Source organism: Akebia trifoliata, chromosome 12 (genome assembly GCF_017979445.1).
Source record: "Akebia trifoliata isolate Shusen 1 chromosome 12, ASM1797944v1, whole genome shotgun sequence".
NCBI classification, from domain to species: Eukaryota; Viridiplantae; Streptophyta; class Magnoliopsida; order Ranunculales; family Lardizabalaceae; genus Akebia; species Akebia trifoliata.
In genome coordinates, this window is record NC_141386.1 from 5,614,857 (window position 1) to 5,686,945 (window position 72,089).

A 72,089-nucleotide genomic window follows, 5' to 3' on the forward strand; every position below is an offset into this window, starting at 1 on the left:
TAGATTACTTGATGGAGCTTCGCGTATCGAACTACGTATAGGAAGGGAAGATGTGAGAGAGTGGATGGTGAGTAAGGATGGGAGGTTTTCGATGCGCTCATTTTACCATTCTTTGTGCAATAATGGAGATATATCCTTTCCTCATGCCTCAATTTGGGGGCACAAGAGTTCTGAGTAAAGTTGCATTCTTCACATGGACGGCGTCTTTAGGAAGGATTCAAATGGTGGATTTCTTGATGCGACGGGATTTGTGTGGGGCAAGCTGTTGTGTGCTATGCATAGAGAATGGAGAATCATCGAACCACCTTCTTATACATTGTAATTTCGCATATGGCATTTGGGCTTATTTTTTAAATATATATTGAGTTATAACATGCTTACCACAAACAACAAAAGATCTCTTTACTTGTTGGTCGGCAATTGGATACTCGTTTGGTGGCGCTAAGAGGTTGTTGTGGAGTATTACGCCAATCACAATATGTTGGGGAGTGTGGCTGGAGAGAAACAAGTGCGTCTTTGAGGGGAAATTGCAAGATTGTAGCAATACGATTTTATCCATTATGGACTTATTTTCTACTGGTCCAAAGTCTTTAAAGAATTTAGGGGAGTCTTTTTCGAGAATTTTATTTTCAATTGAGATGGGATTTGTTGTACTACTAGTGAGTAATTTTTTGTTGTAAGGACTTGCTAGGTTGGTCACCTCAACTGACTTAGCCTTGCTTTATTAAATGAAATGCTACTTATCAAAAGAAAAAAAAAATAGAACGAAATAAAAACTAAGTTCTATAAAAAGCGAGACGTTTCTCTCTTTTGGGGGTCTACTCCTTCAGCTCTCTTCTCTCTTGGACGTTCAGACCTGCTGCCCAGCTCTTCTCAACGTCCACACCTTGCTGCCCCCTACATCATCTCCCTTGCAGAACCTGCAACTCTCTTCCTACTCATTCTCTCTTCACGTCTTCCCTTCCACAGGTTCTTCTTTGGCTTCATGTGATCTTCTTCCCCACGTCTCTCTCTCTCCTTGCTCTAACTCCTCTCATTCACGTTCTTCTCTTTGTTTCCCTTTGGGTTGCACCTCATCTTTCTTACAAACCAACAACAGCTACATTGCTGCCCTTTTCTTCTCTCTTGACCCCAACAACATCTCTGCAACTCCCTTGCTACACTTCAGCCCTCTCATCACCAACACCCTTCTAACATACTTATTCCAAAATGTCCCTTCTCTTCTCCATTAAACCTACAACATACTCACTCCAAAACACCCACTTATTCTTCCTCATTGCACCTCACCTCCAAGGTTATCTCTCTGCTGGAAAAAATGCCCAAGCACCTCTTCTTCGGCTCTTTGATTTTGCTCTCCATCCTCTTCAACCAAGACAGCCCACACAACCCTAGCCTTCTATCTTCCTCTCCTTTAGAAGCGCCTTCATGCATTGAGCCTCTCTCTCGCAGCCTCGTCTCTCACATCCTCGCAGCAACGTATACTTGCAAGACTTTGGATTAAACCTGAAGGAATCGATTTAATATTTTTTCATTCTATAGGTAAGTCATTCTTTAATTTGTTTTTATGTATTTATTTTTTATTTACTTTTACACGTCAATAGGATTAGAAGAATTTTTCTTACGAATTTTTTTATATTTTTCTTATTTTTGCATAGCAATAGGATTAATAGAATATTCTTTATGCATTTTTTTATTTTTTTTTGCATATTGATAGGATTAGTATAATTTTTTTACAGGTATTTTCCTTTTTTTTTTAATTTGTTTTTGCATCTCAATAGGGTTAGGGGGATATATTTTATATGTTTTCTTTGTTTTTTATATATTTTTTTATTGTGTGTCGATAGAACTAGAAGAAATTTGCTTTCTTTCCATATTGTTTTTATGTTTTTATTTATTTTCAATTGTATGTCGATAGGATTAGAAGAATGTTTTTAGGTGTTTTTCGTGTTTTTATTTGTTGCATTTCAATAAGGCCACGATGATGTTTTTGTTATGTTTTATGTTTTTTTATTTTATTTACTTTCGCATCGAAGTAGGATTAGAGATTTCTTTTATTTATCTTCGTATTTTTATCAATAGGATTAGAAGAATGTTTGTCTTGTGCTTGTGTTCTATTTGTTTTTATTCTTATTTCATGTCGTTAGGATTAGGAGAATATTCTCATGCATCTATTTTGTTTATTCTTATATTTTATCTTTTTGCATGTTAGAAGGATTAGGGGATTTTTTTTTTATCATGATCATTATGCTCAAGACGGATTTACATGATTTATGATGATGTTTGAGCTCTTCGTGTTATTTTAAGATTTTTCCATGTAATTAGTGCACTCCTTGATTTGACGAATATGCATACCGTTGAATGAAAGCCATTTTGACAAAATCGAAAATCATGTATGCATGTTCATTTGATTAGTTCAAGGGTTCGGTGAATATGGAATCTTTCTTATGGATTTTAATTCAAATTTGAAAATTTTATGCAATGATATTTATCAATCTCCAATTTGGTAAGTATGATAACCTGGATTCTTTGTTGTTTGGTAAATTTCCAATTAGATGACTTTTGACAAATCCATAAACTTCAAATTTAGGACTTCATTGTTTACAATTCTTTTTTGAAAATTATTTGTGGATATTTGGAAAATTTTTAATATGGGATTGCATAGTTTTCTATTTTGGGAGAACATATATTCATAGATTTCTAATTTAGAAATTTCATATTTTAGTAATTTTTCAATTTAGAAGATTCTGCATTTTTTATATTTAGAAAGTTCACATTCATATGGAAATTTGGGAATTCCTAATTCAATAATTTACATTTCTTGAAACTTGTTACTTTGGAGAATGTATCTTTTAAATTTGTAATTTAGGAATTCAGCATATTTTTTTTTTAATTCTAATTTGGAAAACTTCAGATTCCTAATTTGGAAATTCTTGGAGTTCCAATTTGGCAGTTTCTACTTTGGACGGTTTGGGAAATACTTGCATTTAGAATTTTTTAATTGAGTTTAGATCATAGAGCTAAGTTAAGGCCTTTTCATACCCTTCTATTTTTGCACAATTTAAGGGATCATGTAATAATGGGAGAATCTTAGCCATGGGCTTCATTTGGCAAAATTCGAGATAAGTTAATGATGATGATTGGACCGTAGTCTTTGTATGTTGACCATAGGATAATTTTGGATCGTACTAGGGACCAATCATTTTGATCGGGCAAAAACATCTTCTGAAACCCGTAATCTAACCCCTTGCCCATCTTTCTGATCCGTAGATCGACCCATATCCATTTGGAGTTAATTTTGATTCCTAGAACTAAACTAGGTGGCGACTCCCATCTATCAAAATCCCTCATTTAATAAATCAGACCCCTATCCACTATTTAGTGAAGAAGGGTCGAGGCAATTTCAGTAGGCCTATAGCTAATCTACTTCGTAGAGTACGAGATCTCAACTAAGCATGTCTTGGCAAGGATATTTGGAGTTATATAATTAATGCACTTCATGGAGTACGAGAGCTAAACAAAGCAGGACCTGGCAAGGCGGGTTTATAAACCCATCCTCACTATGGCCGAAAGCAACATCTCTCTATATATATATATATATAACCCTAAAAAAACTAGGGTTTTGCTAATCTATGGATTATCTCTCATAATTCATCTCTCCATCTTGGCCTTGACATGTATCCCTATTCTAAGACATTTCTAGAGATGCCGATGTGTTTCCAAATCGATTAGCTCCAAGATCATTCTGCTTAAGTTTCAGCCAAGATCAGGTGATTTGTTCTCTCTTATCTCTATCTGATCATCCATTTGATCATTCAAGATCGATAGTATGTTAACTCTAGTTAGCTTTCATTGATATCCCCCTCCCGTTTTCTTCCTTGAAAAAAAAATCATTGGTTGATTGGAATTTATGTGTGATTCAAATATGATATTGGATTTTGCTCTAAATTTCGTTTCTTTTAAGGTACAACTAAAGCGTTTTTAATTGTTTTTTAGAAGAACAAAAATATTAAGCGTTTGTAATGGTCTTTTAGAATAACAAAGATATTATAGTGTGCTTTGGTTTCCCACTTGAATATATGTCCAATTTGAATTGGGGTTTACTATTTCAAAGTTGTGTAATCGTCTTCAGGAAATAAGTTAATTCCACTTTGGAGTATGTCACCTGATCTTTTTAGGTAGAGTTGAAAGAAGCTTGCTTTGTGCTAGGGTTTTTCAAGGTGAATTACAATTTCATGAGCTGAATTTGATGAATTTACAATTTTGGCTCAATGTACATTTTAATAACCAAAACGTGAATGGTAATGAATAGAGCTGGCAATGGGTTGGATAATATCCGCTAACCCGACTCATCCTACCCGAGTTATTCAGGTTTCGGTACAAATTTTTTTATCCGATTAAGAATTCGAGTAAATATAGGGTCGAATATGGACAATTATCCAAGTTTAATATGGTAAATTCACAATAAAATATATTTATAATCAAAAATTAAGGTTTTTCCATTATCTTAACAATGAGTATATATATATCCAACTTGGATATCAGCTTGAAATTTGGGTACAAGTTGGATATGGATATCTTTTTAAAAAGTGGATAAACTTGTGGTTGTTTGTCATTTAAATTGAAAATAGAGAACCAAGGAATCAACTATAATGAAGGATTGCATGGTGGTAGTGGTGGTGGTGGTTGTAAATGTGTTACTTTATGATGAAATTCGTAAATTCTAGAATTTGGTTCAGTTAAACAGCTGATTTTATTTTTATTCTTGTTTTTAATTATAATGTTTAATGATATAATCGACAAGAAGAGATATTCAAATCAAGTGAAAGGTACTGAAATTGTTTCTTCTAAATCAGCACAAAATGAATTTAATGGAAGAAGTCTACATCTTGAGTTCAAAAGTTATGTGGCTGCTCAAAGTACGGCTGAAAAAACTAATTTGGGTAAGAATAAATATGCGAATTCTCAAGTTGAAGATGGGGATATATCTTGAAAAGATGACAGGCGGAACATGGGGGTTCTCTATTTTGCCACCTTTTGATGTTGAAGAGCACACTCAACGAAGCAATATAACCCATATGAGTGCTATTTGTGGGATTCAGATGTGCAGACTAACCAAAGACTGGGATCTTTGTTATCATCAAACTTGTGACAGATGCAGCAAGAGCACCTCTTGCAAAATGTGTCATCTGAGTTTAGAGAGGCTTTACATGCCGAGTTTTTACAGATCAAAGTGTTTGGATCCTCATCTGGAGGCAGCTTTGTAGGTGGTGGAAGCCGAACAAGATTTTCTCATTTTCATTATTGCTTCCTAGAAGCACACTTTTGGGTCAATGTTGATGAGAAAGTCTGTTTCATTTCCTTAAAAACTGGAAGAGAAATCAGCACAAAACAAGAAGTTTCTCAGCAAGAACATTAACTATAGAGAATATCAAAAGGTAGATAGATGGTTTTGTGCTCGAGCTAGATGGTGATATATGATGTGGTTCTTCCAAAAGGGGCTTTCTATCATGGGATCGATGTACTTTTTATTTTTCTATTTGTATCAACACGTTATCAAATTTTTTTGTTACATTCATGTAATGGTTTGTAAATTTTTTGATTGGGATATAATGATGGTCTTGTTTATGAGGTTAAGTTTCTAAACTTTTTTATTTTAGTTTGAACATGATAGAAGTTTTTTTTTTTTATGTTGATAAGAAGACTATGATTCTCTCTCTTATCTTGCTTTATATAAATTGAAGTTAAGACAAGGTTTACAAGCAAACTGTTGAATGAAGTAATCAATTTAATTAAGTTATCAATTTTACTTGCAACTAATCCACAGGGAGTTCCTTCCTTCACATTTCGGACCTAACCTATAAATTTCGCAGAAAATAGGTATCTATGGAAACATATATCCAAAAGGCAAGACATGTGAAAATCGACAAATTCAACTCCAATCTCATGGATTCAAAGAATTAAATGACCAATTTGAAGAAATTTGGAGAATATCACGTACCTTATAAGAAAATTTGAAGTTCAAAAATGAAGGATCAGATCAACTTGATTACAATTGGTTGTGAATCTTCAAATCATTGTGAGTTGGATGTGGCAAACAAAATCGAACTGAGGCGACTCACCACGAGTTGAGTTCACACCATAGGTCAAGCTTGAAAGAAAAAATCCTTTAATCTATGGTCAAAGTTCCGATAAGCCAAAGGGCAAATGAAGTTCGGTTTGCAAGCAAATGAGCAAAATGAAGGTGGAGTTTGATTTTCAAAATTTGAAAAAATGTTCTAGTATGGGGTTGACCCATACCTCACCCATGGCCAAGAGCAAAAAAAATTCAGAAAATTTCAAAGAAATTCAAAAAATAAATAATAAGAGATAAAAAAAAAAGTCAAAAAAGTCACGAATAAAAAAAATATATATTTTTCTTGGTCTAATGCAAGGACACACGACTTAGGGAAAAGGAAAAATGTCATGAAAAACTATTTCAGAGCAAACAGAAAACAAATGAACAACAGAATCCACAAACGAGAAAACTCTCGAAGATGAATCAAGCATTATCTTGCTTACCTCAGGTGTGACATGATAGTAACAACTCGAGGTCCTCCAAAGGGCAAGCATTCAAACTCGAACTTATCTACGGCATGACGTAATAACAAGAACTTGATGTCCTCCAAATGACATGCAGTAGAACCCAAACCTACTTAAGGTGTGGCAAAACAACAAGAACTTGAGATCCCCCAAAGGGCATGCAATCAAACCTAAACCTACCTAAGGTATGGCACTGCGGTAAGAGCTTGAGGTCATCCAAAGGATGTGCGTTCAAATCCAAATCTACCAAAGGCATGTCATTTTGGTAAGATATTGAAGTCCTCGACAGGGCATGCATTCAAACCCAAACACACCAAAGATACGATATAGTGGTAAGATCTCAAAGTCCTCCAAGGGGAGTGCATTCAAACACAAATCCACCAAAGGTGCAGCATCGTGGTAAGAGCTTGAGGTCCTCAAAAAGGCGTGCGTTCAAACCCAAGTCACCTTTTCAAAGCAAAAATCAAGTAAAATTCTTCACTTCATAACCTTATCCGAGAACATGCAATCATTAAAACAAAATACTTAAGTCAAACCCAATCTTGAAATTTTTTATCAAATCCAACTACAAAGTCAACTTTTATCAAAGTGAACGCAGATTGAAATCTTTATTTTCAAATCATCTTTTTACCAAACAATATCAAGAACCGTACATCGTGCCATCAAACTTTTTTTTTAGGTCTAATCCCTTTCAAATCCAAAGCTTGGGAGACCAAATTTTTGTTTTAATAGATTTAGTCTGAGTTCATTAAAGTGAAAGAAGAACAAGCAAACAGGCTCGACCTCGACCAAATAAAAAGGGAGTCTGAGTCTACGTCTTTATGATTCACTGTATGCAACTCTCACAAAAAGGGGCAGTTATAGATACCCCATTTTTACCTAAATTGAGCCCAAGAGCACCAAAAAGCTTTTAAGAAGGAATTTGACTAAAATCAATTTTCAAATAGTCGCAAAGAGCCCATGATGAGCCAATAGATAAATGGCATCTGTTTTTAGCCTGGTATGGAGGTAACCAACGGCTAAGCTTAATTTTAGCCTAGCCATAGGTTACCAATGGTCGAAGAGAAAAATGCAATTTATAGAGGTAACCAATGGCCAGGCTTAATTTTTAACCTTGCCATAGGTTACCAATAGTCGAAGAGAAAAATGCAATTTATAGAGGTAACCAATGGCAAGGCTTAATTTTTAACCTTGCCATAGGTTACCAATAGTCAAAAGAAGAAATTACTTGGTATGGAGATGACCAACGGCAAGAAGGAAAATTTGCACTAACGATCACCTAAGGCCAATTCTATTACGTAGTTTTGAGTCCAATGAGCACTCTAATTTGGTTAGGGTTAATTATCCTTTAATCTTTATTTTAATATTTTTCCTCAAGAAAAGCCTTTATTTTTAACTTTTTACGCATAGTTTAATTTCCTAATAAACCCACCATGAAGGTTTTCTTGTAAATTCTCATTTTCTTCTAACAAAGACCATAGTTTAGTTTGGTCCCCACTTAAAATCAATTACCCCATTAACCTTCGTTTGTTGAGACTTATCAAAGGTTAATCTCCTTTCTACCCTTTTCTATTATCTTTACAATTCCAATAGCTTTCATGGCATTCAATGTAATTTGACCAATTTTCAAAGTTCATGACTACTTTGTCCACCCAAAAGAATTCTCTAGAATTTGTGCCTAATGACCAAATTATCCCTAATCTGTTAGAGATTATCTTATAGGAAATGATCAAAGAAGCCAAGAACCAACTATCTAATTACATGTCATTTGGGTTGTTTTATTCATAATTGACTAAAGGTCAAGGTCTAAGGATCATTCTAACCTTCATTAAGAGTCCCTTATAGAATTCTTGGATATTTATCATCACACCCATTGATAATCAAGATTGGTAAGACCCAACTGGAGGATAAAGACCATCAAAGCCCAGGTTAGAAGGTAGAAATAACATTTTTCATGAAGGTTTTGTTGAGAATATTGTGAATCCTATGATTTGGGATAGATTTATCCCTAAGGGTCCCTCAAAATCCTATAAATATGACCCCCATCCAAGGCAAAAGAGAAGGGAAAAAAAATTAAAATTTTGTTTAAGTCTTTCTTCAAAGCTCTCTAGCCCACCAAAATTCTATTAAAATCCATTCCAGAGCTCCAAACCAATCCTCCATTCTCCCTTTCTAAACCTCCACTTTTATTTAACCTCTCTTTACATTTAAGAAGTACTATTTTATGTTTGCTTTGTTTATAATTATGTAGACTTTTGCTTGTTTTAATGAGGCAATGAGGTAGAGACTAAAACCTCCTAGAAGTACTTAATAAGCTCCTTAAGAGTATTAGAGTAGATTTTTCTTTCTTTCTTTATTTCCATGCATTTAAATTCATAGTGCAGATGTTTTAATTTCGTTTACTTTACTTACATTTTAAGTTTCTTAGAATAATAATTCTTCTTGTTTTACCTACTTTCATGGCAATAAAGATAGAGAGTAAATCCTCCCTAGAGGTAATGTTCTATTAATAAGTCCATCACATGTATAAACGCATATTCACTTATAAAATGGCTACATGTAAGAGTGTAGGTTCTTATAGACCTATATTCAACCTTTAAAACCTACAAAAACATTTCAAACTAGATAAAACTCATGCATAAGGTTCCTAATCTTTCCATGGTGGTATCCAACTCATGGATACCTCGTAAAAGCTAAACCAACAAAAAGATACTCTCAAGTGAGAACATAACCTCTGAAAGAGCTTTCGAATCCCAAAAGGTAAAATCCTCATGGATTCTCATCAAAATCATAGGCCCATAAAAATTTTCAACAAGTAATATTTCTATTTTAACTTGCTCGTTGTCTTATTTTATTCATCTTCTAAAATTAGACTATAGATCTTCTAAAAGAGCCTCTCGAGGTCAAAAGGTGAAATCCTCATGAATTCTCATCAAAATCCGAGGCTTATAAATTTTTTCCAACAAATAACATTTTTGTTTAGCTTGATCATTGTCTTATTTTGTTAATCTTCTAAAGTTAGGTTATAGATATTTTTTCTTTTAAGTTTCTCTATAATTCTTCTATTTTCAAAATCGAAAAAAAGTTTCTAATCTTCAACTTTGGCCATGTATTAGTAACCATTTTATGATGAGTGGGACAAGGTGCCTAACACCTTCCTTGTCCCTCAACTAAACCTCTTTACTATAAATCTCTAGGTAGATTATTTCCCTTCATCTTTTTGATATGTGAGTTACTACCAGCCAACAAAATAAAATTTAAAAAAAAAGCATTTATAGTTTTCATTCACACTTTAATTGAATGGTGGCGACTCATAAACCTGTTTAGATGAGCTCAAAACCTCTCCAAAGGTTTTGAAGCCCACGTAACTACAAGTTTGATTTAGGTTAGGATTTCTAACGTACAAAAAGGTCAAAGATTGGACTGGTTGACGATACTTTTGTATGAAACCATGGTTTATTGATCATGTTTCTGCTTATTGAGAGTACACATATGCCTATAAAAACAAAACAAAAAATGAGTACACATATTTGTATTTTTTTCACTATATACCAAAAAATGGTAGTCAATGAGATTCTGTTACAAATTGCAAATATATGAAAGACATTTTCCAGCAATTGGTTTTTGGGAAAAATTTACATGCCCAAAAAGGTACTCAAAAGAAGCACCTTCCTTCCTAATTTATCCATCTAAGAACATTGCAATAGAACACAACATTTATACCAGATAGTTGTTATAAAGCATAAAGGGTTGACCGAATAAAAACAACTGCCAAAAGGAAAGAGTGAATGGCAAAGTATTTTATGGGGAAAGACATTTAATAGTTTGGATGGTGACAATCTAATGGTTAGGTTACTAATGGTAATTTGGTCAATTGATTCCACATTTTCCTAAGGGTCTTTAATATTTATATCAGAAATCACACCTTGGGTAAATTTCTGATGAGGATTTCATTTGGTATTATATCCTTCAAGATGCTTATTAGATTAATTTGTGAATCAACAAATGAACCCCATTGATTGATTACCTTGTTAATCTTCGGAACAACTAATCGAAGCACTGCAAGATGATCGTTCAATTGCTTTCTTCTCTGTGTTTTCGGCATTACATTCTTTAATGCATTATAGGAAATAAGTGAAGAGAAAAGGCTTGGGCAAGAGTTTCAAAACAAACACCGGACCATGGACTGGACGAGAGAAGGTAATAGAGAAGGGATATGACTTGGATGCTCTGTAGGCGAAGGAGAGCTCAGTAGGCAACAACAAAAGTGGAGACTACATTCTATAGCTAACGGAGGGTACTTTCTATATAAACAAATAGGATAAAGACAACGGAAGCTACACTGACGGCTAGAGCCTTCGCTATAGAGGAAAACCCATTATAGTATATAAAAAAAAAGCATAAGTTCCAATTAAAAACACAAGTGTTTTGGTATTTTTTTTTTTAATAATATAAAAGAAGCTGAACAAACCAAAACAAAGATTATGGTAAGCTTGACAAATAACCCACTTCAAACATTGCGGACTGTAAAGAAAAATTAAATAGAAAGAAATGGTGATCGATCATAAAAAATATATAGAAATAAAGAAAGAAAGATACCACTTTGCAGGCTCGGTGAGGGGTACAAGATTTTTTTTTGGCTAATGTAGGGATTTCGTTTTTGAAGATTTTGTTTTAAAGGGATTCACTGATTGCTCAATATGTTTCAAGATGTTTAGTATGTCAACCTTTGCATATTCCAGAGTGGAACTGGGATAATACTGAATCTAGATCTTGGAGCATGACACCTGTGATTGTTGGAATGAGATTTTTGTTTCTAGGTGCTTAGTAGAATGGGCTTTGAACAAGGGTTGTCTCCAAACCACAATATTTTTAGCCCTGCTGAATAGATCCACTAATGAGTATTTCTTTTCTGGTTCTTAATGGTTGCTCATTTAGCAAATCATAAATATAAAAAAATCACTAATCAAATTTGAGCATCATTACGTCTTTACATCACATGGAAAAATGAACTTTTTTCTTGGATTCAACAAGCATTTTAAAAAGAAAAACATTAGTCTCACCACCTCACTCACTGGTGTGACAGCTTTCGGAGTTTCTCCAATCTCACTAGGGTTTTCTCTTCTTGGTGATATGATTCTTCCTCCACCATTGTTGCACCTTTAGAAGCTACCGGAGTTCCACCAATCTCACTAGGGTTTTCTCTTCTTGGTGATGTATGATAGTTACCAGGGATTCTTCCTTCACCATTGTTGCACCTTTATAAACTGTCGGAGTTCCTCCAATCTCACTAGGGTATTCTCTTCTTGGTGATACATGATAGTTATTAGGGGATTTTTCCCACACCATTGTTGTACCTTCCGAAGAATTTGAAACGTCCATTCCTAAAATTAGAGCCTGCCATATTCCTAAAATTAGCATGATTCCAATTAACATAAATGTATACACTAACCATAGATCTTATTCTTGAGTATGCATGTTGGTCTCTACTCGGCTGACATGGCAAGGACACTGAACCATAGATCTTATTCTTGCGGATACACAATGAAAATAATCTATGATTCCGTGTTGTTGCCACATACCCGAGTGAAGAACGAGTGAAAATTTTCAAGTCAAAAAATCATTCGTCTTTTGTAATTTCAATAAATTAACAAATGGAGTCATACGATCCTGGCCTTGTTATGGATTTCCAATTTCATTCCTTTGAAACCAAAAAATACTCTAACCATTTTACGAAGAAATACATTATCCTCAAACTCAATCAAATGAATGACTGAGATAGAAAGATCTTTCCTAGGGATGTCAAATGAAATATTGGATGCATTTGTACTCATATACTCCTAATACACATTCATGTTAGTATGTCACTAGATTCAGCAACAACTTCATTCCTAAAGGAAACTAAGCTCCACTTGACTGCTTCTTCCACTCTGTGAAAATGCAGCAAATCCCGCAAATCCCATAGTTGCTCAGATTGTTCCGGTTGGCTTATACTGAAATGCATTCTGTCGCACATGCCAGTTCCTTTGTTTCTTGACTAAGGTTTTTATGGGAGAGAATTCTTCTCTCGCAGAAATCTCAGTATCTCACTTCAAGAAATCTGTTGAAGCCAAAATTAGATCTTCATACCAACATGCTACAATATATATCATTTAAGGTAAATTGAAAATATCGATGGATGACCCGCCATACTTGGTTTCCATTGTTCTCCTCTAAAAGAAACCAATTCCAGCAAAGAAAAATAATGTGGTAGTAAGATTAACAAAGCAGTATAGTATGGGCAGTCATAATATACATTTTAGAGTAAATTACCATTTTCTGAGATGAATATAACGAAATTCCGATCAGGCTAACTGTTTATTTTAATTCCCAAAACATGAAGTGCGAGATTGTAGGTTTTTCAAGCAACGATCTCCTAGGTTTAAAGTGACAATGTCGCTAAAAAGTACAGAACCTGTGAGATAGTCACTTGAAACGTCTGAGATAGTCACTTTAAACCTATGAGATAGTCACTTAAAATAGCTGTGATATCGCTGTTCACGCTTAAGGAATTAAAATGAACATTTTGGGAAATTTCTCTACATTTTAAGTCAAAAGATAATCTCTCCAAAGAAACAATTAATCTTTTTAATACGTAAAAGATTCCAAGGTGTAGAAATTATCAGAGAATTCCCCTAACCACATGCATGTTCATTTAATACCAAAATGATATATGTTAATTGTTTTTATGATACTCAAGACATCAGTGTTGCATTAGAATATGTCAACAAACTGAGCTATGATACAGAGTTAAAGTAATTCATATGCTTTGAAAACAAAACAACCACCACGCAAATACATGTGAACACTTAATAGGCTGATGTTAGCAATAACTATAGAAAACCCCATACCTCAACCGGCAAAAGGCATGTGAGATTGGCATCCTTGTGATACATTTCCCCATCTTCAACTTGAGAATTCGCTTATTTATTCTTGCCCAAAATATCCATTTTTAGCCTTACTTTGAGCAGCCACTTAACTTTTGAAATCAGGATGAAAACCTCTTCCAGTGAATGCATCTTATGCTGATTTAGAAGAAATGGCTTTAGAACAAGAATAATAATAAGCGTAATGATAAAATGACTCTCCCACATGGTATACTCGATCGACTCCCGTGATGTGACATGTCATATGCGAGAACCATAGATCTGTACTCCTCGGAATACTCAACCTCACATCCCCATAAAGATGTGCAGTTATGTATCTCGAAGAGAGTACAGATGTACAGTACTAGCACATGTCATGTCGGGGTGTCAATTGAGTATGCAACGTGGGGAGGTAATTTTATTACCATTCTAATAATAATAACCAACTCAAGATATAGACAAGAGTAATAATAAAATCATCCATGCAATTGAACTGAATTCTAGAATTTAAGAATTTCATCATAAAGTAATGCAATTACCACCACCACGTGAAATATAGGAGTAAATTTGACGTCAAGGTCCGTCGATTTTTGCTAAAATTTTCCCCTTTTTCACGTAGCACATCACAATACAACCCACCATTTGCAGTTTACATCCTTAAATAGTACAATTAGTATGACAAACCAAGCAGATATCAGGGTCTATTAGTAAACACAATTTCCAAGAAACTAAAAAATAAAAACAGTACAAGAAAATATTTTCACTTTTCTTCATCTGTAATATAATTGTTATTTGTAGAAAACTACCACAACTTTGAAATGGTAAACCCTAATACTAATTCTAACCCTAATATTTTTGTCCGTTTAATAATCAATTAAAAAAACAATAATTTTACCATGAATGAAAAAAAAAAAAAAAGAAGAGGAAGTCCGCATGTATATCAATCAAGCTCACTAGAATTAATATATTTAAATTGATAATCAGATATATTATGAGAGAACAAATCACCTGATCTTAGTTGAAACAAAAGAGAAATGATCTCGAAACTAATCGATCGAACTTGAAAACAGAACGGAATCTCCAGAAAACGGTCTCAAAATATATCCATCTCATGGCGAAGATGGAGAGATGGATTATGACCAAAGCGAGAAAACCCTAATTTTTAAGGGTTTGAGGGGCTTCCGATGCAACCGAGAGAGATGCTTGAGTTATGGTCCGTCGAAAGGGTTTAAAAAGCCACCATGCCATTGCCAGGTCATGCTTTAGTTCAGATCTCGTACACCATGAAGTAGATTAGCTTCATAACTCCAAGTATACCTGCCAAGTCATGCTTAGTTGAAATCCCTTACCCCTCAAAGTAGATTAGCTACATAACTTCCAGAATGCTTTTCTGCACATAAGTATTAAGCTCCAATCTTAATGAACTACAAATTAAATATCATCCTGTTGGATGAAAATCACACTCAATTGGATTTACAAATAAATCAATCCGAAAGGGTTTTCACAGGCTAAATAATAGGCATTGAATTTGGTTAAGTACAGAACTCAAAGGAGCGCAATATATGAATTATCTACACATTTCCGGGTGTAAGAGTTAAGAAAGAGACAAAAGGATAGAAACACCAAAATATTAAATTGGAAATCCAGCACCTTAGCCTTCTAGATTTCATGGAAAAACTCAAATTAAAAAGAAATATATTCAAAACAAAAATATTTTTCCAACTTGATTGAAGGTGTTGAAATGGATGATTACTGAACTCCTAAATTTAAAAGTAATTTTAACGGTTAAAATTAACTTCTTATTTCAATATTTTTTCCAAAGTTCTTAGAATTTTGTCCTTGATAACCTCGTCGCATCAAATCATTTTTTGGGTGCTACAAATTGATGCGGTTTGGATCCACTCCAACGTATGTCAGGTAACAAATTGACTTCATCAATTTGAATTTTAAGATGTGTATGCCCACTCCAAGTTTTATTGGGTAACAAACTTTATGAAGTAAGGTTTGGTTGGTAACAAGCTTCGTACAGTAAGGTTCCCTTGAAGTTGTCCACAATCTAAGCAAGTTTTTGTAGTAAAAATGAAACAGTTAGATCTTGTCACGTCCCGAATTCTGGGTCCACAATGTTGCTCATTATCCATGATTAAACTTGTGACCCATGACTCAAGGGTGATATAAAAATAATATTAATTTATTAAATTATTGGATTAATAATAATCATCATATTTTTTTTGATAAAAGAACTTAATTAATTATTCATTCCTTACATTCATAAATCCGAAATAAATAGGAAAAGAAACACTTAAACATATTATCATAAGTCAAATTAAAACCTTTGCCCCGTTCACCCCTTAACATCAATTAATATAAATCAATATAAGTGAGGAATAATCATTAAATTGTTTCCTCTCGATCTCATGCATTGTCATCATTCCTTTCAATCAAAATCTGAAATTTTGTAAAGAAAAAAAAAGCTACAAAGCTTGGTTAGGAATTCATCTCTACCTTTTTATAAGAATTAATATAAGATAACTAAATAGAACGTGAAAAACTTATAAGAGAAAAATGTATTCATAATCAATAACAATAGTAAAACTTCAATGACAATATTAATTTAAAAAATATCACAAAGTATTGTTACCATTTTCACGTATTCTAAATATAGAATTCCATAACAAATCTAACTACATCAATATTTCAAACATGAAACTCTCATATTCTATTATAAATACCTTATTTTAATAGAGAAAGAAAGAAAAATGTGATACTACCTTTTTGTTTTACGATGAGTTTATGATTCAATTACATTGATTCACTTGATTCTACGAATAATTCTATCTTCTTTAATGATAGCAAACGATGAAGGTTTGATTGAGATTTTTTTTTTTTTTTAAAGATGAAGATCTCTCTCTCTCTCTCTCCCTTAAGGATGAGATTAAACTTTTAAATAAAATAAAGGTGTGCTTCTAAAAATTTCAGGAATAATGTCACAAGATATATCTCATTTATTTAACCTAAATCTTAATTCTCCTACCAATTAATATTTATCCTAAATATTAGACTATCTTAAAATTCTTTCCTTACTTTAACATAAATATAAAAATATCAGTTTCAATTTTAGAAAGAATTTCCTATATGAATCAACTCTATTTAAGAAATTATTTTAAATTTTAAAATAATTTTCTAATAAATTCTCATATCATCATAATCTTCGATGGTCTAAGAGTTGAAATTAAAGTTACACTTGTTTTTGTTTTTTGTATATTACTATTTAATTATAAAGGAAACAAATCAATTATTAAAGACCTCCAAAATATGTAAGTTTTCTATCAATTTTATTTGTATTCTATTTAGAGATTGAATGATACTGCAATGAAATTCAATGTATTCCAAAAAATAATTTCAGTAATTTTAACTTGATTGAGGAAGTCTTTTGAATATTTCTTTTAAAACCAAAGATAACACCAATTTTTCATAAAAATCCTTAATTTTAAATTAAATGAAAACCCTCCCTATACATTATAAATTACATTATGACTCCACTTCTAACTAATCATTTTCACAGTGACTCATTTATCATTTTTTAACAAATACTATCCACATCATATGGATTTCTACGATTTGAGTGACGAATTTATCTACTAGATTTATTTATTGGGTCCATACATTTTAATTAATGACTTAATTATATAAAGTCAAAACTCCTATAATAGTAACCGCTTTTTATCTCATAAAATTATTAAAATTTTATTATCTTTGAATAATTTATTTAATGTTATGAAAATACATCAAAACCCAATTAATAGTGTTTTTTTTGCTTAAATGACAGTCTATTGCATTAGAACAAACTGAATTGAAAATTTATTAGAAAAATCTATAAAAATGCAAAACTAAAGAGACCAATTGTCATGTTTCGTTGACCTCCATATGTTTCCATGAAAAAGAAAATTCAAAATAAACAAAACACTTAAACTTTTTTTTAAGGAATTTTTGCAAAGAAAGTTGTTGCTGAAATGTTAATAGAAAACATTTTACCATGTTTAGTGAGGATATTTGACCAAACAATTCTTTGACTATTTCTACATTTCAGAAGTCTAAATTGAATTATTTTGAGTCTAATTTCTTAAAAAATTAACCCCAACTAGTTTTGACTTATGAATTAATTGATATCGAATTTTTTCGTCAAGGATATATGAGTGGGACATCAAAAACTTATTTTGTATGGTGAGATTTTTGTGAAAAATTCACAAAATAAAAGTTTAGAAAAATTATTCTTTTATATTTTTCTTAATACCTAACTTCTTGTGCTTTCAAAACATATAGGACACATCACTTTCCACCAAGAAATGATCGTTTTAAAAATTCACGAACTTGGACTTACATATTTCTCATAATGAAATCTGGGTTAGTAAATGTTAATTAAAAGGTCTGTTTAAATTAGAAAATAAAATGCTGTGATTTTTCTATATTTTTAATTGTTAAATAATCAAGTCAAAAGTATATAGGAAAAATAATCAAGGCCATTCAATTTATAAATTTTGAGTTATGGATTTTAGAGTAAGCAAGGTCAAGATGCGAAACTTTTGTTTATGCTTTAATAGTCAAACTTTTTTCATTAAAAATAAACTACTATGATTTTTCTGCATTTTTCATTTGAATTATCTAGAATTACTATCAAATAATAATAATAAATTTTCTCTCACCCCTTGATTTTGGAAAGTGGCTCAGACCATGGATGTCAAACCACAGGTGTTCAGGATCAAGGGCGTGACAATGACATCACCCCTGGATTCGAGAAATCGCCATGTGAGACCATCTCCATTAGAGAAATTCCAATACAAATCTCTACTTTTTGTCTTTAGATTGACATCTTTCTCTGAATGTAGAGAAGATGCCCTCCCCGAACCTAAACAAACTCCAATGGGCACTACCCACTAAATCAATATTCATACCTCTAATTCACCATTCACATAATTAAAAAATAATAAAGTTTCTATTGGTAACCCAACTTTACTTGTTGCACCCCAATTTAAATATAAAAATTAATAACCTACCATTTAAAATAATTAAAAATTAATTTAATTGGAATTATTATTTTTATTTGTTTAGATTTCTACATGGGGAGACCGAGAATCCCTCGGCCGACCAAACCCGAGAGTTGCATATCTTTTTTATTTTTCATAGGTCAATATTGATCCTAAACCCAAAAATTCTTGATCAATTGACTGGGTGATTTTTTTCAAAAAACTTTGAAAGAATCTCAAATTTCCATTGAATTTTGTCGAATACTTAATTTGATCTGATTTTTAAAATAATTAATGAAAATAATTAAAATATTGACTAATAATAGAAAATTAGTTGGGGATAAAAATTATATTTAAAATATATTTTATTTAAAAATGGAAGTTAATTGGTATTTGTATATGATGAATAGTGAAATTGAGATCATCTCCAAATTTCTGCTTCGCCTCCAAATCTAGATACGTGAATAATGATTTAGAGGGCTTGTCAGAAATATATAGACCGGTTGCACTACGTGAAAAGTGGAAAATTCGACGGGCCAAGGCTCACGAATTTTAAAAGCTGAATTTCAACAGATAAGAGTCGTAAAAAAATTTATGTTTCCCAAATTCGATGGCTCAAAGATGTCAAGTTTATCCCATCCACTATTAATTTGACACTTTCGGCCCGTCAAAAAGAAATATTCGACAATGAAATTTTCGATGCCTTAATCCATCGAATCTTATGAAATTTGATGGCCTTGGACTGTCAAATATGGGTTTTTTTGACGTTGTGTTGGAGTTAGGTTCGGAGGTCTTTGTCTCTATATTTAGAGAAATAGAGACTGATTTGGAGTTGTTATTAGGGTAGCATGTATTAGATTTGGGAATTTTAGAATCTATAAATAAGTAATCAATGAAGACAAATGCATGTGATTTTAACCTAGTCTGACTTCAATGTCGTATTCACAAACATAACCACGCGATCAAGTCATGCTTGCAATTATTATAAGCTAGGAAGAAGATTAAAGTACCAGGATGGATCGATAATATAAAATTAAAAATTTAAAAAAAAATTAAAAAATAAAAACCTTAAACTTATAATATCATTAAATTACTTTTTTAAGTAGAGCCACGTAAAATTGTCTTTTTGAAATATCCTCAAAGAGGTATTTAAAAATTCTCTTCTATTTTGCATTGAGATTGATTTCCTACTAAAGAAATTGGGCTTTTATAATTAAATTTTTAATTAATTATATTATTTATTATTGAGAAAGCTTTAGTCTCAAACAATATTTTAGACTCCATCAAACAAATGATTGAGATTGTCCAACACGGAATTAATGGATTATCTCTGCCAACATATAATTTTTGTTTTATCTTTTTATTATTTTGATAGACATGGTTAAACCAAAAAATACGATCAATGCAAAATGATCAAATTGACATAGTACCATTAACGAAATAACATGAAATTTTTTCATATATATTTATAGTGACGGATGAGAATCAATCCATGTCGGTGTTATTGTGTGTCCATGGTAATAGTACAACTTAAATGGTGAGATAGTTTCCACCCATGGAGAATAAAGAAGTGTGTTTGTATTGATTAGGAGTAACTTATTATGTTACTACCCACTTATGGGATAACTACCATGAAACACCACAGATTTTTTGAAGTGAGAAAATTTGTAGGTCAGTAAATAGGAGAATTTTTTTTTTTAATTGGAATTTTTCAAAACCGATTACACCATTAGATCCGCACCAAAAATAATAACCGAAATAGATTATAAATTTGCAAAAATCGAAGCTCGAGACATAAATTTTTAATTAAAACAAAACAAATTAAATAATGACCATTACGTTCTTCTAACATTATAAATACTAGACCTCCGAAAAGTCCTATAATTATTCATCTATTTCCCACGTTCTCTTTTTCTAAAAGAAAACCCTAGAGAAACTATAGCCTTCCTCTATTTTCAACCTAGATTTTCATCAATATTTAGAAGATCTTTTGGATGTCACCATATACAAGAAAAACAATTGGATCATCACAACCTTCGAGGAGATACAAAAAGTAAGAGATTTCGACAAAATACGACACGAAATATTCGACTCAACTTGATCTCCCACATGCTTCGTAGAGTTTTTAGCCTTCAAATTTGAATTTGAGAAATTTTGTACCTTCTTAATAGTCTTAGTTTTGATTTACATCGTAGATTTTATTTTAAATCTAATATTATTTTCATTAAAGTTATGATAAAAGATATGTTTAAAAGATTATGATTTTACATATATTATTTGGTGTTCCATAATGAATTTTTATCTTTTTTAATGTTCTTATTAGTTTTCATTGTAGAAAATTTGTAAACCTTTCTGATAGTTTAGTTTTTTGTGCATCAAGTTTAAAGTTTACATTTTGTGTATTGATAAATATTAGTGAAAATTTGATATTTCATAAACCCACCATCGATTTTTGCTGTGTGGTTGAAATAGTAAACCCTAATTCTAATTCTAACATGAAGCAAGATGGAAACCAAAGCACACAAATTCTATTTTTTTCCTTAAAAAAACCCATTAAAAAGGCTTTAGTTCTGCCATGAAACGAAATTTAAAGAAAAATCTTATATAAAGAACGGAAAAAAAAAAAAAAAAAAAGTTGGAGAGGGAAATCCATTAAAGCTCATTAGAATTCACATATTATTGATCTTAAACGATTAAACGGATGATCATATAGAATTAGAAAGATCAAATCACCTGATCTTACCTGAAAACTTAAACGAAATGATCTTGGAGCTAATCAACTTGGAAACATAGCGACGTCTCTAGAAAAAAGGTTTTAGAACTTAGAAGAGAGATCATTTAACCAAGAAGACGGTGGCATAAATTATGAGTAAAACCCTAATTATTTAGGGTTTGAGGGACTTCAAAAAGCGAGAGAGAGAGAGAGACATTGTTTTTGGTCCGCAGGGGCTTATAAACCCACCGTGCAAGGTAATGCTTAGCTGAGATCTCGTACTTCACGAAGTAGATTAGCTGTATAACTCCAAGTACCCTTTTCTGAGTATATTAATTAACCCGTCTTTAGTGAACGTACAACAGATTAAAAGTCATCTTGATTAGTGAAACTCATATTCAATTGGATTTATAAATCGATGGATCCGAAAGTGTGTCCAAATGGTGCAAAACTAGATACTAAAGTTGGTTAAGTATCCACTCAAAAGAGTACAGGATCAGAACTATGCAAGAATATACTGTTCGTAAGGACAGAGAGAGAGAGAAAGGATTGGTTGCTGTTTTACTGACATAGTCGTGACATTCAGCCATTTGACATGTGGCACAAATGATATCAGTCGAAGAGTAAATTTCTCTCGTGCCCATGAAAAAATAATATATATATATAGATATATATATATATATATGGGAGGCGTTCGGATGCCTCCGTTTTATCAGTCGTTTTAACAAAACGGCTTCAAACCGTTGGATATGACGGTACAGACGCTGAGATTGAAAGTTGAGGTTAAGGTTATAACTTTACCAATATTACAGAGTCATCTTTATCTTTACAATAATTAGTGTGGCCTCCCTGTCCTCAATTAAAAACCGATCGAAACTTAACGACAGAGAGTTCTGTCGACCCCGCCTCTCACTGAAATCCGATCGATCACTCTCCTCATTCTCTCTCTCGCCTGTGAAACACTCTCGATAAACACCCTTTCTACTCTTTCATTCACCTCGCTCTCGCCTAGTTAGTTGCAACTCCATCTCCCTCGCACGAGCGAGGGTTTAAGCATGGGATCTTTCGTACTCTTAGACGAAGGCGAAGAAGTAGTGTGTCTGGTATTTTAGATGTAGATGGAGGAGTCCATCATACATGTAAAAGAAGGTTGAATTAGACTCTTTTAGATCTTATAGCAAAATCCAATATTTGAAATAAGCTATCCACTCTTCTGATTGTAATATGGATGTTTTAAAGTTCTTTTTTAGGAAATTTTTATTGTTAAAATAAAAATATATGGATGTTAAGTAACTTTAAGACCATGTTCACTTTCAATTTAGTTAAATGAATTTTAGCTGATTTTCAGTCTTCTGTTTGTTTTGTTCCTTTGGGCGTGAACTTGAATGTGGGAGCATATCGAAAAAGGTTTCGAGGAGAGGAGAGGTTGAAAAATGAACAAAGTTTGTTCTCTTGTTTTGTTCCTTTGTAGCTCAATTTTTGAGATGGAGAATGAGAGAGAGTGTTAGAGAGAGGAGGGTTCAGGAGAGACGAGAGCGAGAGAGTTCAACTCTTGTTTTTTTTTTAAATTGAATATAGGGGGGTAGCACTAATTATTACAAAAGATGGAGGACGTCTCTGTAAATATCGTTTAAAAATAACTTAAACGCAACTTTTAATCTCAAGCGCCCGTTTGCTTCATATCCAACGGTTTGAAAACATTTGTTAAAACAACTGATTTATGTACTGACGCCGAACGGGACCCTATATATAGATATATATATTATATATATATAATATATATAATATATATATATATATATATATATATATATATATATATATAACCCGTTTTTAAGACTCATATTGGGACCACATTGCGACAAACCGTTTTGTCTTATATGGGTAAAAAATTTGAAATGGCTGATTTTTTGGGAGGATGATCTCTATGGTGAGGAGATCATCCTGGCCAAAAATCAGCTCATTATGAAACTTCTAGACCGTCCAATTTTTGTTGAAAAAAATGGACCGTCCAATTTTTGTAAATCAATTTTGATGGGGTAGAAGTTTTGGAATGGGCTGATTTTTTGCCAGGATGATCCCCTCATCACAGAGATCATCCTCACAAAAAATCAGCCCATTCCAAATATTTTTACCCATATAAGACAAAAAACGTTGTGTGTCGCAATGTGGTCCCAATATGGGTTTAGGAACGCTGTTCATATATATATATATATATGAACAGCGTTCCTAAGACCCATATTGGGACTCACATTGCGACAAACCGTTTTGTCATATGGGCAAAATGTTTGGAATGAGCTGATTTTTTGTGAGGATGATCTCTATGGTGAGGAGATCATCCTTGCCAAAAATCAGCTCATTATGAAACTTCTAGACCGTCCAATTTTTGTTGAAAAATTGTGAGACCGTCCAATTTTTGTAAATCAACGTTTGATGGGGTTAGAAGTTTTGGAATGGGATGATTTTTGCCAGGATGATCTTCTCATCACAGAGATCATCCTCACAAAAAATCAGCCCATTCCAAAATTTTTACCCATGTAAGACAAAACGGTGTGTCCAAGTGTGAGTCCCAATATGGGTCTTAGAACGCTGTTCATATATATATATATATATAGAACAGCGTTCCTAAGACCACATATTGGACAACTCACATTGCGACACAACACGTTTTGTCTTAACATGGGCAAAATGTTTGGAATGAGCTGATTTTTTGTGAGGATGATCTCTATGGTGAGGAGATCATCCTTGCCAAAAATCAGCTCATTATGAAACTTCTAGACCGTCCAATTTTTGTTGAAAAAATTATAGACCGTCCATTTTTGTAATCAATTTTGATGGGGTTAGAAGTTTTGGAATGGGATGATTTTTGGTCAGATGATCCCCCCTCATCACAGATCATCCTCAAAAAATCAGCTCATTCCAACATTTTTGCCCATATAGATAAAATGTTGTGTCGCAATGTAAGTGTCAATATGAGTCTTAGGAACGTGACCCTATATATATATATATATATGGGTAGCGTTCAAGGGCAAACTTTTTAGCAAACTTTTTGGCAAAACATTTTTCAAAACATGGGTTAGAGGTTTTGGAATGGGCTGATTTTTGGTGAGGATGATCTCTACGGTGAGTAGATCATCCTCACCAAAAATCAGCCCATTCCAAAACTTCTAACCCATGTTTACCAGCTGAAAAATTGTGGACCATCCATTTTTTGTAAACTGTTTTTGATGGGGTTAAAAGTTTTGGAATGGGCTGATTTTTGGTGATGATGATCTCCTCACTGTAGAGATCATCCTCACCAAAAATCAGCCCATTCCAAAACCTCTAACTCATGTTTTGAAAAATGTTTGCCAAAAAGTTTGCTAAAAAGTTGGTAGTAGAAAATGATCCTATGCCACTAGGTAGTAGAAAATGAAATTCTACGAATTTGAAAAAAAAAAATTTATTTTTTGCCATTGAATTTTGATTTTAAGTGTAGGTACTCGACGGTTGTCTATTTTTAATTATGTGGATAAACTCAAAAAAAGATTAAATTTGAATATTTTCATAAAAACTGGAAGATTGTGGTGTTAGATTGACAATGTAATAATCCATGTGGTCTCAATGATCCATTTTAAGATTTTAAATCTCAAAATTGAAAATTTATAGGTATAGAGCGTATGTAGGAGAGAAATGTTTTCTCTATTGTCGATGTCATTTGTGTCACAAGTAAAATGATTGCTTGGTATGTAGTTGCAGTTGTTGCAGAAAATTCCATCAATACAAATGGATTAAATTGACATTGGAGCAGAGGTACATAACATTAAAAAAACAAATTATATATATCTGATCGACGAAAATTATCCCATGTTTATGTTATAAGTTGATCTGAACATTTTCATGAGCACTAGGTCGACTATATGAAGTGGAAAGTTGAGATTATACGAACCTAAATAACAGTAGGTGTCGTCTCCCAATTGTTATCCCACACACAATGATCGCATGCATATCTTTCAAGCACTTACGCGACTTGACATTGAACAAATTGACCATGACAATGACATCAACCCTAGATTCGAAAAATTGACATGTGGGACCATCTCGATTAGGGTACCACATATTAGAATTGGATATTTTAATAAATCATCAATAAAAACAAATTTTAGTAAGCCAACATTAATGAAGACAAATGCATGCGATATTAACTAAGTCTGGATTGATTGTCATATTCACAAGCATGGCAAGCGTAATCACGCAAGTCATGCTAGCAATTATAGCAAGTTAAGAAGAAGATTGAAGTCCTACGATGGATCAAGATTATATAGATATATATATATATATATGGGAGCGGTTCAGCGACCTTAAAGTTTGTCAGACATTGTGCCAAGCATTTTTCAAAACATGGGTTAGAAGATTTGGAATGGGCTGATTTTTTGTGAGGATGGTCTCTATAATGAGGAGATCATCCTCACCAAAAATCAACTTATTCCAAAACTTCTAATCCCATTAAAAGTGATTTACAAAAATTGGACAATCCACGATTCTTTAATTTGTAAACTAGGATTAAAAATTTCAAAATGAACTGATTTTTTGAGAGGATGATCTCTTCACCGTAGAGATCATCCTCACAAAAATTCAGCTCATTCCAAAGCATCTAACCTATGTTTTGAAAAATGTTTGACACAATGTTTGGCAAACTTTAGGACTACTGAACCGCTCCCATATAAATATATATATAAAGTCGAGTCGAGCTTGGTCAAACTGTCTTTTTGTAATATCCTCGAAGAGGTATTTAAAATTCCCCCTCTTCCATTTTGAATTAAGATTGCTATATAGATGAAGAGTCATGCTGGGGTGACATAGGATTTGCTGTGATTCTCACAATTCTGACGTGGACATGTATACATAACGGTAGATGATTGTTACTCGTATCGCGAGAAAATACATCTATGATTATGTGCACATCCTACGTCAGACTTGTGAGAATCGCAGTAAATACCCTGTGTTATTCCAACATTTTCCATATATGAATAATCAAAAATTTTAATTAATTAGAGTATTTCTTATTGGGAAAACACTAGCCTCAAATATTTTAGACTACATCAAATAAATTATTGAGATGAGAGATCATTTTAAAGCATGTTGACTAGAGGACAATTTAATGGTCTAATGCTTGAGAAATGTCTACCAGTTCAATTATCAAACACATAATAAACAGATTATCAAGATATGTCAACCTATAAATAAAAAAAATTCTTTCTATTATTTTGATAGGCGTAGTTGCCACAAAAAATACAATTGATATAAACGGATCAAATTGTCATAGGAACATTAAGGAGATAACATGAAATTTTTTGACATAAATTTATGTATTGAGTGGAAGATTGATAGGAACAATTTATTGAATGTACAATCCACAATTCATTGAAGATTTCAATCAATGCAAGTTATGACCATTGGACATGTAGGGCGCATTAGACACTTTGTGATGCACTTGTACACATGTCGTCATGAGGAGCCGGGTAGTCTTAAAGTTTTTGAAATTTAAATACATCTAATAGTTGTGGTTGATCCATCAGGTCTGATGGATCGAGTGCAATCTGCACCACATGATCAAATCCGTACATGATCGGATGCGTTGGATCGTGATTATTATATGATCGGATCCGTTGGATCACATGGTGTCCAATCAGATGCGATCGAAACGGTTAGATTATGCAATTTATCCAAATGGTTTAATGATGAGACACGATCTAAAGATCAGATACAATCCAATGACTCTTGGTCCAAGAGTCATTGGTCATGATTCTTTGCAATAGACACAAAATTAGCTATAAATAACCAACGAAAAATCCTGTGCTTTCCTAATTTTGAACGTAAGATTTTTGCATCATCAGACTTTAATTTATTAGTGTTCTAAGTTGAAAGTGCATCGTACATAATCCAATTCAACGTTTTCGAGTGTTGGCTTCATTGTTTATTGAAAGCAATTTTTCCTTAGACCCGTTGTGCATTCAAATTGGAAGATAAGAACAATTATTTAAAATAAATAGATTTTTAATCGAGCCTTAAGAGTCTGATGTGATCTTCTAACATTTTCTTCATCCAATTTCTTTTAATTTCCAACAAAAAAATTTGCTATAAACGTCCATGTGGCATTTGTGCACAAGGAGGGAAGGTCAGGAAACTTTCCAAGCTAACTTAGTTAGGAAATTGTATTTCATAGAAATTTTGGAGGGATGAATATTCAATGAAGGATGACCCTCACATGCAAAGACTGTACTTTTGTTTTTCTCTTTGTTTTTAAATGAGATATTATTTTCCTATGTTTAGAAATATTTAGATTTTTTTTTTCTTTTTTGCTCTTGGTTTGATGGATTAAATTCGAATTTTCTTCATAAACCCTAAACCTAATTATCATTTGTATATTCTCCCTCTGAGAATATTCTCAACAAATCTAACTTCTTCAGCCTATCTACAGAGTACGAATCTCTAATTGTGGACAAGTATTTCAGTTTTCAAATATGCTTCTGAGGGTCTAGAAGTGGAAATGTAAATGTGTTCCAAAATGCAACTATCAGACCTAGTTTTGACTTATAGTTTTAGCGGAAAACTTGAAGTTGAGTGCATACCAAACAAGATTTTACTCCCAGAAGTGCTTTTGAATTTAATATACTCTAACAGAAAAATAAATAAGTTGCAGTATCTATTAGCTATTGGAAGCATCATTTGTTTTCCAAACAATAAACCTCTAATTATTCATCAAAGAAAAAAGAACTATAAAACTCTAAATATGAATTTGAATTGTTCTACATAGTGCTGTAATCGCCATACATGCATACATTCATATATGTTGATGGATGACCCATGCATGCATGCATGTTCATCTTTGGGTCCATTCAATAACCTGTAAAACTATAGACTAAAACAGAAAGATCAATGGCTGCAACAGAAACAATCTGATAATATCAGAGCGATGCTCGCAGCATAATCGCAAAGAAATGGCTATTAAAATTTACACTGGCCTTTGTAAAGGAGCATCTAATGAATGAATAACCACCGACTTCTGTCCGTTGAAACTGCTTGTTAGAGGTACACCGATGCGAGAAAGTTACTCTTAACAGCCCTTAATCTCCCTGCAATGACATACAATCAGTTAGACAACTCATGTTAGAACAGATGTTGAGTAGGGCTGTCAATGGATTACTCATCAATATAAGACAAATCCAATAATGTTGAGTGTCCTGATCACAAGCAGGTAAGCAGTACCGAAATGAAAAGCGAGCAAACTTATGATTTGATATTAGGTTACAGTAAATCAGAAATTTTTGCTCAAATTTTATGTAAATTGAACATTGACTTGAGGATTGGAGAAACAAAGTAGTTTGGGAAATATTTATGAGTATGAAGCTTGCGCCGCCATTGTTTCCACAAATTGATGTCACCCAAATTACAACAGAACATAGATCTCATAAATTTGATCCAGAAAACATGATTCCTCTATCAAGAATGGCAAGTTAAATATATTTAACTGATTACGAGAAAATAATACCTCTATTCAGATGGAAGAAGTGTAATCTCAATTTCTTGGAGAGATTTTCCTTTGGTTTCAACAACATTTCTTTTCACAAAAACCACCGCAATCAAGCAAAAGATAGCAAACATGGAGTACAGGATTTGCGGTCCAAGTTGCTCTAGCAAACGCAAGAACAGCAACCCCACAAAGAAATTCACCACCTGAAAACCACAACAACGGTAGGATTAAAAGAAAGGAACCTTGAGATTTAGGCAAGCAAGATAGAACCCAGTGAGATTACTAGAATACTCAAATCTTTCAGCAACTATAAGCATATAAATGACAAGCTGAAGAATCCCAAAATATCATAACTAATGATACACTCCTCAATCGTCAATACCATCAATTGGATTTTTGGCCAATGAATATCTAAGTATGGAACAGAGATTTGCTGTCAAGAAAAATGGGTCCTAAGCTGATGAACCAATGGCATTACGCCACATGTATTGAAAAATAGAAAAGGCGAATGGTTAACAGTGTGAAAATTGTGTGAGAAAATTTCTCCGGATTTTTTATGTTTGGATTTCACATCTATTTCAATACATGTGGCATCATGACATTGGTCCATCAGCTTAGCACCGTTTTCTGTGAACAACAAATCTCGGTTCCAAAGTATGAATGACTTCTTGAAAAAACCTCCCCTACGGATACTTTCTTCCATTTTTAAGAACTTCAGCTCCAACTCTAAAGCATGCATACAAAAAAAGAGACAAAATACAATTCTCAAATGGTCCTTTTCACCAGTTATCGTAAAGCTCTTGTAGATTGACTAAGAAAGCTGAAGTCAAATCGTAGATGCCAGGGCCCATTATCAAGTCCAAAACTCCAATGTTATAGAACCCAGCAGTAGCATCAACTCAATCAGAACTGTTGAGGCCCAAATGCAGGACAACATTGAAGTGATGTCTTACTTTGTCAGGATTTATCAGTTCAAAAGCTGTGTTTCATGAGAGTTGATTATGATTTTGATTCTCAGACATTAACGAAACAAGAATATAAACAACTTTTTTTTTCACACAATGATCAAACAAAAAAGGAAGTAGAAAGAATACCCAATGCACGGACAAACATACTGCCATAGCCTTTGCTCTAATTCTGCCGGGAAGAATTTCTGATAGGAGGAGACCTGGGACTGGACCAGCACCCAGTGCAAACATTAATACAAACCTGCATGAGAAGTTCCAACAAATTATCTACGATTTTCCCCTTAGCTACCATACTAACAACAAAAACTTTGGCGCCATAACGTACCAGGTTTGGGCAATTTTTTTCCTAGAATTTTGGCAAATGTTTCATGTAATTCCTATTATTGACTGAGGATGTAGTACCGGTTAGTTCATTTTGTAATCTGTTCAGACATGATTTCCAGTTTCCACTCTCACATAATGACTGACAAAATGAATATATAAAAATCTTTAGTGAGAAATATCTTAAAGAAAACTCAACCCCACGTGTTAGTGGTGAAAAGTCAGAAAAGAAGGTCTTCTCCAATTAGAGAACACAAAACTGGTGTACAAACACTAAAATCACGCCAGGGCAACCTAATAACAAAAGAAGCCCTTAATAAAAACATTCACTAATCAAATCCCATTAATTTTCCTTGCAAACACAAATGGCATGACTGCCAGACCAAATAAAACAATAATGATGACGGAATTCCAGTAAACGTGATCACATATTGTCTCACGTCAGACCCCTCATACACATCCATGACCAAACTAACATCAGCAGTTTCGGAAGATGACAAATCTACAAATTCTGCTAATTTGAGGTAAGGCCCCTTGCATTTTTTCATCTTTCCCTATACATACAAATTCACTTTGACTTCAGCATCAGAGTGTATTTTGCAGGTATAGAATAATATAAGTGAACCTGACCTAATTTTGAGATAGATTTGGACTTGGCCTTCTTAATTAGATGAAAATGTCAAACTGAGTTTATTGTAGTATCAGCTTCCTATAAATTCCTATTTGAGAAAATTCAAGGTGACGAGTACTCACAGTAACATCCCACCGACAGATAAATACAAAGTTCCAGAGTCTGGTACAATAGAACTTGCAGCAGTGACCTGGAGGCCCATTGCTGCCGCCTGAACCAATCAAATGCATAAAGCAGAAAAATTATATTCATGATATTGCAAGATCATTCAAATGCAGGCAAAGCAAAAGTGAGGTGCAAACCATATCAATGGCACAAATATAACTGCCATAAAGATAAGAGTTATATTTGTGTTTAACTCAATGTGCCCCACCCTTGAAGAGCTCCAATCGGATGATCATAACAATCAGATACATTTAAGTTGAATTTGGAGGATCAAAAAAAGGCTCTGGACAAAGTGGAATCGAGGAACATGATTCATTTAGCTGACCCCAAACCATTGGGATGAGACTCTGATGATGATGATCAGAACAATTTGGACAAACTATTAAAAAAGAAGTCCAATGCTTGGATGGTAATTAATTTATAATATCTAACCTAGTTAAAATTATTGACCTGAAGGAATACTAAACAAGTTTCTATTTGTATTTGAATCATCGGTGTATGAAGTTTGGTGTGTTCAGGAAAGAACAGTAATAAAATACAACGTACTAATTAAAGTATGCCTCAGGTCCCTTTCCGATGATTTGTGGGATTATATATGCACCTAAAAGTTAACCCCATGGGGTTGGCCTAGTGGCAAGCCGAGCCTTGATAAGCTCCTCAGGAAAAGTAGGTCACGTGTTTGAAAACCCATGAAGCTATGAATTCCTTGGGGCCACCCTCCAGGGTCCAGTTGACCCTCGACTCAACCAGTTGCATGTAGGACTTTCCGAGGGAGCAGTGCGTGTGACCGTGGGATTAGTCTCACCAGAAGGGTGGGGGTACCCACGATAAGCAAAAAAAATATAGACCTAAAAGTGGGACGTCTTACACTCTTCAGCTCTATTTTTTAGCCCCACTCTTATTAGGGTTTCAAGAAGAGGTAAGACTCCCACTTCCTACTCTATTGTTCTAAAAGCTCTTCTACTTGGATATTGGTGATGAGTTTGATTTCCGGGTTTGGATTTCTATGTATAGAAAGGTCAAAGATTAGACTGGTTGAGGATACTTTTCCAGGTATGTATGAAACCATGGTTTATTGATCATGTTTCTGCCTATTGAGAGTACACATATGCCTATCAAAAACAAAAAACAAACAAAAAAAAGCGTACACATATTTTATTTTATTTTTGCCACTATATACCAAAAAATGGCAGTCAATGAGATTCTGTTACAAGTTGCAAATAAATGGAAGACATTTTCCAGCAATTGGTTTCTAAGAAAAATTTACCATGCCCAAAAAGCTCCCCAAAAGAAGCACCTTCCTTCCTAATTTATCCATCAAGATCATTGCAATAATTGATCCTGAAAACAGTTACACACAAGCCAAAAAACTATTAAAAAGGGGGGGAGGGGGTGGTTCTGTGGTTCCTAACACATGCAAGGTACACTAGAAAGAAGTTACCCATACCCGATAAGTTCGCGAGTCCTACACAGGTGTTTGCCAGGTTCGAGGGTACTCCCGCGCTTTTAAAGACAGTCGAAGAAAAATAGAACACAGCATTTATACCAGATAGCTGTTGTAAAGCATAAAGGGTTGACCCAATAAAAACAACTGCCAAAAGGAAAGAGTGAATGGCAAAGTATTTTATGGGGAAAGGAAATGTGTGCATAAATTTCTTAGGAACAGGTAAGTGCACCATTGTAATAATAGCATAGGTACCTCTGAAGTGGCGACCATAGAGCAACTCTGAGAGCTTTATAGTGTCTGTGCCATCTCCTCTATCTGACTTTAGGAGTTCTGCCATTGCAGATTTGACATGGGATCCTCCTAAGAGCTTCTCCAATGCAGCCTCAGCTTCAGCAGATCTTCCTCGCTGTACCACACTAACAAGACGCTTTTGTTAAACAGCCCATCTTCAAATGGATTTCTTCGCACATAATCGAAATGGATGGCACTTAAAAAAATTGTGCACTGGGACTGAAGATTGGATAACATCATTCCGGAGAAGATTTGGTTGAGGCAAGAATCAAAAAATATGATCAGGAGATTTGCTTGCTTGTTTCATATTCCGACATTCCCATAAAGGATTTGTGTCTCAACATATTATTGATATGGTCATAATCATGGTTGAAAGTTTCTTACGATCTAAGAATATCTCGGCCGAGACCGGAACAAAACGTTAGTCTCCAATACATTCAATGTTCAGCACTATCTCAGTTTTTCTCTTGACCCAGACAATGCCTCAAGACAGGGTTTTAAAACTTGGTTACAATATGCGTTTAAAAGGAAATTCCAGTCATCCATAGCAACAAAGGCTGAGTTAGTTTGAAATATTTTAACAAGTTCGATGGAAGATTTCCAAGAACAAAGGTTAAGATAACACACAATCACAAACCCAGGAAAAAGTTTTAACAAGAGAAAACAAGTGCCTTATCAAACATAAATACAAGAAAATGACCTTGTAAAGCCAATGAGGACTCTCAGCACAAAACTCCATACCAAGAGCAAGAACTGCAGCTGGAATGACAGACACCCAAAAACACACCCGCCACCTATGCAATTGGAATTAGGAAAGAACATTGGAAATATTACAATTAACAGTTCACTCCAAAACTGACAACAATCAAGTACATAATAATCATTGAATTCAAGGTCATTGAATCTTAGTACATGTTTCTTACCAACCCTCAATTTCCTTGACAGGGATTCCAATAAACAGAGCCCCCATAAGTCCCAGACATGTTGCAATCTGAATGAAGCTTCCAAAAGTACCCCTCACAAAAGAAGGTGAAACCTGTTTATGTAGACAAGGAAAGAATACATAATAACATTAAAGACCAACAAAATTTTCACAAAATAGTCATATAGCAATAGTAGAACCATCTTCCCTACCTCAGTCACATAGAGAGATGCAACAGACGGACCAAGACCCATCCCAGTTCCAACTAATAATCTCCCAAGAAGCATACCCTCAAGATTTTTTGTTGTTGCACTGCAAATGCATGTTGAAGGAGATCTTTCTATGATAAGCTTCTTGTAAACTCAATAGCAACGAAAAAAAATCATTAAGTACGAAGTTTATCATGTAGTAGTAATACATATAAAAGATGTGAAACACTAAGAGATTATCTAAGGATAGTGAGTACTTGGAACATTTCGGATTTATCAAGCTAAGCATAGAAAAGTAACCATCCACCATTTTGAAATGATGGGAATGGTATGTAGTTCCGGATCACCCTTCTTGCTTAGAAATGGATCACTCTACAACCAAAAAGATTCAATTCTACCATCTCAAGGGAACTGGCGAACCTTTAACACAAAAAAATGACTAACCCCCTTGAACCCAATTTCATTTGCTAACACTAACCCTATACCTATAAATAAATAAAAAAACTCTCTCTACCTATCTACATATATTTGGAGGCCCTAAAGAGGGCCAAACATTTTTTAAAATAGGGGTTAGAAGTTTTAGAATGGGCTGATTTTTTTTTAGGATAATCTCTATGGTGAAGAGATCATCCTCACCAAAAATCAGCTCATTCCAAAACTTCTAATCCTAGTTTACAAGTTGAAGAATCGGGGACCATCGAGTTTTGTAAACCACTTTTGATGGGGTTAGAAGCTTCGGAATGAGCTGATTTTTGGTGAGGATGATCTCCTCATCATATAGATCATCCTCACAAAAAATCAGCCCATTCTGAAACCTCTAACCCATACATTGAAAAAATGTTTGGCTCTCTCCTTAGGGCCTCTAAATGCTCCCCATATATATATATATATATATATAGATATATATATGCGATAGCGTAGTTTTAAGCATAGCTAGTTACCACTCATTTATTTAGCACAATTGGTGATATTGACTGTGTCAAATAATGGACACAAGAACCCTTTTTTTATAAGTAAAAGGAATGTATTTGAAGGAACATAATGTTGCCAAAAAAAAAGGGAGGGGGGGGGGGGGGGGGGGGGATGATCTCACTACAACCAAAAGACACTACCAGGATGTGAAGATTCTAATGATCTGCTCCCATTTGAATGCAAAATCATCAAAACATAAGCATCTAAAGTCGTGGATAGAAGACACTCAATTATACAAGAAAACCTTGACTTTTAGGACCACAATATCCAGAGAGACATCCCTATTCTCAAAAACTCATTTGTTCCTCCCCTTCCAAAAACCAGTTCCTCCCCTTCCAAAAACCAAATATAGCAAAGTCGGACAGTACTTACACAATACATACCCTTCTGAGTAAAGGCTTTCACTACATTCCATAAATAAATCAAGAAAAGTTTTGGGAACAACCCAACTAAATCCAAACAGCCTGAAGACAATGTCTTGTATATCCCAAACAAAAGACAATGAATAATAAGGTGGGCCTCCGACTCAGCTCTACGACACATGAGAATCTTATCCAACATGTCAGAACTACCACAAAAGATAAAGTTGTAGTAGAAAATAGTGTAATCTCACAAAGCATTAACTATTAAACAACTTAGGCATGTTCAAGTCTTAAAATGCATTTAGATTCATAGTCCATAAGATCTGCTAGCTTCTCCAAGTCTTCTTGAATAAAGCAATGTCGAAAAAATAAAGGAAAACTACTGTCGACAATAAATTTCATAGATCTACCTCGAGATTCGTGAAAAAAAGATCGCAAATAATTTTATTAATTTTGATGAAAATGGAAATATAAATCTCAGTGTTTTCCTCTAATTAACAGTCAAGCACAAAAGCAAAAGATGACGTGTGTAGCTTTATTCTCTCTGGGCTTTGTGCATGATCGGCTAAGAACGTTGTTTTGACAGTGGCTTTTTTTTGTGCTTGATTTTCTATAGAGGTTTTTGTATATTTTTTTGCTCTCCGGACTTCACTTTTTATTGATTGAGAAGGTTTTCTTGACTTCTGAAGAAAGGCTTTTGAGCTTAATCTTCTATAGAGGTTTATGTAGATTTTCTTCTCTTCAAACTTCGTACTTTATCGGTTGAAAAGGATTTCTTAACTTCTGAAGAAAGGCTTTTGAGCTTGATCTTCTCTTGAATTAGAATCCAAGTCTCTCTTGAAGAGTTTTGCATCATCTCAAGAGGAGAGCTTGAGAGCTTCTTCTTCTCTAAAGGGAAAGCTTCTGTCTTATGAGAAAAAGTAATCCAGATCATGCCCCCAACTAAGGGAGGCTTTGGTATTTATAGACTTAAGGTAGGAAGATATTTCCAAATATGACCCCTACCTAATCGGATTTTACATAATCGATTTAAATGGTATTTGGTTATTGATCCAACCCATTTTAATGGGTTTTGGACTTAACTATGGGCTAACCCATTTGTTGGGTGTATGGGCCCAATACTTAATGCGGATCACTTGAATTTGCTGGATCATGGGCTTTATTTGCGAAAACCCCAAATTGTATGCAACCAGTCTCAATTAACGGGCCTCAATGTGTGGGTATATTTATGGATTTCAAAGGACTTCTTGTAATTTAAGAAAGGTCTAGTGCCCACCCTAAAATTTTCGATGTCTACAACTACTTTGGTGAAATTATGTTGATTCAAATATATGGAGACCATTTTAGTCATGCAACGTGGTGAAGACACGTATCATAGAGGGGCAAGGTGTCCACAAGGAATAAATAGGTCAACACTTTAAATCAAGTCAATAAACAGGAAGTTACCGAGTTTTGCACCCAGAGCCAAGTACATTACAGAAAGAAGGAAGTCAGTAGTTCGTAGCCCTGCCAAAAAGAGCTTGAAGCACGGTTTTAACCGAGTACATAATTCAACACCTTAGGGCCAAGTCCCTTCACTCGGGAAGAAACTAAATCTAAAACCGCGTAAGTAGAGTGTAAGTTCGGTACAAACCGAGACCACCCAAAGCAGAGTATGGTAAGACCTTAGGTTGACAAGCATAAGATGACAAAATACAACCAACTTGAAAAAAACCAGCTAGACCTAGGAGAGATAAGAGCCCTTTCATGCACCAAGTCTCCTCATTTATAACCAAAGGCAAAAGAGCATATCAGAATGTGAGGGTGTGATGTATTTTGACACATCCACCCCAAAGGCACAAAGCTAACTTCACGAGAGTACGGAGCCCAAGCTCTTAGGCTCATCGAAAATAGACAAGTTAGCAAACCACATCTAAACGATATCACATATCCAACTTGAACATGAACTCATATTCAATCCTTAATTTAATTCCTGATCTAAAGCTCGAGATCGTATTTACCTCAATTCGTTCACAATCTAAAACCCCAACTTGAGTCCAACCAGACCCACAACACATAAACGACCTCAAACAAGTATCTAAGTTCGAGCACGCTCTCTCACACAAGTACAAGAAAGATCTCATCAGACTAATGAGACATCATGCGTAAGAGATCTTTTTGTTTCACATTAATGACCTGCAACACTTGCACATCAGATTGAAATCTCACTGACAAATGATGGATCCGTCTCCCAAGGCACTCAAGTGCACCTCAAACTAAACAGCTCATCAAAACACCTGAATCAATCGTGTGGTGACACTTGTCCCTGAATTTCATCTATAAAAATCAAACTACCAGGCTAAGTAAGGGGGATGCTAGTTTTTGCTAGAAAAAAGATTCGTCAAGAAAAAGATCACTCTGCAAATCTACTATTTATCTTCTTCCATTATTCTTTTTTATCTGAGTACTAACTAAACCTTTGGAGGATCATTGGCAGGCACCACACCGGGGCCATAATCCTTCTCACCTTCTCACCTTCTATCGTTCAAGAATCCACAAAAGAGCAGAAACCTGCTTGGAAAGGAAGAGGTCAAGAGGCCAAAGATTAAAGCTGACGTTAAAAGAGGATGACCAAGTCAATACCAACAAGGGAGGAAGATCAAGCTAACCATCAAAAAAAGTTAGTAGGGACAACATCGGCAGGAAACTGAAAAAGAGTCAGGCCACCACCAAAGAGAAACACTGAGGACCAAGAACAGAAATTGAACACACCAGGAGAAGAGGTTAGCCATGCCGCAAAACACAAAGAAGGGAGAGACCTCGAACTTATCACCCTACGTAGTTGGTATTTTATGACACGAGGTGTGGAAGGCCAAAAATCATTTCACAATCATTACAACCATCAAAAAGGCTAACACACATCTCTCTATAGAGATGTTGATTTTTAGCAAATTGAAAGCATGCAATAACGTGTCTTTGTGAAACAAGATGACTTCGCAAGGGCCACAACATCACAGTTTGGCTCGCTTTAAATGATTAGACACATGAGGCAGAGTATACCTATAGAGGATCCTCAGGAACAAGATACGCAAAAGGTATATACAACTTTGAGGGATTCAATATGCAGATTTCAGAGAGCAATGGCATTTTTTGGAAGTAATTGAGGGTTTAAATTTTCCAAGGGTACGTAATTTAACTGGTATTATGTAAAACCCTAATTAGGTTTTCTTGGGGGGATATATTCTTTTTCGATGGAAGGGTGTAATCTATAACTAAGATTTTTCTCTTCATAGTGGAATCTGTGTGATCCGTGGACGTACCTCAATCTTGAGGGAACCACGTAAAATCTCTGTGTTTTTGTTTGTGATTGCATCTTAATTTATTTTCTTTCTTTATTTTTCTTCAATTGATTTCTCTAAACCCCCAACCAACAATATAAGAAGAAAGATGATTAAATCGTAACATAAGCACGGCTGCTCGCGTCCTCAATAACTATACAAGTAAGGTTGAGACTCAAGAGGATTTAGGAATTCCATCAGCTGAAACTCAGCCTCCTGCTCAACAGAAAACAGTGACACAAGATAATCGGCTGCTCCATTGGTTTCTTAATATACAAAGAAAAAAAAAACATTACTAAAAACAAGAACAAGTTGACAAATATCTTTAATCAACCACTTTGCAAACCAAGGAGGAGGTGCATTGTTTCTTAGATAATGGATTGTAATCTAAGAGTCCGAGGCTACAACCACAAGGTCCAAGCAATTGAACCTTATAGCCAAAGCAAGCCCTAACTTGGTTGCCATCAGTCCATATATAATTACCGATTGGCCTTTAGAGCAACAAGCAAAAGTCACTATAATCTCTAATAAGGGTGCCCTATCCCCCAGGATTTCCCCTTAAAGAACCGTTGATGTTAAAGATCCAAGCCCCACTTCACAGCACCCTCCAACTACAGAACTTCAGTTGCTTGTGAAAGAATTCAACCAGAATCGCCCATGAATCCAAAAATTGTCTTGAATAAAAAGAGTCCTCTATTTTAGGGCGAAAAGGACAATCATTATCAAATTCATATTAAAAAGAAAGTTGGGGTTTCGGTTACCAACCCTCAAAAATTAATTCCAAAACTAACCATGTATTTGAAGTAACCAAGAAACCAAGCTTTTGGAAAATGGGAAAAAAAAAAATTGCATTTTTCATTACCTGATAAAGTTCCAAATAGTTTACACTCACCAAAGAAATAAATGCACCAGTAAATGATGACTTAACTGCAAGATATTTAGAAACATAAAAAATTCAAATTTTGATTGACAGAGATATTACCTTATAGAAGCCCCAATGATCATCGGCAAAGCACTCAACTGGAAAGCCCTACGACGCCCAAACCCATCCACAATCCAACCACTAAAGAGAGATCCAACGAAGGCACCACCCAAACACATACTCACTACTAGACCTTCATTTAGCACAAATTAAATAGAACTGTCAAAATCCAAATCCAAACCAAGCAACAACTAGTAAATAAGATTATAAAAAAAATGAATCATACAATACTGACCTTCAGCTATGGTATTCCCACTAAAATCAAGATCTAAGGCAATACTTTCAAGTGGTTCATTAACTACTCTGCATGAAACGAAACAAACACCCTAAAACATATTTTCTCAATTATATATTTCATGTATATATAATTAGAAATAAAAAAAATAAAAATAAAAAAAGAGGCAGTGAGTTTCAAAGATACAGAACATACCCAAGATGATAGCCGAATAAGAACGAAGATATGGTAGCCACAAGTATATACGGCAAAGACAGCCTCCATGAAGGGTTTACAGTCTCTTGCACCATACCCTTCTGCAAAAGGGCTAAAACCCAAAAAGAATATAGTTTCATAGTAACAAAAAATTAAAATCAACTTTAAAATTCAGCTTAAAATTTGAATAACAGAAAATTTAAACGATACATCCCACAGAGATCATAATTTTAGATTTAACAAAGTTCTTGGATATCAAGATACGATTACCAAAAAAGTAGAGCATCATACTCTTAACGTTGCAGAACCCCTTTATTTGTAACAAAATTTATGGATTATCAGTTCCATAATTATAGAAAAAGACATCTAATGATGTTTAGACAGTAAGAAATACCTAAATTATCTTCTCTATGAACAATATTCACATAATCTCTCGACGACATATTCTTGTACGTCGTGAAAGCATCACGAAGAGTTTGACGTGACCGCATGCCTGAAAAACTTCAACTTTTCTGCAAAAACCCTTTCTTAGAGAATTTATTACACTGCAAATCCACTAGATTTATATAAACTCCACATTTCAAATGCATATGAGGTATATCTTAGATCTGATAACAGAGAAATTTATTACTAGAACTGAAAATTGGCAATAATCTAAGCTTGTTATATAAATGCAAGATCTAAAATAGAGAATTTCACTTCAAGAATGGAATATTTACCTCAAGAAGCACCATAAAGAAGGTAATATTAAAACTTATTTTCTGGAAATTAATAGCATCAAATAGAAAACTTTCTGACACAAAAATGGCGATCTAAATAGGGATTAACCGGAGAAATGCAATTAATTTCCAAAAAATGCTGATTTTTTAAGTAAATATACAGAGAAATCAAATCATGTAAATCAGTTTCAAATTAAATATCATGGAATATTAAAATATAGAACTGATAAACATAGTTTAGTATAATTTCCACCACAGACTTTCAAGAAAACAACAGAAAAATGGCGCGAAAATGGAGATCCAGACAGATCTACGCTAAAGAACTGAAATAAAGTCGTGTTTAAACTAGATCTCTAAAATGCAGGTTTCTGAAGTAAATACAGAGAATTCAAATCAGATAAATTTAAAATATATATATAGAATATTTTTTTGAAGGAAAATAATTTTCTATAATAACAATATATATTAGTAGAAACTCCGCCAAAATTTTCAAGAATACAACAAAAATGGCACGAAAAATGGCAATCTAGACAGATCTAAACTAAAGAACTGAAATTTAAGCAAGCTTGAATTAAATCCATTAAATGTAGTACTTGTTTCTAGGAAAATGCAGAAAAATCAAATCCGAAAAACTCGATTTCGGATCAAAAAGCCCCAACAAAAAAAATTTATTCGCTAAAATTTTTCCTAGAAACTCTATCGAAGATTTTTTAATGCAGTTTTTTTTTATTAAGAAAATGCAGAAAATCAAATCTGAAAAAATCGATTTCGGATCAAAATGCTCCGCAAAAAAATAATTATTAGCTAATTTTTTTCCTAGAAACTCTATCGAAGATTTTTGAAGCTCATTACCTTTTACGTTACGATTCGAATGCTCAGAAGCGAAGAAAAATATCTGAAGTACGAAAGATGAACAAAAGAAGTAACAGAGTCAAGTGCTAACGTGCGCCAAGGTCTGTAGTCTTCACGGAACCTTGCGAAGATTTCGATAATTGTTTCCGGAAGTGAAGGAAAATAGAAAGATTAGTACTAAAGTGCGCCGTGGGTTCTGGTTTTTTAACTTGGGAAGCTTGGGGGACCTACTGAAGAAGAAGAAACAGAAAAACCTTCCGTAAGTTTTACATAGTTACTGTAGGAAAATCTCCATCCAATTAGAACTCGCCACGACGACAGCTTAGATTCACTTGATGCTAAGTACCGCATCGGAATATTATATATGTTTTGGAGAATATTTGAGAGACACCCCTATGTTTTCAGACATATGATATGACCCCTTGAACTCAATCATCTCTAATAAACTAATATAAAATGACCTGGAAGCCCTCGTCTTTGACCACAAGCCAACCTTTCATTTTATTTTTATGAGTCATAATGAGTGCACGCAGTTTTGGTACACGGCTGATGTGGGAAAGGCACAGAATCATAGATCTTTTTCATCGAGATACATAAGAAAAAGATGTGTAATTCTGTGTCCTTACCATGTCGACCGCGTATCAGAATACCATGCATTTATCATTATTCTTTTTTTATTGAAACCAATCATATTTAATCCTGGACTTTTCATCTTCAAGAATCAAGATAGGACTTTTGGGAAAATATAACAAATAGAATTTTCAATTGAAAATTCAAGGATTTTCTTAAAAGAGTTGAGACAAGTTGAGAGTGGTTAAAGAGTTTGAAGATAAAGGATTTTGGAAGAAAAATCATGATTAATTTAGAATAATTTATAAAATCTCCTGTAAAAATGCAATATTAGGTGCAAAATGTAAGATTAGGTTACCCCTTGAATGAAAGTCAATTTCCCTTTTCTTTTATTAATTAGAGTGAAAATTTGATTTTATTCAAATTTTGATTTATTATTTTAAGTTTTGAAGGGAATTTTGAAAAAAAAATTTCAAAATTTCACTTTTATTTCAACAACAAAAGCATGCATTGGCCTTCAAATAAGGGTAAACCTAATCTTGCATTTTGCAAGAGGATAAACCTAATATTCCTGATTTTCAAGGGTTTTTTTATTAAAATTATCTTTTTATCTAAAGATTCAAAATGAGGATATTTAGGTCATTTAGTACTAGTCTTCAATACAAGACTACGTCAAAGGGGCATGTTAAAATACAGGGGTATCTCAAATACTCTTCAAAATGTGGAGGGGTATGTCTGAATCAAGCTTATGTCTTTTCATTACTTTATAATTTTTTGAGAATCTGAGTGAAGTTTTATTATAATATGTGATGACGTGGCAAAATTGCTAAAGAGGTGGACTATTGTGCGGTGTTGTTGGCTTGTTTCCATTAACAGTCCCTACATTTGAAAAGTAGTTATAGTTTGACACGTGTATATAAGCATGTGAAAAGAAAGAGATCACATCGAAATCAAAATCGAAAATCTTGATTCTGATTCTCTTTTTATTGGAATCGATTAGAGTTGGGTTTAATATGGAATCGAACGAATAGGAACTGGAATCAATAGGTTTTATCTGATGGGTATCTAGAATCGATTTATTTTATCATTTATTTTTATATTATACATGATTGAAGATTATTCTATATTTTAAAATTAACATACATGATATAAAGTTCTTAAAATTTCATATAAACTAATCTTTTTAAATTTATTACTTGTAAATGAGATAAATTTTAATTTTTAAAAATAAAAGTCATTAAATCTTATTTTTAGTAAAACAAATTATTATTAAATTGAAACTTTACAAATAATATGTTATTTTTTAGAAGGAATTTTTTTTCTTATAATGATTTTGAAATAATTTTTCTCATTCGATTCTTGAGAATCAGAACTGATAGGTATCCGTGATTTTTGACGGTTCCAATTCCACTTATTTTAAAATTGAAATCGGAACTGATAAAATATAGGGGTTATGGTTCTAATATTCATAGGAACTGAACTAGAACCGACACATTAACACCCCTATCGATGCATTCAATATTAAAAGAACCACACGTGATTTCGAATTGACATGTGAAGGAATTGAACGGTTGGTTTCTCATTCATATTGTATCTCATTAAAAATTTGTAGTAATGACAAGGGTTGTATGATTGCGCAAGGAAAATTAGTGGAAAAAAGATATTTTTCAAAGAAAAATGAAATTTTCAATTGTTGATTGTATCGTAATTAGTGCAGGAGGAAGAAAATATCTCACTGACTCCAAAATTTGTGTGGGTTTTGTTAACATAACATGTGCTCTATGAGCACATGATCACGTGCATTAAATACACCTTGGAAATAAAGGTGTGCCCTTAGTGCACATGTCAACAAAAACCAATTTGTGTCAATCAGTTGACTTTGGGTCAAAGTAAAACATTGATCAACTAATTTATAGAGTCTACATCTCCTTTTGGTCGGCCTCTTCAAACCAGTAGGATTATTATCCTTGAATCCAGATTGAATCGTGATGGCTTCAGTAGCCAAAGAAGCCGAGGGAAGATTAATCTAGAGAGTCAAGGATAGTCCGGCACACACCAATTCAAGACTATAAGTACAAACAAAACCTCAATTGTAATTCAATGACAAGGCATCCTTCAAGTGAATCAAACCCTACGTGTAAAATGATTACAAGTATACCTCTCAACTGTCCCAGTGACCTGACATCAAACAAATTTGTTTGATCGATAGAATGATTGTGACATCGGGTTGACACATGACTCTATGTAGAATAGGCAATACAAAAAAATTAAGAGGTCAACACACCACATGATCCAAGAGTTTGATTAGCATCGATCAAGAAGAGGATCAAAGAAGATAAATTGCCTATAGTTAGTGATTCTCCAAGTAATTCATGAATTATATATGATCGAATAATACAATAATTGACTAAAAGTAGTGTGTAACTCAACTAAAAAAAAATTGTGACTTTTTAACTTTTTTTCAAATTATTCATGATTTATTCATTTTTCAAATTAAATAAATGAAGAAAAAAAATGTGTAAAAAGGACTAAAAGACATTGAGCCTTAATTTTTCTTTTATCACATTTTTTGGATTTACCATTAAACAATTGCCAAACATCATTCAACATCTACGTCCAAGGTTTCTCGATAAACATGGCAATTTCTTCATTCTATCTAATCTCTCACCTTTCCTTTTTAGATTTGTTTTTTCAAAAATGAGCCTTGGTAAAAAATTTACTCAATTAAGTAAGAGTGTCTCTACGATGCATTTATAAAGCTTTGTGTTAATAATGTGATTAGCTCTTAAAAAAGTGATACTATTTTTAATTTTAATTTTTTTTCTATGCTACTTTAGAATATGATAATTAAAATGTCTAATAAACATGTTTAAAAGTACCATGTATTCCAAAAAGGAAGAGGTCTTTAATTCAAGTTAACTTTCATCCCGAGGGGTTGGCTCAATGGTAATTTCAAACCAATAAGCGGTTAATGCCCGTAGGTCGTTAGTTTGATATCTAGTATGAGCATTAATTCCTCAGGAGCCACCTGCGAGAGTGCACCATTACTTACTTCTTGCGTGTGATGTGCGGGTGTTGCACGTGCCCCGAGACTAGTCCTTAGACAAAATCATGGTCTATGGATTAAGTGTAGACATCCCAATTTGAACGAACCCCCACTCGAAAGGATTCAAAAAATTGATTTTCTAACCAAATCCGCCAATAAGCCTAAAAGTTAAAATAATCGAAAATCGACATTTTGATCAAACCAAATCCTAAGACTCCCAAAGGTCTTATGGACCCGCAATAAGGTCTTCTAGACCCATTACCTTCTCCATCTCTCACCCCTTTAACCCAAATTTGAAAACTTCATAAGCCCTCTTAAGACCCACCAATGTTCAACACCCTAAAAACCATTTTAGCTTCACCTTAAAACAAGTCTACCCCTAGCCAATGCCTTAACTTAACCTAACCATAATCTCATGCAACTCAACTCTAGCCCAAACCCTAGACTCAAATCAATCCTAGACCTAAACCCTCATCAAGTCAAAATCCCAACCCAATCAAGTCAAAATCTAAAGTCTATGCCCTTATCCATATCCATACTCATAATCAACACCAATCAAGGTCCATGCAACCCTTGATCATCAAAGGGGACACTTATCACCACCACCCTTCACTTCCCAAAATTATTTTATCCAACCTCATCATCCCACCTAAAAGCTACACAACCCACACCTCATGTCATAATCTACCCCCATCACTTTCTCTAAACTCTCATCATAAGCCATCCCTACACCTTCTCTCCTTAATCAACTTACCTAAAAAAAACTCTCTTCAATCTCTACTCAATTATCTCTCTCACTTTCTCTTCTCTAAGAAAGATTTTTATAATTCTATTAAGCACATAAGAACCTAAGAAAAAGAAAAATAAAAAGAAGAAGAAAGGAGAAGGAGAAGAAAAAAACGAAAAAGAAAAATGAAAGTTCAGCATCAAAATGAGTTTAGAATAGGATGTCAATTTATGCAAATTCCTCATTTCTCCCATTTTCATTTCCTTCTTCTACTCCTCCTCCCTCACTTCTTTTTATTTTTAAAAATCCTTTAAGATGTGATACCACCCTCCCCTATCTCCGATAGATTGAATTTCGAGTCAGTCAAAAGTGTAAGGGTTGAAATCTCTTTTTCAAAATAAAATTTTACCATCTTTAATCCCCATCCATAATTTGCACACACCACGAAAAAATCATTTCGAGGCTATCGATAGTGGGGTCCTCATTTCATAAGAATGGGCCCATGATCACAAAACCCATACGTTTCCAAAATCATGGGAGTTTGAGTCAGGACATGGTAGTATCTTTTCTCTCAATGAGATGACCCTCTTAGTTCAAGTTGACATCAAAAGACCCTTACAAGTAAGGGTACAAAATTGTCGTTTTTCCAATTTTCTTTTCTTTATTATATTTCTTTAAAAGACCACGTTGTTGAGGTTACCATCATTTGATGGGGAGAAAGAAGGGTGCCTAACACCTTCCCCTCTCTCTAACCAAACCCTTACCTAGATCCTAGGTAGATTAGTGTCATAATCCGCACAAGAGTCACTATGATGCCAGAATGACATACTTTTTTTAAAAATATTTTTCAGATGACCATTCACACTTTTTTTTATAAAAAGAACGGTGACGACTCCAAATCCTCGTAGAGATGATCTTTGGATTCGAAAATCACTTAACTACACTAGGAAAGCCCAAATACGAGTCCAATCCGCTATTTACAAGAATACCCGATTATCAAAAAATAATACCATGTATCTATTATTGACATGAAAGGGAATTTTGTTGGACTTAAATGTTCTCTTGAACTTGTGATCATAATATTATTCATATCTCAAGTCAATCAAAAAAATACCATGTATCTATTATTGACATGAAAGGGAATTTTGTTGGACTTAAATGTTCTCTTGAACTTGTGATCATAATATTATTCATATCTCAAGTCAATCATAACATTCATCAACACGTACATGAAATGGAACAACATTTTAAGTTGCATAAACATAGAAGAGAGATTCATTGAAACCTTATATTAGAAGACTTGATTTACTTAAAAATGAGTTCAAAGTTTTAGATCAATTACGGTGACTTTGAAACCTAGATACAAAATACTACATCTTAAATAGATTAAAGAGCTTCAAAAATACATAGATGATGGTTATAAAGAGTGTGATTAGAAGTATTGATCTCCAATTTATTTGTGAGATTATATTGGCACACCAACTTTTAATGATAACACACCAATCCTTTTGAAAGTAAAGACTTGTTTACATTGGATTGGTATGGTGCAAGTAAAAGTTGGTGTGTTAATAGAATTTCTCTTATTTATTTAATATTTTATTTATACACTCATATTATATATCATTCCTAATTTACTCAACTTCATAGAAGTTCAAGTAAAATGTGTATCATATGTGTATATGCGAATTTTTGATAGTTTTTTAAAATGTTAAACCTGGATATACATGAATCATTCTCTTACTGATTTTTGTCCTTTTCCATTTTTTTAGCTAAACCTTTTAACATCTTGTTGGATGTACATTTCAAATCATACTCAAATTAATCCCATAAATAACTTTTGTTGCACATTGAATTAATAACTATGAATTGTGCATTTTCATGGAAAAATAATATGGAAAAGAATTTTTCTCTTTTGCTTGGAAAATATTTTTCAATCCACCCCCCTAAGAAATTGATTTGATCATATATCTTCTAATGTATTCTATCTCAAGATTAATTCTACTCCTAAAAAACTAGAAAAAACACTCTCTTTTGAACATTCCATAGGTGCAATCAAATACTGAAATTCATTTTACTATGAACATTTTCCTAAGAATTGATTTTTCCTTGAAAACATTTTCTATAAAATCGTATAATCATATCTAAGAGCTGGACTCAAAGCAGTTAATCTTCTAAGAATTGCTAGTTAGAATTACTTACAACTTCAATGGTTGGTTGGATGCAATCAGGGTTGGATTTACAGTGGGAGCTGTAGGGGCACTTGCCCCCACAAGAATTTTCAAAATCTGTGACTAGTGCGCTATTGCAACAGATTTTAGTGACGAATAAAAAAAATCTACCACTATTGCCCCACACAAAAAAATTTCACTCTTAACTACCCTCACAAATATATTTTTCAATCTTAAATGCCCCACAAAAAAATTTCTACTCTTGGTTGCCCCCACATGGGCAAAATTTTGGCTATGCGATGAAATAAATGTCTACATTTGGATAGCCAGCTAAACAAAAATGTATCCATATAAATATATTCAAAGGTGGGGCCAAGATTTTCTTGTTGAGGGGCCAAATTATAATTGATGGTAAAGTTCAATAGCTTGAAGATGACTTGTACTGGGGAGAAAATTTAAGGTTTATTTGGTTAGAAAAAAAGAGAGCATTTAAATTATTTTTCGATATTCTATGAGAGAAGACCCAAGTCAAGGGGGACAATATCATTACTTTAAAAACATAGGGATATCAAATATTCACCAAAATGCTTACATGCCCCCTTGAATTCGATCTTTTTTAATAAACTATTGCAAAATGACCTCATTACTCTCATTTTTAAATTGAGATTAAAAAACCTTATGGTCTCTCTTTCCAAAATCAATCACCTTTAACTTCTAAGTAAGGCTAGCTAGACTCTTTAGAAAATCCTAGCACAAGTCCCCAACTTTTCTTCTCTATTGAAACCTTTAAAGAATCAATTTATCTTCTCTAACGTTTTCTTCTCCTTCTCTATCAAAGTAAAGTAAAAGATTGTACTCCAAGCTCCAATCTACTTCTTCTTGTTATTAAAATCTTATTTGTCCATTGTTCTCATTTAAATATATTAAAGAATCTAAAAAATCACAATTAATATATATTTTTCATTATTCCTCTTCCAAAAAATTCATTTCTAATTTTTTTGGGTGAATTTTGTAGACATTATTTTATAAAAATCTTGAAATATTCAAATTAAGGTATGGATTTAAGAAAAATATTATAATATTTATTCATTGTTCTTATTTAAATAGATTTTAGAATAATATTTTTTTATCTTTTAGGATTTTTGAGAAGTTGAAGGGATTGATTGTGGCCTCTCAATAGACCTTAAAAAAATCAAGATTAAATTAGGTTCTTAGATATATTTTAAATCATAAAAATTCTGAATTTATTATTTATTAATCGGTTCATTTGTATTGAAATGATCAGGAAAAAAAATATAATTCTTTTTTTCTTCTTTTTTTTTCTTTTATTGTATCAGACTAGTTATCATGTTTATGTTATATATTTCTACATTCAATATATATTCTATGAACACATAAAATTTAAGATCTTGAATCTAACATATATCTCAAGATTCATTTAATATAGTTATGCTCATAATATTCAAGAATTTAGAAAGCGTATCTTACAATATTGTAATCAAATAATCAAAATATGTGATTTGTTGCGCAAACAAACAATTCTTCTTTGATTTTCAATACTAAACTCACATTCTTCTATTTGCTCTATCGTTTGGATTGACCTTGGCTTTCTGTTCTTAATGGATTTCAATCTCAAAAACCTTAAAGAGAGTATATGTTTTAGATTTTTTTAATTTTAATTATTCATAATCGTTAATTGTTCATACTTTTAATATAATAGTCGATCCCTTCTTATTTAGAGAAGAATAAAGGGTTTAGAATTCTTCTTTTAGTTGGATTCTTTATCATCAACATTCCCTAGTAAAATCTAATGAGAATTCTATCCAAAATCTAACGACTTATGAATTTCATTATTATTGACAAACTCTAAAATTTGAATCCAATTTGGTTAACACATTAAAATGTGCAGGTCGACCGAGTTACCCATAAAGTGAGTCTAACATTCTCCCACTTGATCCATCATGTCGATTGTGATTATAATGTAATTTAAAAAATTGTATTTTTATAAATAACTCATTTTGTTGGATTCTCATAAAATAATTTTATACGTGTAAACGATTTTTCTCAAAAAGTCAATAACCCAAATAGTTAGATACTTTAATATCAAATTTCAATCAAACCATTAATGTAAGTCATAACAGTTGTATGTCATTATTGTCATACTTCCTTCCATGCACCACACCATTAATAATTCTTCTTGGTGCAGTCCTTATTACCCATTTAATTTATTTTGTCAAGACATTTCTTACTATTATAAATCTAAAATCATAACATATATATATAACACAATTGAAAATAAGAAATAGACATAAACACTTTCTTTAATATTATATTAATGTCAATTATAAATAACTTCAAAATTCCATACACACTAAAGTTTTTTCAAAAGTCTCATCCCGATATGTTATTTATAGTCTTTTGGTGATAACCATTTGTTAATAAATCTAGAATTATAAATGTGGTTTTGATATTTTCAATTGACACTAATTATTTTTAGACTTTTTCTCTCATAATCAAATATTTGACTCCTAAGTGTTTTGCACAATTTAAGTACTTGTCATTCTTAGAGAAGAAAATAGCTGCAATGTTATCATAATATATTTTCAATGGTCTGACTATAGAATCGACAACCCCAAGTTTTGAGATAAAATTTTACAACCATAGAGCTTAACTTATGACTTCAAAATATGCTATAAACTCAACTTTCATAGTGGATGAAGCAGTAATGATCTACTTTATACTCTTTCATGATATAACAAAAAACTTGATGTAAATTTCTTACTATTCGCATATCCTGTGAAGTTTGAATTTGAATAATCGAGCACTTTCAGATGATTTTTCTTTTTGTAAATAAGTATATAATCATTTGTTCCTTGAAAATACCTTATCACCTTTTTTGTAACTTTCCAATGCTCCATTCATAAATTACTCTAAAATCTCCTTGACATCCCAACTGTAAAATTGATGTCCAATCTGATGTATATCTGAGCACATGTCAAACTCTCAACGACTGACATATACGTAATATTCTTTATTTGTTCCCTTTCTAAGTCGTTCTCTAACATTGTAATAATTTAAGTTTATCTCCTTTTTTAATGGGTGCATCTTTTGTTGAATAGGATTATATATGAAATCTCTCTAAAACTCAATTGATATAATAATCTTTCTGAGACAGTCCCAACATTCCTTTAAATATTTCTATACCAATCACATACGATGTCTCACCCATATCAATCATTTTAAAGTTCTTAATGAGATACTATTTTTTTCGTGTAACAAAACAAGATTGTTATTTGGTTAACAAAATATCATCTATATACAAAATCAAAATTATAAACTTGATCCCACTAATCTTCAAATATATACACCGATCAACAATGTTTTCTTTGAATTCAGAGGAGGTGATGGCATCATTGAACTTTACATACTACCACCCTGAAACTTATTTAAGTCCATATATGGATTTTTTTGAGTTTGCAGGCTAAATATTTTTTTTCTTTTTTGAAAAATTCTCAGGTTGCTCCATGTAGATCTCTTTATTCAAATTCCTATTTAAAAAAATATGGTGTAATTCTAAGTCATAATGAGTCGCCAATACCATGATGATCCTAAATGAGTTATTAGAAATTAAAAATAAGATCTCAATGTAATCAATACCTTCTTTCTTAATGAAACTTTTGGCTACAAGACTGACTTTGAATCGTTCGACATTGCCATTTGTGTCACTTTGGACTTGAAAACCAATTTACAATCGACTTTTTTACATTTTATAGAAAATTCAACGAGATCCTAGATTTCATTAATTTCATTTTGATCTACTGATTTCAACTCCTTTTCATAGCATCGATCCACTTTGTAGATTCATCATTTTTCATTGCTTGTGAAAATATCATAGGGTCATTATTTATTTCAATATCATAATTAGATTCTTGTAAATACATCACGTAACCATCTGAAATTGTAGGTTTCCTTATTTTGAGAGATCTTATTAGAATTGATTGTTTTACACCTTCATTGACATCTTCTTGATGGAGTAGTAAATCATTTTCATTCATCTATTGTCCAATATCTTCAATTTATGGAAATGATTGATGAGAAACGGTTCCTTGAAGATTAAGAAGTGGTAGGATATCCACTCTTATGTCTTTAAATATTACATTACATGATCTCACACTCCCATTAATTTCGTTATTTTCTAAAAGTCTAACATTTTCGATTTCTATTATTCTCGTATCATGATTAGGATAATACAATTTGTACTATTTTAACTTTTCTAGATAACTGATAAAATACCTAAAAATAATTTTTAGATCTAATTTCTTTTCTTATGAATTATAAATCTTGGCTTCTGTTGGACAACTATAAATATATAAATGTGTTAAATTGGATTTCCTACCAATTCACAACTTGAATGGAGTTGTTGGAACTATCTTACTAGAACTCTGTTTAAGATATACATGATAGTTTTTAATTTTCATCCCATAATGACTCAGGTATAATTGTAAAACTCAACATACTTAAAAGTGTAAGATTACATCTTTTAGCAATGTCATTTTGCAGAAGCGTACCAGGTATTGTATATTGTGCACAAATACATTTTTCTAAGAGTTTAGACATGGGCCAAGGTTTTGGCTCAATTCATCATATATATCCTAGAATTCACCACCTATATGTAACCTAAATATTTTGATTTTCTTATTCAATTGTCTTTCAACCTCAATCATAAATTTATCAAAGATGTCTACTAGCTGAGACTTCTCATGAATAAGATAGACATATTCATACCTAGAAAGGTCATCTATAAAGATAATAAAATATATTTCTCCACTAAAACATACAGTGAAAAAAGGTCGACAGATATCAGTATGAATTATCTCGAGAAACTTTTTACTTCTTGTGGTTCATTTTCTCTGTGTGTTTTATATGTTTCCCTTGTATACATTTCATTACATACACACTGAGAAATTTATGAAGTGGAGTTATCCAAAATCTTGTCCTTCATCAATCTCTGTATTCTTTTTCTAGAAATGTATCGTCTATGTTATAAGATACACGAACTTTCATTCAATATGTCATGTTTCAAAGCAACATTCGATTGCAAAGTAATTAAATATTGGAAAAATTTATAATTCAAATTAATTCTATATAAATCATTATATAAAATTTCATATCCTACATAAATTAAGTTCAAAGAACTGTAATTTTCCAAATTCAAAAAAAATAAAATAACCAATATTATCTAACCGAGATAAAGAAACTAAATTCTTAGAAATAGAAAAGGCGTAAAAGGTATTCTTCAAATCCATCTAATGACTTGTCACCAAAATCAAGTGATAGGTCCCAACTGTTACCACTTGCTTATTGAGATGACTTTCCATGAAGATAGATATTTCATTTTCCTTCGATTTTCTATTTGAAAGGAATCTTTACATTGAATGTAATATGAGTTGTACATCTAGAATTAATCCACTAAATATTAAAAGGAAATTCAATTAAATTTAATTCATAACATACAAAAGAAAGTTTATTACCTTTCATTGCGAATCAAGATTTGCGTTTGACATAGTCCTTCTATACTTATGCAACTTTACCACAAAAGTAACATTTTATGTTGTTCATGTTCCTTCCCTCGATCTAATTTGCATACCCAAATCCTTTGTCTTTCTTAGATGATTTCTTCTATTTCCTTGATTTTTCTTCATTCTTTCCAACTCCTCTAGATACCATGAACACAAAATGTTTTCATTCTTGCTTCAATCTCATATCTTCTTGAACACACATGTTAATCAATTCATTCAAACTCTATTTATTCTTATTTATATTATAATGGATCTTGAATAGACCAAACTAAGTTAGGAGAGAGTTGATAAAAAATTGTACAATAAAGGACTCATCCATGTTCATTCCCAATGATTTAAGTTTAATAGTTTTTTTGTCATGTTGAGGATGTGGTTTTGAAGTCCTCGTACTTCATAATAGTCAAATCAATCATTAGTGTTTTCCCAAGAGACTTATCAATAGATTTGAACTTTTTTTTCACAGTTTTTAGGTTCTTCAAAGTGCTCTTAATCAAAAGTAGTGATGTCTTAATGTTATTGTCAACAATCATTCTCATGAATATCAAACTAAGTCTACAAAATCTTTTTCAAGCATGAAAGTAGTTTTCTTATTCCGTAGTGTTATCATCAGTGAGTTCTGTGACTTTTCAATAAGAAGTAAAAGGTCAAGATTTATACACCTAGGATAAACTGTATATGCTCGTACCACTCAAAGAAATTGGATCTAGAAAAGATCGGAATGCTAAAAGCTAATAAATGTAAGAAACCATGAACTGAAACTAAAAGAGGGTTCAATTAGTACTTTGAGTTAATTATGATGGATTACTTAATATCACTTGAATTTATCCTTTGGGTTAGGTTAAATTAAGCATATTTATTGTTTACTTATATTATATTTAATACTTTGTAAGGTTAATATAATTTACATAGTTTATTTAATTAGTTTTGTTACTTTTGGATATCTAATCTTAAATATGTTAAAAGTATGAAAATTAATTATTTTACTTATATTTTAATTATTTAAATGTGATTCTCTTTTGGGTTAGCCTGTTCTCTTAATTAAATATGTCAGTGTAAATATTTTTGTCTTTAATGTCACCCTAACGAATAATCTTTAATGTAATTAGTATTACATAATGTTTTATTAATTTAAGTCACTTTAACAGTTACCAAATTAAAAGAAGATTATGTATATCAATTAACGAATAATATTCAGTTAACTTTTATTTGAAATTTCATAATTATATAATTTCAAATATCCTAATACATGCTAATAATAATAGGAGTCAATTACTTATCATTGATTTTCAATTTCTTTAATGCTTAAAATAAGGATATAGTTGGGCAAAATTGACATATCTTATAATGAACCAAGTATATACATATGATCAAGATTCAAGTTAATAATTAAGATTTATGCAAAATTATCACTCATGCCAATAATAAGTAAATCATAATGTATATATCATGAATCAAAATCACATTATGTAGATCAAAATCAAAATCGTAATATTTATCAAGAAATTCAAAATTGTAATATTATGGATTAAGAAAATAAAATCACAATATTTATGGATCAATAAACCAAAATCATAATTTTATGGATAAAAAAAACTAAAATCACAATTTTATGGATTAAAAAATCAAAATCACAATATTCTGAATCAAGAAACCAAAATCATAATATTTATTAAAAAATCAAAATAAAAAATACAATATAAGGTTTAACCTATATTCTAAGGTTGCCAATAATTTGCGGAGAAAGAGTAAATAATTATATGTTTAACTTTTGGATCAACACACAAATATTAACGAATTAATTTAAATATTGTGCATAATTATTTAACCAAAATGGCACAATTAATCGAATTAGTAAATCAAAGATATATGAATTTCATAACATACACTTTGATACCACATGTTATATATTTCTACATTCAATATATAATTTCATGAACACATAAAATTTGGGATCTCAAATCTAACATATATCTTAAGTTTTAATCAAGATAGTTGTGCTCATTATATTCAAGAATTTAGAAAACGTACCTTATGACATTGCAATCCGATAATAGAAATCTATGACTTGTTACGTAAGAGAACGATTCCCCTTTAATTCTTCAATATTAAACTCACATTTTCCTATTTTCTATCGTTTGGATTGACCTTGACTTTCTGTTTTTGATGAATTTCAATCTCAAAAATCCTAGAGGGAGCCTCCACATTTTTGACTTTTTATTTTTGATAAGTGTTAATCGTTGAATGTTCATACTTTTAATAGGGGAGTCGATCCATTCTTATATAGAGAAGAGTAGAGGGCCTAGAGTTCCTCTTTTACTAGGATTTCTTAATATCATGGTGTGGTGCTGTAACACCCCGAATTTTTAATTCGTATCTCGAGGAAAAAAAATAAATAGTGGAATTTTAAGAAAATCTTGAAAGTGGGATTTAGAGGTAAAACTTTAGGATGTTTTTGATCATTTTTAATGGAATCTGACCTCACCATTAGATTCAAAATGATCGAAAAACATAGTTTAACCTGTAAGCACCCTCAAATGCAAGTCCGAATATAAAAGTTGCAAAATCCTCGATTATCGGGTCGGACCAGGCTAAAACAGTGACTTTTTGTTAGAGGAATAATTTTTAAAATTCGATCATACCATTGGGTTCATAACGAAAAATTATTCAACATGGACTATTTATTTGTCATTTTTGAAGATCAGGAAGTTGAATTATCGCCAAAAACGAAAACGACATCAAGTTTATGGGTCACGTCAGGCCAAAAATGTAAATTTTTGATGGAGACATAATTTGTAAAAATTGACTATACCATTAGATCCGGAACGAAAAATTAGGCGAAATAGAGTATTCATTTGTCAGTTTTGGAGTCCGGATGATAAAGTTATCGACGATCGAAACAATTGACAAAATACCGAATTTGTCCCACATGTTATTTAAATAATATTTTTAATTTTTTTATATAACTCATTTTCCCCAACGCGTCCATCGGCCGAGACATATAAAACGATTTTTTTTTTTTTCTCTTCGACCTTCCACCTCAGATCTCTCACAAACGGCTCGCCGTCGACAATCGACGCAGAAGGGAGAAATGTCCGCAGCTACGTTCTCTACAAAACCACCCAACATTTCTTCATTTCACTTTCTATTCACCCGATATCGTCAAAAATCAGCCGTATTTGGATACGGAAATTTCGAAACTTTGACCTCGGATTTCGTCCGTTTCGGGGTCAAATCGCTTTCCGACGCAGAAGGGAGAAACGTCCGCAGCCTCATTCTCTACATAACCCAACCAAGTTCCTTTCGTTTTCTCGTCTTTTTCACCCCGTATAGTCAAAAATCAGCCATATTTTTATACGGAGATTTTCGTAACTTCGACCTCGGTTTTCATCGATTTCGGGGTCAAACCGTCTTTCGCCGTAGAAGGGAGAAGAGACGAGCACATCGAGATCTTCGAAACCACCAAGCCAGTTTCGAAAATCAGCCGCTTCGAAGTTCGGTCCATCTCGATTATCGCACAAATCGCCTCGATTTCCGCGCACGTGCTTCGATCCTTTCGCCTAGAGATTGTAAGGAACTCTCAATTTCTATTAGTAATCTAGATTGTGAAAATTGCATTAGGATTTTATAAAAAATTTGGATGTATTTTTAAAATATAGAATTATTTTGTTATTTCAAAAATTCACGCCAGAAATTGCATGTTTGATATGCTTAATTGTATTTTTAATAAATTATACGTGGGTAGGGTATTTTAACGGGTTATTACCATAAATTGGGTCTTGTGCACTGCTCGGACCCCGTTTTGATATGAAATTTGTATTTTTTTCAATATTATTGATAGAAATAAATTCTATAGTTGAAAAATGTGATTTAATATTCAATGAACTCATATTGAGTTGATGAATATCAGAAAATGGATATTTTATGAAGAGATTGAAAACTGTAAAAGTCGAAAAAAGAAAAAAAAAGGGAAAAAGGGTATGAAACGGTAAAATGTCAGAGTCACACCCGAGGGGTGATGTCTGCATTTTACGTTGTTGTGTTGTATGCAGGTTGGTGAACGGATATCCAGGGATAATGTTACTGGTTGCATGTTTATTTACTTTCTGTTCGCGCGAGGCACTCTGTTATGTTATTTATTTTAGGCCGGGTGGCCACAGTTGCATGGTAGGAAACTGGATATCTATTCTCAACTTGTATTGTTAATTTCTCTTTTGTTTTCAAATGAAAATAATATATATAAGTAGCTATTTTGTGAGCTGTTAAAGAGTTTGTGAATGCCTGAAGGGATAGTGCATCATATCATCCGGAGTGGTGTACTATCCTGGGATGTACGGTAGGGACCACCAAACTCATACGTGGTATGGGACGCGTATGAGAGTGGAGTCCAACTGGAATCTGGGTTTATTCCTCTCTATCTTTACCAGTGAACTTGTAATGTAAAGGTGGTCGTATACGAATGGTTTGTATATTTGAGAATCACATGTACGCCTGATAGGCATAGACGAAGATGATTAGTCAGTGATCACTAACAATCTATAGTAGTCGAACGTTCTGACACATCGAAAAGAGACCCATTGCTTACGGTCACGTCAAACGGCTAGCCTGAGCCGGATAAATGGTCAACCAAGCGTGGTAAACAGCGACCAGCCACAAAATCAGGAACTAAAAGCCCGAGAAGAATTGTAACATCATGTCCCGACTGGGAGCGATCCAGTCGTGAATCCCAACTCTCTAATTCCAATACTCCACCAGTGTGTATTATGTATCTGTTGCTTATTTTGATATATAAGATGAAATGAATGTTTATTGTTTCCATTTGATCAATTAGATTTGTATAAAAAGAGAATGTTATAGTGAGTACTGCTGATCGATGTAATGTGAGTTTTAAAATGTTTAGTTGCTCATCCCTGGCTATATGTACCAGTTAATCGTAGTTTTCTTCTGTAAAATTTTGTTTATTTTAAAATGATTCAGTATGTTTATTCGTTCATGTTAGGAGAGGTTATTGGCAGAAATTGTTGCTTCCTTACTGGGTAACCCTTGTTACTCACCCTTTTTCTTCTCTATTTTTTTTAGTTTCAGATCTAAAGCTTGGCGAGACAGTATAGAGCACGAGTGAGAATCATCTGGTGGGTCAAATAGATAGCCAGACTTTGTCACTTGGTAAGTATTGGAGTTATACTCCATTTGTCTAGGAGTATTATAGATTTGTATTGAGCGTTAGGATTCTTGTTAGAGTGAGAAAATTTTGTATAATCCCGTAAATTTTCTTCTTCCGCACTCTGATAATTCGTACGTTATTAGACTTATATAGGCTTCCGCTAGCTAGTATATTATATTTTATATGTATGCAGGATTGTATGTCGTTTATCAGGTGCAGGTTGAACGCCTTGGAATGCTAACATAAACAAGGAGGAGACCATGCCGAAATTTCGAGGTGCTACATAATACCTCGAGATCTGACATGGGGATTTGTGTTAGCGGTTCGGCGGGGCGCCACAGATGGTATCAGAGCATAGTATTAGATCCGTATGGGATACTGACTACTATGTTTTAGAGAATTGGCTGATACCACATATATTAGAGCGATAATCATATAGTGTCACTAGGAATTCGATATCCGAGCTCATTAATAATTCCGTATTGGAATTATGAGTTTTTCGTGTCTAGAAGTTTATAGAGCCTGTAAGCCTAAGATAGGATTCTAAGTTTATTTTGTTAGTAATGGAAATGGAGTCCATTACTAAGTTCCAAGCTACGATGGTAATTCATAGTTTGGTAAGAGCGATTTTGGTCGTATTCTGATAATTGCCTTGTTACGGATAAACACAAGCGAGAGGAATGGACGAGGTAAAGGCTGAAACGCAATGTAGACGAGACAGATTCTAGACCCGACCACTAACCTAATAGCACAGTTAATGTCGTTCATGGGACAGATGGTTGTGTCTCATATCAAGTCTAAGGGGAAAGTATGAATAATACAACCACCACCTTGAAGCCAAATAGAAGGAAGACAATTAGTTTCTAATAAGCGATATACAATTACGGAACTAGTAAATTCATAGGAAAAATAACCATACATGAGGAATGAGATGATAGACATACATACTCGATGGATGGAAGAATTTTATAAGAAAAAATAACACATACCACTAAATCAATCGAAAGAAAGAGTTATGATATATACGAATGTGGCAAATTGGGACATAAAGGAGAGCAATGTTCGGGTCAACGTTAGTTGATTAAGGATGTGTGGCTGAAAGATGCTAGACAAACCAATGTATAAGACAATAAGACCACCATATTTTAATAAAGTTGATAACGTATTCATGCCATCCCGAACAGACAAGAATCGATTGGAAGTGAGTGATGGTACAAGACTTACCACGATTGCAAGGCACACTACTAAATCCAAGAAATGAAGGAGAGCTGGACTTCTTCGCAATAGACAAACACTACTCCACCTCAAGGACCACTACCACAGGTCGTGCCTTTGAAGAATGATAGAATTCCCCAGTCCAAAGGACATGTAAATCCAAGGATGTGGTTGTAAAATTTTCAACGATTACGTCTATCAAGATTTGGGGACTTTTTCGATCTGATTGAGGTCAATAAGTGTGTTTTGAAAACCTGAAAGATTTTGAGTGACATGTAATGCCCAAGAGATCGGTGGGTAATGGTCGATTACATTCTAGTTGGACGAGGATACCAATCATTAGTAACGTTTTGAGATGAATGTATTGGGAAATGGATCATTTGAGTGGGTAGAATTCGAGAGGATATATTTATATCCGAGACTGCTCAAGAAATCAAGTACAAGGAGTTTTTGAGATTAGTTCAAGGTCATCTATCGATTATAGACTATGATATGATGTTCACTAGGTTGTCACGATATGCGCCCGAGCTTATCCTGGCAGATCTGCAGAAGGCTTGTAGATTTTTTTGAAGATTATAACCCTACCTAAGGGCCAAGAGGTCAATGATTGAGATTACCAATTATAGAGATATGGTAAATCGAGCTTAAAGGATAAAACGAGAGGAGATAGAGTTACAAACCTAGGGGGCAAATGAGTTGACCTTAGATTTCTTTTCTTCCCTGATCAGATTCAGACAAGAAACCGATGTATTCGAGGCCAATCTCCTCCGAATATAGAACTCATCTACTACTGAGTTGTAGAATTTCCTATCACTGAGTTAGAGAGCAGTTGAAGCTCCAATGATGCCAATAGGGCCAAAGGAATCAACAAGACAGGTTCAGAGCCTATAGACCCTAGTCTACCAACTGCCTACTCCACAGAGATCTACAAAGACAAGATCGTTGACATTGTTACGCATGTGATCAGGTAGGACACATCAAGAAAGAATGTCCTCTATCACAGTCGCGAGCAAGGATTGTGACTCAGGAGAAAGTACCTATCTCCAACGAAGTTTTGGAAGGTACAATTTCTAACTATAATGTTAGAACGTGGAGTTTTACTCAATATTGGTTCCTCTAGATTATATAATTCTGTGAAGAGTTTGCACACTTGCTAGAGCTAGAAACTATTGACATGAATCAAGTAATGAAATTATTTATACCATTGGAAGGCCTTGCGAAAAAAGAATAAGATTTTTGGAAGATCATTTAAGAACTTGCAAAATAGGTATTAGAATAATTGTAAAGTGTGTGAAAAGACAAGTGATGTTCAATTGGTACGCTGGTCTTTATATCAATAGTCTAGTCAATTACTTGTATATTACGCTAGTAGATAAATCGGTGTTTCTTGTATATCCTTCATGTTGAGAGTTACTTCTCGAATATCAGCGTAGGGGGGAGTCGCATATCTTTCCTTTCGATTGAAGATGGCTAAATTTTGGGAGGCCTAACGACTGAACTATCAGATAAAAAGCTCTTGCTTTACAACTTCTTGAATTGATCTCTCCTTTGAAAAGATAGATCATCTTTTCCCTTTTATCTTTCTATCCTCGGTGTCAATTCTAACTCTTCTTTTACCTTCTCTTTCACGATCGCCTTCCAGTAGAAGAATTCATTATTATCGTTCTCATTACGTGATCAATGCTTCTATAGACAAATGCTCACTTCGAGACTTCGATCGTGACTCCTTTACACTCATCGAAACGAAAGTGCTATAAGTAAATATTATGATTCCATAGAAGTAGCGGCTACCACCTACCTATGCCCACATCCATCCTAAAGAGATTTAGTAGAGTATAAGTTAAGAGGTGGGTCGATGTGTAAGATGTGAGAAAGAAAAATCTTGTGACAATGTTGCATTAATGGTGACTTAATAGAATTGTGAGAAAATAAATGTAGGATTTATCCCCTCGAGTAAGATTTTAAATTATAAAGGTTATGACAGAGGTTTTGAGGAAATATCGCAATAAGTAAAAATGTAATATCGAATCGAATATAAGGATAGTGGTGTGTTGCGGTAAGACTATGCTTTTGGGAGTAATATTCATAATAATTATGAGTAAAACATAATATTTGATGTAATTGATGAGAGAAGTAAGGATGAAGAATAAAGAAGATGTGAAAGGATTGTTGTTGATAGACATTGATGGGAAAGTGATACAAGGTGAATGATTGTTATCTTAAGGTTATACAAATAATGGATTAGTTGGAGTATGGTTTAAAATAGAGTGATTAATTAATGAATGTATTAGACTGACAAAATATGGGAGACATAAGTCTACGAGCTATGAATGAGATTGGCTTGGGACTAAGAATAGATAGTAATCGAAAATAGGTAGTGTTTATTATACATGTCGTGTTAGTGGAATTGCGACAAAGTTTGATAAGTATGATTTCAATTTCGAGGACGAAATTTTTATTAAGGGGGGGAGAATGTAACACCCCGAATTTTTAATTCGTATCTCGAGGAAAAAAATAAATAGTGGAATTTTAAGAAAATCTTGAAAGTGGGATTTAGAGGTAAAACTTTAGGATGTTTTTGATCATTTTTAATGGAATCTGACCTCACCATTAGATTCAAAATGATCGAAAAACATAGTTTAACCTGTAAGCACGCTCAAATGCGAGTCCGAATATAAAAGTTGCAAAATCCTCGATATCGGGTCGGACCAGGCTAAAACAGTGACTTTTTGTTAGAGGAATAATTTTTAAAATTCGATCATACCATTGGGTTCATAACGAAAAATTATTCAACATGGACTATTTATTTATCATTTTTGGAGATCAGGAAGTTGAATTATCGCCAAAAACGAAAACGACATCAAGTTTATGGGTCACGTCAGGCCAAAAATGTAAATTTTTGATGGAGACATAATTTGTAGAAATTGACTATACCATTAGATCCGGAACGAAAAATTAGGCGAAATAGAGTATTCATTTGTCAGTTTTGGAGTCCGGATGATAAAGTTATCGACGATCGAAACAATTGACAAAATACCGAATTTGTCCCACATGTTATTTAAATAATATTTTTAATTTTTTTTATATAACTCATCTTCCCCAACGCGTCCATACGGCCGAGACATATAAAACGATTTTTTTTTTCTTTTCTCTTCGACCTTCCACCTCAGATCTCTCACAAACGGCTCGCCGTCGACAATCGACGCAGAAGGGAGAAATGTCCGCAGCTACGTTCTCTACAAAACCCACCCAACATTTCTTCATTTCACTTTCTATTTCACCCGATATCGTCAAAAATCAGCTGTATTTGGATACGGAAATTTCGAAACTTTGACCTTGGATTTCGTCCGTTTCGGGGTCAAATCGCTTTCCGACGCAGAAGGGAGAAACGTCCGCAGCCTCATTCTCTACATAACCCAACCAAGTTCCTTTCGTTTTCTCGTCTTTTTCACCCCGTATAGTCAAAAATCAGCCGTATTTTTATACGGAGATTTTCGTAACTTCGACCTCGGTTTTCATCGATTTCGGGGTCAAACCGTCTTTCGCCGTAGAAGGGAGAAGAGACGAGCACATCGAGATCTTCGAAACCACCAAGCCAGTTTCGAAAATCAGCCGCTTCGAAGTTCGGTCCATCTCGATTATCGTACAAATCGCCTCGATTTCCGCGCACGTGCTTCGATCCTTTCGCCTAGAGATTGTAAGGAACTCTCAATTTCTATTAGTAATCTAGATTGTGAAAATTGCATTAGGATTTTATCGAAAAATTTGGATGTATTTTTAAAATATAGAATTATTTTGTTATTTCAAAAATTCACGCCAGAAATTGCATGTTTGATATGCTTAATTGTATTTTTAATAAATTATACGTGGGTAGGGTATTTTAACGGGTTATTGCCATAAATTGGGTCTTGTGCACTGCTCGGACCCCGTTTTGATATGAAATTTGTATTTTTTTCAATATTATTGATAGAAATAAATTCTATAGTTGAAAAATGTGATTTAATATTCAATGAACTCATATTAAGTTGATGAATATCAGAAAATGGATATTTTATGAAGAGATTGAAAACTGTAAAAATCGAAAAAAGGGAAAAAGGGTATGAAACGGTAAAATGTCAGAGTCACACCCGAGGGGTGATGTCTGCATTTTACGTTGTTGTGTTGTATGCAGGTTGGTGAACGGATATCCAGGGATAATGTTACTGGTTGCATGTTTATTTACTTTCTGTTCGCGCGAGGCGCTCTGTTATGTTATTTATTTTAGGCCGGGTGGTCACACTTGCATGGTAGGAAACTGGATATCTATTCTCAACCTTGTATTGTTAATTTCTCTTTTGTTTTCAAATGAAAATAATATATATAAGTAGCTATTTTGTGAGCTGTTAAAGAGTTTGTGAATGCCTGAAGGGATAGTGCATCATATCATCCGGAGTGGTGTACTATCCTGGGATGTACGGTAGGGACCACCAAACTCATACGTGGTATGGGACGCGTATGAGAGTGGAGTCACAACTGGAATCCGGGTTTATTCCTCTCTATCTTTACCAGTGAACTTGTAATGTAAAGGTGGTCGTATACGAATGGTTTGTATCTTTGAGAATCACATGTACGCCTGATAGGCATAGACGAAGATGATTAGTCAGTGATCACTAACAATCTATAGTAGTCGAACGTTCTGACACATCGAAAAGAGACCCATTGCTTACGGTCACGTCAAACGGCCAGCCTGAGCCTGATAAATGGTCAACCAAGCGTGGTAAACAGCGACCAGCCACAAAATCAGGAACTAAAAGCCGAGAAGAATTGTAACATCATGTCCCGACTGGGAGCGATCCAGTCGTGAATCCCAACTCTCTAATTCCAATACTCCACCAGTGTGTATTATGTATATGTTGCTTATTTTGATATATAAGATGAAATGAATGTTTATTGTTTCCATTTGATCAATTAGATTTGTATAAAAAAGAGAATGTTATAGTGAGTACTGCTGATCGATGTAATGTGAGTTTTAAAATGTTTAGTTGCTCATCCCTGGCTATATGTACCAGTTAATCGTAGTTTTCTTCTGTAAAATTTTGTTTATTTTAAAATGATTCAGTATGTTTATTCGTTCATGTTAGGAGAGGTTATTGGCAGAAATTGTTGCTTCCTTACTGGGTAACCCTTGTTACTCACCCTTTTCTTCTCTATTTTTTTTAGTTTCAGATCTAAAGCTTGGCGAGACAAGTATAGAGCACGAGTGAGAATCATCTGGTGGGTCAAATAGATAGCCAGACTTTGTCACTTGGTAAGTATTGGAGTTATACTCCATTTGTCTATGAGTATTATAGATTTGTATTGAGCGTTAGGATTCTTGTTAGAGTGAGAAAATTTTGTATAATCCCGTAAATTTTCTTCTTCCGCACTCTGATAATTCGTACGTTATTAGACTTATATAGGCTTCCGCTAGTATTATATTTTGTATATGTATGCAGGATTGTATGTCGTTTATCAGGTGCAGGTTGAACGCCTTGGAATGCTAACATAAACAGAGGAGACTATGCCGAAATTTCGAGGTGTTACATAATACCTCGAGATCTGACATGGGGATTTGTGTTAGCGGTTCGGCGGGGCGCCACAGGTGCATCGCCAAACACTAACACAAAAACCTATGTCAAAACTCGAGGTACTAGGTGGCACCTCGAAATTTCGGCATGGTTTCCTCTGTTTATGTTAGCATTACAAGGCGTATAACCTGCACTTAATAAACGACATACAATCCTGCATATATACAAATAAAATAGAATACTAGCCGAAGCCTATATACATTTAATATCGTACGATAAATCAGAGTACGGAAGAATAACCAGAATACAGGATTATACAATTATTCCTCACTTTAACAAAAGTCCTACCGCTCAAAATCAAAATTTATAATACTTTTGGACAAATCGACTCCATTAGGGTTTATAACCCCAATACTCACCAAGTGGCGAACTCTGACTGTCTATCTGACCCACCAGATGCTTCTCACTGATTTTCTACCCCTGCCTCTCCAAGCTTCGGATCTGAAACTAAAAAAATAAAGAAGGAAAGGGTGAGTAACAATGGTTACCCAGTAAGAAAACAAACAATTTCTGTCAATAACCCCTCCTAGCATGAACGAATAAGCATAGTAAATCATTTAAAAATATGTAAAATTTTATAAAAGAACTACGATTAACTGGTATATATAGCCAGGGATGAGTAACTAAACATTTTAAAACTCACATTACATTGATCATCATTACTCACTATAACATTATCTTTTTATACAAATCTAATTGATCAAATGGAAACATTAAACATGCATTTCATTTTATATATCAAAATAAGACAACAGATACATAATACACAATGGTGGAGTATTGGAATTAGAGAGCTGGGATTCACGACTGGATTGCTCCCAGTCGAGACATGATGTTACAATTCTTCTCTGACTTTTAGTTCCTGATTTTGTGGCTGGTCGCTGTTTACCACGCTTGGTTGACCATTTATCCGGCTCAGGCTAACCGTTTGACGTGACCGTAAGTAATGGGTCTCTTTTCGATATGTCAAAACGTTCGACTACTATAGATTGTTAGTGATCACTGACTAATCATCTTCATCTATGCTTATCAGGCGTGCATGTGATTCCCAAATATACAAACCATTCGTATACGACCACCTTTACATTACAAGTTCACTAGTAAAGATAGAAATGAATAAAATCGGATTTCAGTTGTGACTCCACTCTCATACTCGTCCCATACCACGTATGAGCTTGGTGATCCCTACCGTACATCCCAGGATAGTACACCACTCCGGATGATATGACGTACTATCCTTTCAGGCATTCACAGACTCTTTAACAACTCACAAAATAGTTACATATATATATATATATATATATATTACTTTCATTTGAAAATAAATGAAAAATTAACAATACAAGGTTGAGAATGGATATCTAGTTTCCTATCAGGCAAGTATGGCCACCCAACCTAAAATAAATAACATAACGGAAACGTAAACAACGCCTCGCGCTAACAGAAATTTAAATAAACATGCAACCAACAATATTATCCCTAGATATCTATTCATCAACCTACACACAACACAACAACGTAAAATGCAGACATCACCCCTCGGGTGTGACTCTGACATTTTACCGTTTCATACCCTTTTTCCTTTTTTTCGATTTTTACAATTTTCAATCTTTTCAATAAAATATCAATTTTCTACTATTCATCAACTCAATATGAGTTCATTAAATATTAAATCACATTTTTCAATTATAGAATTTATTTTTATCAATAATATTGAAAAAGAATACAAATTTTATATCAAAACGGGGTCTGAGCAGTGCACAAGACCCAATTGATGGAAATAACCCATTAAAATATCCTACCTACGTATAATTTATTAAAAATTACAATTAAACATATCAAACATGCTATTTTTGGCGTGAATTTTTAAATAACAAAAGAATTCTATATTTTGGAAATACATCAAAATATTTTTTATAAAATCATAAATGTAATTTTCACAATATACGATTACTAATAGAAATTGAGAGTTCCTTACAATCACTAGACGACGGAATTGAAGCACGTGCACGGAAATCGAGGCGAATTGTGCGGAAATCGAGGTAACTCATACTTTGAGACAGTTGATTTTCAAAACTGGCCTGGTGATTTCGAAGATCTCGATGTCGTCATCATTTCTCCCTTCTGCGGCGGAGGACGGTTCGACACCGAAACGGATGAAATCCGAGGTCGAAGTTTCGAAATCCCCGTATATACGTACGGCTGATTTTTGACGATACGGGGTGAAAAAGACGAGAAAACGGAAGGAATTTGGGAGGGTTATATAGAGAATGAGGTTGCAGACGTTTCTCCCTTCTGCATCGCAAGACGATTTGACCCCGAAACGGACGAAATCCAAGATCAAAGTTTCAAAATTTTCATATATAAATACGGTTGATTTTTGACGATATTGGATGAAAAAGAAAGTGAAATGGAATTGGGTGGGTTTTGTAGATGTCGAAGTTGCGGATTTTTTTCTCTTCTGCGGAGATTGTCAAAAGTGGACCGTTTGCGAGGGATCTGAGGTGGAAGATTAGAAAAAAAAAATTTCATTTTTTATATCTCTCAGCTGTTTGGACGGGTTGGGGAAGATGAGAGAAAAAATTAAAAAAAAATTATTTATATAAATTTGGGACGAATTTGATATTTTGCCAATTATTTTGATCAACAATAATTTGATCATCCGGATTCCAAAAATGACAAATGAATATTTTATTCGCATACTTTTTCATTCCGGTTCTAATGGTGTAGTCAATTTTTACAAATTCTATCTCTAACAAAAATTTACATTTTTACCTTGAGGTGACCCCTAAAATTCATGTCATTTTCATTTTTGATGATAATTCGACTTCCTGATATCCAAAAATGACAAATAAATAGTCCATGTTCAATCATTTTTCGTTACGAACCCAATGGTGTAATTGAATCTTAATAATTCTTACTCTAGCGAAAAGTCACTATTTTAGCCTGGACCGACTCGGTAATCGAGAATTTTGCAACTTTTATATTCGGACTCGTACTTGAGCGTGCTTACAGGCTAAACTATGTTTTTTGATCATTTTGAATCCAATGGTGAGGTTAGATTCCATTAAAAATAACCAAAAACATCCTAAAATTTTACCCCTAAGTCCCATTTTCAAGATTTTCTTAAAATTCTAATATTTATTTTTCATCGAGATACGAATTGAAAATTCGAGGTTTTACAAAGATTTTCTATTAAAATCTAATGAGGATTCTATTCAAAATTCAACGACTTGTGAGCTGCTTTATTATTGAAAAACTCTTAAATTAGAATTTAATTTGGTTAAAACATTAAAACGTGTAGGCCGACTAGGTCACCCATAAAGCGAGTCTAATAGTTTATTTTGTTTTTCCTTGACTTTCATGCATGCCTTCTATAACAATTGTGACAAGCCTTGTTTTGGATTGCTAACATCCTCATCAAGCCTTAAATATGTTTTCTAAATCAAGGATTGACAAATATATTAATGTTTTCACCTCAATGATATCGAAGAAGTTGAAAACAATAAATATTTGAGAATTTATTTATTTATTTATTATAATTGATCAAAGGTAAAATTCTTTGAACATTTTCTATCTATTTGGAGTATCATTGAGATCATGGGTTTGAAAAGGTGGTAATTTAGATACAATATTCCTATTCTACATTAAATTTAAAAATAGTTTTTAATATTTTAAAATAAATAATATTTTTTCCCTAAAATAAAATATTAAATATAACCACAAAACTCATCGAGTTTCTAACCCTACTTAGAGGTTTATGAGTTTGACTTAATCGAATGGTTCAATCAATATTTGGGGGCAAATCACCCCAAAAATCAATTGACTCAAGTTTACTTTATTGAGTTTCAAATCAAATCGATGAGTTTTAAACTGTGGTGTAAATGTAGGGATTTGCATTATACGATCGGTCCGAGCCTATTCAAAAATTATCAAAAGCCAAATCCAAGATTAGTCCATTGAGAAACCTAGATACACGATTTATCCAATACTCAATCCAATTTATAAAAAATAAAAAACTGGATCAGTAATCCACATTAAAATTGATTACTATGATTTCATGTCCATTTATTGATCTCATACTCAAAACTTTTAGAAATGGGATGGGGTTCTAGATTTTAGGTTGGAATTGGGATTTCAAAATAATTTTACAATAGAACTTTAAAAATTGAAATAAAAACTCTCAACAAAATAAGGAAAATATATATATATAGGGAATGATAACGTCCAATACTTAATGGGGACGTTAGTATTGTCTAACACTTTTTTTCACTAATACCCCTCATTGTTTTGTCTTTTAGTGAAAAAGACAAGGAGTATTGGTCTTTTACACAATAAATATTTGTTTACATGAAAAATACTACGAGCATTTAAGTATTTTGAATTAAATATCTTCTTTTGGTAACTGTTTTGGCAATCAATGCCAACATAATAAATACATTTATTATTAGTATAATAAATGTATTTATTGTATAAAAGACCAATACACTCTTGTCTTTTTCACTAAAAGATAAAACGAGGAGAGGTATTATTGAAGAAAAAAAAGTATTGGACAATGCTAACATCCCCATGAGGTCTTGAACGTTAGCATTCCCTCTTACATATACATGGGAAGCATTTGGAGGCCTTAAAGAAAACTACCAAACATTTTTCAATATATATATATGAGCTAATTCTTTTTTGAATGGGATGATTTTTGTGAATATGATCTCTATGATGGTCAACAATGAAGGTGAAATGTGGGTTCAATAAAGTTTGAACTTATGTCATGGGATCAAAACTCCACATGCCTTTCCAACTTAATCGAGTTTGAAACCCTCAACAAAGTCTTGTCATATCCCAAAGATTTGAGCTCGGTTAAAAGGCACAAAAATGCATATTTCATGCATTAAATATAATTAGAAAATTTTATATATTTCTGATTAGTAATAAAATTTTAAATTGTAAATATATATTGTTTATATTAAGAAAATTCTTTAGTTATTACTAAGGTTTAGGCTTGGGTGTCTTATTATCTTAGTCAGGCTAGTCTTACATTTATGTAATATAAAATTATATCTTTTAAATTTAACAAAATTTTGAATTCATTAATCATCACTTGAAAGGTCATAAGTTATTTTATAAAAAATGTCCATTTTTGTCGCTTAGCTCTGTAAGTAGGGCTTAAAGTGGGCCGGGTTTGGATTGGATATGAGTATATCCATATCCGAATTTTTTAACTCGGATCCTACTAGTTAAAGGTGCAACGTAAACTCAATACACCTTCCTTTTTTAAACGAGGCATTGACTACTATTCCCAACACTTGTTAGTTGAAAAAAAAATACCTTGAAAAATATAAAAATATAATTCAAAAAGTAATATATTATTCAGATATAAGTGGATTTAGAGATGAATCAATATCTGACCCGGATCCAACTTGGGTCATGGGACATCAACCCATATCCGACCCATTTTTATTTTTTAATTCGAATATATGTAAAAAAAAATCAAACTCACTAAATTTGGATTTGGAATACTCAGATTTTGAATAAAATCCAATTCACTTTAAATCCTATCGGGGAGAATAATTTCCTCTTTTCAATGAAACAATCCAATAGATAACACTCGGGTCTAACAGATATCACTGTTTCTTAAAGATTCTGTTTGTTTCTATGTAATCTATTTCCATATTTGGTTGGTTGTATTTGAAATAATATAGGAAACAAGGAGGATCGATAACACCTTACATTTCATCAAACAAAATATCATTTCAGTTGAAAGTAATTTTTGTTTTTAGCAATTTAGAGATGCCCCTCCAGAGTTTGGTGAATATTTGAGATGCCCTTGTATTTTCAAATTAATTTCATATTTTCAAACTGATTTCATAGGCCCCTTAACATGATCTTTTATAGAAACTGACAAAAAAATTTTTTGAGACACCCTAATATTTGAGATGCCCTTGTATTTTCAAACTAATTTCAAATACCCCCTTAACGTCATCTTTTATAGAAACTGAAAAAAAATAATTTACACACCCAAATCCACAAGACTACAAACCTCTTGCAAATAATTATTGAACTATTTTTCCTGAAATTGAAAGTCTACACCTTTTCAATCTGTGAGGTAAAAACTTTGATCTATTTTTCTTTAAAAAATTTAGGATTGGAATGATTGTGCAAGAAAAATGATTTCTCCAAGAAAATAGGATTTCCAGGTGTAGGATTGTGCATCTTCCCTAGAATTTAATTTTCTACCGAAATAGATTTTCCATGTTCAGGGAGAAAATTTTTCCCATCCCAACCCTTAGAAAATGTTTTAAAAAAAAAAAAAATTATGATAGGATGTTTTTCCTTCACTATGCCTCCTCTCCCAAAATTAAAAACCAACTCTCTCAAAAAGTTGACTTCCTTTTCCAAGAAATTCATTTTGCCATTGAATTCCTATTTCTTTGAAAGTGAGTTCTTTCCAATCATTACTTCTCCAATTTTAACCCTGTAGACACCCAAATTTGATCGGGCCCTCAACGCAAAATGCCTCAAAAATCGTAGAAATCAAAATGGGCTCCGAAGCCTAAACCTGCAAAAATCCAATGACTTTTATCATTTATTTCTCAATAAATGGCCCAAGGCCTCTCACGTGGCCCACGAACCAAATCTCTTACCATCCTCCTAAACCCAACTCAACCCAAGTCTAAGCCTATTCAACCCAATCCAAA

General features: G+C 33.3%; 1 protein-coding gene and 1 long non-coding RNA gene across 9 annotated transcripts; both read right to left on the reverse strand.

Moving 5' to 3' along the window:
* Window positions 1–11,579: 11,579 nt before the first annotated feature.
* Window positions 11,580–21,443, reverse strand: LOC147388771 (uncharacterized). 2 transcript variants are annotated; one of them, XR_015170470.1, is made up of 4 exons: window positions 21,252–21,443; window positions 14,493–14,874; window positions 13,470–13,643; window positions 11,580–11,976 (listed from the first exon to the last, which is right to left on the reverse strand). It is a non-coding gene; the product is annotated as an uncharacterized LOC147388771 (long non-coding RNA). The 2 variants fall into 2 exon arrangements; XR_015170471.1 differs by having other exon boundaries at window positions 14,493–14,801; window positions 21,252–21,442.
* A 6,442-nt stretch (window positions 21,444–27,885) lies between these two features.
* On the reverse strand, window positions 27,886–41,550 carry LOC147388772 (putative plastidic glucose transporter 2). Of its 7 annotated transcripts, XM_086417836.1 has the most exons (15): window positions 41,323–41,544; window positions 40,146–40,263; window positions 39,752–39,863; window positions 39,557–39,624; window positions 39,322–39,454; window positions 33,692–33,791; window positions 33,481–33,593; window positions 33,258–33,351; window positions 32,519–32,672; window positions 32,267–32,410; window positions 32,087–32,160; window positions 30,777–30,865; window positions 29,829–29,943; window positions 28,753–28,937; window positions 27,886–28,336 (listed from the first exon to the last, which is right to left on the reverse strand). In XM_086417836.1, the coding sequence occupies exons 2-14, from the start codon at window positions 40,240–40,242 to the stop codon at window positions 28,755–28,757; spliced, it is 1,476 nt and encodes a 491-aa protein (XP_086273962.1). In that variant the 5' UTR covers window positions 40,243–40,263; window positions 41,323–41,544; the 3' UTR covers window positions 27,886–28,336; window positions 28,753–28,754. The 7 variants fall into 7 exon arrangements, with proteins under 7 accessions (XP_086273962.1, XP_086273961.1, XP_086273958.1 ...); XM_086417835.1 differs by having other exon boundaries at window positions 32,267–32,672; window positions 40,146–40,258; window positions 41,323–41,550; XM_086417832.1 differs by having other exon boundaries at window positions 32,267–32,672; window positions 41,323–41,550.
* Between the last annotated feature and the right edge of the window lie 30,539 nt (window positions 41,551–72,089).

Bases quoted from the DNA above. Each gene is read 5' to 3' on its own strand.
- LOC147388772 (XM_086417835.1), bottom strand. From the start codon at position 40,242: ATGCGGTCACGTCAAACTCTTCGTGATGCTTTCACGACGTACAAGAAT. The intron at 39,625-39,751 runs GTATGTTCTGTA...CGTTTCATGCAG, and splicing joins TTATTCGGCTATCATCTTGG to AGTAGTTAATGAACCACTTG. The intron at 28,938-29,828 runs GTATTCTTTCTA...TGTGGTTTTCAG, and splicing joins TATGTTTGTCCGTGCATTGG to GTGGTGAATTTCTTTGTGGG.